General features: G+C 39.3%; 9 protein-coding genes, 1 long non-coding RNA gene and 1 pseudogene across 13 annotated transcripts in view; 2 read left to right on the forward strand and 9 right to left on the reverse strand.

Moving 5' to 3' along the window:
* LOC133725753 (wall-associated receptor kinase-like 3) overlaps window positions 1-179 on the reverse strand; it is a 3,229-nt gene extending 3,050 nt beyond the window's left edge. Inside the window, exon 1 of the mRNA XM_062153122.1 lies at window positions 1-179. This exon is cut by the window's left edge and continues 937 nt beyond it. Coding sequence (XP_062009106.1) covers window positions 1-54 — 54 coding nt within the window. The 5' untranslated portion in view covers window positions 55-179.
* Window positions 180-5,096: 4,917 nt separating this feature from the next.
* On the reverse strand, window positions 5,097-12,569 carry LOC133725754 (auxin response factor 6-like). 3 transcript variants are annotated; one of them, XM_062153123.1, is made up of 14 exons: window positions 11,903-12,567; window positions 11,318-11,430; window positions 10,417-10,515; window positions 10,280-10,336; window positions 10,040-10,198; window positions 9,854-9,938; window positions 9,049-9,139; window positions 8,604-8,768; window positions 8,409-8,531; window positions 7,740-7,815; window positions 7,419-7,566; window positions 6,141-7,318; window positions 5,753-5,943; window positions 5,097-5,653 (listed from the first exon to the last, which is right to left on the reverse strand). In XM_062153123.1, the coding sequence occupies exons 1-14, from the start codon at window positions 11,958-11,960 to the stop codon at window positions 5,449-5,451; spliced, it is 2,748 nt and encodes a 915-aa protein (XP_062009107.1). In that variant the 5' UTR covers window positions 11,961-12,567; the 3' UTR covers window positions 5,097-5,448. The 3 variants fall into 3 exon arrangements, with proteins under 3 accessions (XP_062009107.1, XP_062009108.1, XP_062009109.1); XM_062153124.1 differs by having other exon boundaries at window positions 7,419-7,562; window positions 7,736-7,815; XM_062153125.1 differs by having other exon boundaries at window positions 5,511-5,649; window positions 5,749-5,943; window positions 11,903-12,569.
* Window positions 12,570-13,981: 1,412 nt separating this feature from the next.
* Window positions 13,982-18,921, reverse strand: LOC133725755 (uncharacterized). The gene is made up of 7 exons (XM_062153126.1): window positions 18,547-18,921; window positions 18,309-18,456; window positions 17,990-18,181; window positions 17,350-17,478; window positions 16,429-16,598; window positions 15,861-15,991; window positions 13,982-15,504 (listed from the first exon to the last, which is right to left on the reverse strand). Exons 1-7 carry the CDS (start codon window positions 18,758-18,760, stop codon window positions 15,424-15,426), a joined length of 1,065 nt encoding a protein of 354 aa, XP_062009110.1. The 5' UTR covers window positions 18,761-18,921; the 3' UTR covers window positions 13,982-15,423.
* Window positions 18,922-19,309: 388 nt separating this feature from the next.
* Window positions 19,310-22,379, reverse strand: LOC133725756 (jasmonate-induced oxygenase 2). The gene is made up of 2 exons (XM_062153127.1): window positions 21,464-22,379; window positions 19,310-19,774 (listed from the first exon to the last, which is right to left on the reverse strand). Exons 1-2 carry the CDS (start codon window positions 22,262-22,264, stop codon window positions 19,529-19,531), a joined length of 1,047 nt encoding a protein of 348 aa, XP_062009111.1. The 5' UTR covers window positions 22,265-22,379; the 3' UTR covers window positions 19,310-19,528.
* Window positions 22,380-24,627: 2,248 nt separating this feature from the next.
* On the reverse strand, window positions 24,628-26,876 carry LOC133743092 (uncharacterized). Of its 2 annotated transcripts, XM_062170879.1 has the most exons (5): window positions 26,535-26,876; window positions 26,327-26,448; window positions 25,769-25,817; window positions 25,581-25,661; window positions 24,628-25,063 (listed from the first exon to the last, which is right to left on the reverse strand). In XM_062170879.1, exons 1-5 carry the CDS (start codon window positions 26,550-26,552, stop codon window positions 25,019-25,021), a joined length of 315 nt encoding a protein of 104 aa, XP_062026863.1. In that variant the 5' UTR covers window positions 26,553-26,876; the 3' UTR covers window positions 24,628-25,018. The 2 variants fall into 2 exon arrangements, with proteins under 2 accessions (XP_062026863.1, XP_062026858.1); XM_062170874.1 differs by having other exon boundaries at window positions 24,628-25,661.
* Window positions 26,877-30,597: 3,721 nt separating this feature from the next.
* LOC133743104 (coproporphyrinogen-III oxidase 1, chloroplastic-like) lies at window positions 30,598-34,064 on the forward strand. Its single transcript, XM_062170891.1, has 8 exons — window positions 30,598-31,281; window positions 31,376-31,451; window positions 32,098-32,192; window positions 32,322-32,405; window positions 33,163-33,250; window positions 33,342-33,466; window positions 33,569-33,667; window positions 33,772-34,064. The coding sequence occupies exons 1-8, from the start codon at window positions 30,748-30,750 to the stop codon at window positions 33,838-33,840; spliced, it is 1,170 nt and encodes a 389-aa protein (XP_062026875.1). The 5' UTR covers window positions 30,598-30,747; the 3' UTR covers window positions 33,841-34,064.
* A 454-nt stretch (window positions 34,065-34,518) lies between these two features.
* LOC133731688 (F-box/kelch-repeat protein At3g23880-like) lies at window positions 34,519-35,646 on the reverse strand. Its single transcript, XM_062159087.1, has one exon. It carries the CDS (start codon window positions 35,644-35,646, stop codon window positions 34,519-34,521), a length of 1,128 nt encoding a protein of 375 aa, XP_062015071.1.
* A 5,098-nt stretch (window positions 35,647-40,744) lies between these two features.
* LOC133725757 (snRNA-activating protein complex subunit-like) lies at window positions 40,745-48,428 on the reverse strand. Its single transcript, XM_062153128.1, has 18 exons — window positions 48,254-48,428; window positions 47,934-48,096; window positions 47,793-47,851; window positions 47,648-47,714; window positions 47,470-47,525; window positions 46,870-46,942; window positions 46,731-46,786; window positions 46,248-46,323; window positions 46,107-46,162; window positions 45,615-45,693; window positions 45,487-45,542; window positions 45,019-45,112; window positions 44,268-44,386; window positions 44,097-44,187; window positions 43,387-43,482; window positions 42,451-42,576; window positions 42,105-42,365; window positions 40,745-41,438 (listed from the first exon to the last, which is right to left on the reverse strand). Exons 1-18 carry the CDS (start codon window positions 48,385-48,387, stop codon window positions 41,145-41,147), a joined length of 1,956 nt encoding a protein of 651 aa, XP_062009112.1. The 5' UTR covers window positions 48,388-48,428; the 3' UTR covers window positions 40,745-41,144.
* A 6,182-nt stretch (window positions 48,429-54,610) lies between these two features.
* On the reverse strand, window positions 54,611-59,184 carry LOC133731697 (uncharacterized). Its single transcript, XM_062159098.1, has 5 exons — window positions 57,574-59,184; window positions 57,068-57,378; window positions 56,536-56,830; window positions 54,830-56,430; window positions 54,611-54,629 (listed from the first exon to the last, which is right to left on the reverse strand). The coding sequence occupies exons 1-5, from the start codon at window positions 59,182-59,184 to the stop codon at window positions 54,611-54,613; spliced, it is 3,837 nt and encodes a 1,278-aa protein (XP_062015082.1).
* A 4,534-nt stretch (window positions 59,185-63,718) lies between these two features.
* On the reverse strand, window positions 63,719-65,586 carry LOC133743112 (WAT1-related protein At5g07050-like; annotated as a pseudogene).
* Window positions 65,587-68,696: 3,110 nt separating this feature from the next.
* The window catches only part of LOC133743117 (uncharacterized), a 1,959-nt gene continuing 1,530 nt past the window's right edge, over window positions 68,697-69,125 (forward strand). The window contains exon 1 of the long non-coding RNA XR_009862971.1: window positions 68,697-68,931. This is a non-coding gene — a long non-coding RNA (uncharacterized LOC133743117). The remainder of the gene's footprint in view (window positions 68,932-69,125) is intronic.

The raw sequence follows: 69,125 nt of genomic DNA on the forward strand, positions 1-69,125 counted from the left end.
GAACGTTAACAGAAGGGTGATACGAACTAGCAATTGCAATAATATTATTGCCATTCGAGATCTGTCTTCTTCTTTCTCCTATATCTCTCAGCTGTTGGTTACTACTAACATTGTAGGTATGTAGCTCTTTTCTGAAAAAGTATCATGGTGTCTATGAAGGATATGCCAGTTAAATTATTGATATCCAAGTACATCATGGAAAATAAAATGAGAACCGGAGTCAAAAATCCTTAAATAATAGAGAGTACGTTCTTGGCACGTACCTTCGCATGTAATTATCTATTATAGAGTCTTGTTGACCAAAAATAAGATTTATACAAGTAACGTACAATAATTGGGGGATAATCCTACTAAAATGATCATAATATAAGATTATAAGGAATTCTATGAGGAGAAACGGGTCTGTTTTTACAGCTGTCATTCTTCACCAACAGAAATTTGACAACTATTAGTCCAGAAATGTCAGCTTGACTGTTGAGTCATAGTTAACAATTCAATTAGAACACTTCAAGTCTTCAACAGTCGAATTCAACGGCCATTCTATAACCGCGTTTTTCTCCACAGATTGCGGCTTCAGAATTGTCCATGCCGTTCCGAAAAGATTACCTACGAGTTAAAAGGTAAGTCGGGGGCATACACGCAAAATGAAAATATTGAACGGACAAATTTGATTGGACTCATGAACTGAGTAACAAATATATATCTGTGTCGACTGACTGTAGATTGATAAGAGGAAGGCAGGGAGTATAGCCTAATAAATTGTCGGTGTTAGCTAGGTCTATCAATTTGATGATATGAAGACATAATTACAACGGGACTAAAAGAAAGATCACAAATTGTCTACAACATCAAATAATACATATTAGAAGTAGTATACAATTTGTTCACCGCCGACCGTGGCTGAAAGGTTATTGTGGGTGTTCAACCAACGTTCAAGTGAAACCACCATTAGGAACTCACCCAGGTGAACTTGAAACAACATCCCAATGCTCGACAGAATCATTTTCACCGAATTCAGCTACCCCCTTCACAATTTCGTTGAGCAACACTAATTATAGAAGTTATTTTTGACATTTGGATGACCTCTAACTCCAACGTCACCTCTTTCATTATTGTAGGTCGTTTCTTAATTTCCATTTAAATTCAAGCATCTTCTTGCAAGGTTAGCAACTACCATGATTTCATTTTCAATAAGTCGAGTATCAAGAACAGCAAATAGACGACCTTCTTCCATGGAAATAATGAAGTAAGTGGAAACTTTATTGTAGAAATTGGTCGTAGTCCAGTCAAGAGCTCAGCTAGCTAGGCCCATTCCAAAACAATGGATGTCACTTTTTTTTTCAGTAAATTGGTTTGACTGAAAATATTCTGGATCCAAGTAACAAACGTGCCCTGTATAAGTGTGGTTAGATGAGTTTGGTCCATGACAACTGACCTTGAAGTTCCAAAGTCAGCAACTTTTGCTCTAAACTTTTTATCTAAGGGTATATTTTTAGACTTGATGTTTACGTGATAAATGTGACAGGAAGCTAAAGTGTGTAAGTAAGAAAGAGCTCCTAAAATATCTAATAGCAATTCTTAGGCACATTTTTCATGTAAGTGGGAACTCTTCATTATGCTCATGGATGTACTGTGAAAGACTGAAAGTGTTCCATTAGGTATAAATTCATACACCGAAAGTGGAACTTCAGTGTCTCTAAGCAACAAACCAATAATCTAACCACATTTCTATGAATGATTTGTTAAAAAATGACAACCTCATTAATGATCTCTGAGATCTTACCCTTATCATCTATCCTAGATTTCGTTACATCAATAATTCGCCCATCATCCATCATGCCTTTGTAAAAAGTACCTTGACCCCCCGGTCAAGAATTCTATCACTATTAAAGTTGTCACGCTCCGAATTTTAAACATAATTAAAATTCAATATAATCTCATAATTATACAAGTGTGATGGTCCAGTCATCAATATAAAATACTTGAAAACTTTTTTCTTTTTAAACCAAGTACGTACTGATGCCCTGAACCCACTATGTCAATACAGACTCGCTCCGCAGAGTCATATATTACACAAGTTTACGAATTAAATTGCCACAATAAAATAAGGACTAAATACTGTTTAGTCCTTGAGCTTTTGACCATAAAACACTTCAGTCCCTGACCTTCTAATTTCACACGTTTAGTCCCTGTACTTCAAAATTTCAGACCAATAGGTCCTTGCCGTCTAAAAGTCACGGCGAAATGTCTATTATGCCCTTAGAGAAAGGAATAAATTTATTTAAAAAAAAAAAGAACTGAGGGCATAATAGACATTTTGCCGCGACTTTTAGACAGCAAGGACCTATTGGTCTGAAATTTTGAAGTACAGGGACTAAACGTGTGAAATTAGAAGGTCAGAGACTGAAGTGTTTTATGGTCAAAAGCTCAAGGACTAAACAGTATTTAGTCCATAAAATAATAAGTAAATGCTCATCAGAGCTTACTACAAGCGAAAGTCTTAATAACGGTAAAGTCATAAAATTGACTTCCTACCGTAAAACTGCAACTATCAGGACCAGCTTCAGCCACGATTACCCTGACCTGCAGAATAAACCCCTACACCATGGAATAGTGCACCGAGTTGTCACACAACAAACCCGGTAAGCTTATGAAAGCTTGTATAAGTAACTCAAAACACACACGCACAACTCACCCAAAAGAGGAAAACCTATCAACTCGCGAAAAAGGAACACACACCCTATTTTTCCAAAACAACACATTCTTTTCCCCAAAAGGACAACACATGTCACCCCGTGACAAAATCATATAAAATGTTCCCAACACTTAAAATATGTCAATTAAAAGAAAGAATCCCCAAAACTCCCTTTTAAAAACACATACTCATGAGCATCATGTAGCTCCTCGCTATCCCCCATGAAGTACAACGGCAACAAACTAGAGTTCTAACTGATCGTATCCACTCACCCGGCTAAAGGCGTGAAGTCCCAATATATATGCCTGAGGTCACTCCCAGCAACCCCGAATCCTCAGACCTCCTTGGTCGTCAGATCAAAACATTTAAAAGCGGTCACTCAGGACCAAATGTTACTCAACTCTCAAAAGGAGTTGTCACCCCGTGACCTCCGATCATTAGACTTCTCCAGTCTCCAGATTAAAACATTAAGCAAGTCGCTCTGGACCCAAAATGTTAAATCAAATCAAAATGAGAAATTACCACCTGTGACTCTCAGATCTTCAGACCCCCAGTCATTAGATCAAAACGTTCAAATCACATTAAAGCAACTCACACCAAACCTTGACACTTTTCAAACAATAGAAATTCTCAATTCCTAAAACAATGTTTCCCGAAAAGTCAAGCCTCAAAACGATAAAGGTAACTTCATTCGTAAATGAACATAGTGAGATTACTCACCTCAGAATCCTGCTGTGTCTTCTATACATAACCGAACTAACACTCTCACCAGCAACTCGTCCAAATAACCTTGAGAAGCACCTAATCACCAATGGTCTCAAATCAGTATACGAATCACCAAGTGATTAAAGTTCAAATCCCCTAATCGAACAACAACCCTGAAAGTAACGCCAATAGAGGCGAAACCTCATCCAAGACCACCCAAAGTCTTCGGAATGCTTTTACGATCGATGTGACAAAACCACAAGTCGATCGGATAGTCGGATCCTCACGGATCGATAACCGAAACTATCGAAAACGGTAAAAACTATAACATATACATATGATATCCAAAAATTGCGTATTATATATCAAAATGCTCGTATCGACGAGTGGATCATACATAAAACCATAAACTGTCCCTTACATGGCCAGAACGCCGCCAGAGGAGAAGATCAATCATGCCTCTTTCAGGTTAGTGTTATTGTTATTTAGACATTACTTGTATTGGTGTGTTCTTAATTGAGTGCAATATATACATGTTCTGATGTTCATGTTGATTTCATCTTACATTTGCTTGATTTTATCCAAGTAGAGTTAGTACTGAAAACACTTGGATATTTAGGAATGGTAGCCTGGCAGTAATTGGTATCAGTATCGCAGCGACGATTGTTTGTAAACTGATGATAACAAATGGGCAGGCACGCAGAAATTACAGTGTTCTCATCTGAGCTGACGGTGGTAAGGCCACAACCCACTGCAGTAAATTTATTCTTTATCTCAGAGTATTCAAAAGGGCTTCCGGTCTAGTGCAGCTTGGCGAGTTTGTTTTCCCTTGCACTTTAAGAAAGTAACAGGGCTTTTCACCGGAAGCTTGCCTACGTTAGAAATATTCAGGACCTCCAGTTAAGTGAGCCTCAAGAAAGGCTTGTTCCCTGCAGACTCGTTAAAGTCAATATGAAACCACTCGTCAAAGTAGCAATATCTATGAGGTGCGATTCCGAATGAGTATGGGACTGGAACACCTCGGCATGCTTGTACATGCAATTTGGCTTTGCCATTGGCGGTGGTGCTAATTATGATGATGATGCTGCAGGTGTACTTATGCAGCATATAAATAAGATCGAACGTAATGATTACTGTTGTATGATCATCAACTTGCATTGTGGTGACTCTCCTCGGATCCACCTTGAATCTACGATATAGAGGGTAATTTTCAATCTTTTTGTAATTGAATGCAGTAGTTTAGATGAAAATGAAGGTCGCTGTGCTTCTTTTTGTTCCTATGAGAATTCACATCCGATTGTGTAGTTTTGTGAATTACATTCATTGCAGGTAGCTTTTGGCTTTACAATAGTGTGCCATGCACTTTAATATATTTACTGGTACGTTCAAATGACTCGCTAGTGTTGCAAAACGTCTTGAGATTAATATATTCTTTTGTTTGTTTCGGTGTTTGGTAGTCTATACTATAAGCCAACGAGGCTCAAAGAGATGGAGCTCATCAATGATCCGAAAGAAAAAGTGATGAGGACGGGCCCTTCTCAGTGATGCCAAACGACAGGTTTTCAGTCCGAACTTCATGGGAAAGCTCCAGTCCGGCAAGCATATTGGGCACCTGTAAGTTTAGTCCAACTTTAGAGACAGCGATACATATCACAGTTCAAAATTATGAACAAGCAAACGGGCTCACTCGATCAGATTCATGGCATGATGGCAAGTTCTTAGCTTCATATAATAATACATCACAAGATAAGATAGCATACAAAATGCTATTTGACATCGATGTCTTAGGCTTAGGGTACAAGTGTTGTTCTACGTGCTGTAGTGGTAGTTTTCATAAACAAGGTCCCTTCCTACTATAATTTACAGTATAGAAATATACGCTGACATGCAAGCTAGCTTCAAATAGACTTTAGCTCATGCAGTACATCTCACCGACCACAGAAAAAAGTAGAATGCTAACAATCCTCTTATGATAAACACTACTAGCATAGTTAAAACACTCATTAGCAGCAAATTTTCTTAACATTTAATGTAGAAAGCATTTGCATTTAGTAGTCAAGGGAGCCCAGCGATGCAATCCCATTGCTTGAGTTTCTCAAGTCCTGTCGGGTCACGTAGTCATCACAGGTATTGCTGCCATTGGAAAGCTTTTGGCTTGGGACAGAAGCCACACGATTGAGGCCTTCCTTTCCCATTTGTTGCACTTCAAGCGGAGAAAGTATCTTGATATACCAAACATTGTTCACAAACTCCCTGAAAATAAAAAATTAGAATTACTATATCCCTAAGAGTTCTAGAGATCCAAAGAGTAACTCCTAAGTTCTGCAAATGATGGAATAAAATCTGACTTACTGCCAAGGGTCGTCACCAAGGAGAAGAACATCATTCTCCCGGTCAACGAATACAAGCTGCCAGCCTGATCTCTGAGGATCCTCTAATTGGCCTTCAAGGCCAAACATGCTTCCGAGCTCACCGCGCAGCTCATCGTAGCTGCTGAATTTTGAAATATCCAGTGACCTCCCAAAGGACCCCGACTTGTGAACCTGTTAAAATTGCACCACTATAATTAACAAAATATACAAGCAACTACAAAGAAAAAGTACTGCTCCTGATAAAATGAACAGGTAATCAGATGACCAAGAAGCATTCCTATTACCAAATGAAAACTCCGACAATATCCAAACATTGGCATTTTGTAAAGTGATAAATTGCTTTCAAAACACAATCACAACCATCTTACCTTCACAAAGGTTCGAGTTGGTGGATTTACTTGGTCCACATTTTCTGAAGACTGCAAGAAGCCTGATTCATCTACACAACTTGAAGTAGTCATATCTGAATTCAGTGGATAATCATTGCCTGTTGCACTGGTATAATTTGGAGCACCGAACGGCATAGACAATGAATCAGTTCCACCGCCAATATTTCTCAGATTTGGTATCCCATTCTGTAGCATTAGAGATGAGGCATCAATGTTAACCCCAAACAAAAGATTGCTCTGGGGATCAGTAGCACCTTGGAAAGAGTACTCTCTGCCAGGAAATGGAGGCAAGGCAGTGAGCTCGGAGATATTTGACTGTGGTGTTCCCAACTGATCCACTTGGGGGAGTACACATTGAGTAGCCCCAGATGATAGCTGTGATTCAACCTTGGGTAACAAAGTAGAAGATATTCCAGTGTTGGATCCACTCAAGTTAAGTAACTGCGATGCTCCATCCTGCGATAGTGAACCTAATATGCTATGTATAGGGGGAACATCGGATGAAGATATAGCATTTCCAACAGATTCGGGAAAGCTCTGCTGCTGAGTTTGTGAAGGAATAGCTTGTAGTGATGCAGACTGAGATTGAGTAGCAAAATTAGATAGAGAAGACATTACATTCGGAATCTGCTGCTGAACAGAAAATTGGTGCATATTCTGGGATTGTTGAAGATGCTGCTGTTGAAGCTGCTGCTGCTGCTGGTGCTGGTGCAGCTGCTGTTGATGATGATGCTGCTGCTGCTGCCTCTGATCATTATTATATGGATGATAACGCAACTGTTGTTGCAACAGCTGAGAAGCAGGAGCTTGGTTTTCTTGAAAGCTCTGGAGAAAAGTATTCTGAGACTGAGACTGAGGTAAACTATGTCTCTGAAGCATAGCAGCAGGCCCATTTGAAACATTTGAAGATTGCTGGAAGGGTAGAAGCGACTGCGAAGAACATTTTGCATCCACTGCCCTCATTTCTTGAAGTGCAGCAGCTGCCATTGCTTGGTATACATCAGGCTGTAGACCTGCCATAGAAGCATCAAGCCGTGGCTGCATCCAGGGCGTAACCCCAAATCCCTGGAAGTTCAAAGATTGCATCCCTGGATCTCCAACCCCTCCTTGGAGCCACATCAGTGGAGTGTTCAGGCCCATATCACCGTCTTTGAGCGCTGAAATAAACATACTCATGAATATACAAGGGAAATAAAGTATCCAAAAGAAAATACATCATGTGTCCCTCGAGCAAAAATAAATAAATAACAAAGATACCATGGAAAGAGGGCATGCCAGATGGCCATGGTCGCTTCAGTCTGAGAGGGAATGGGGAAGGGTACATGGGAAAAGTTGTTAGCGGTTCAATCTCCCACAATGAAACTCTTGGCTGCCTCTCCCCTGCAGTGGATTCATCCCAGCCTACCTGCATGAGCAGAATAAAGTCGTAAACCACACATCATCTAACAAATTAAAAATTCTGACCACATCTCTATCAGGAACTTGTTAAAGTAATATTAGCTAAATACTACAAGTTATACAAGCATAAAAAAATAAAAAATAAAAAAATAAAAATCCAAATACTCCGAACAAACAAACCTTCACAGAACGCCAGTGTGAATTTGACCAGCGAACAGAATCTAAATCACTGATGCCAGTTATTGTACCCATGTATCTGGTGAGAAAAAAAAACAAAGGAAAAACATTAAAATAACCCAGTCAGTATAACCAAACAGTTACACTAGACTCTTTGAGCATAGAATATTAAGCCCGATGTGTAATTTTTTCATGATTATAATGCAAAAGTATAACATAACAACCATAGAAATGACACTTGAACCATACAGCCTAAATCATGCATCACTTTCGTTGACTACATAAACTAAAACAAAATGAAGTTCTGTGCATTATAAGAACTGCAAAATGTAACAACCCAGATTCTGAGGTTAGATTTTGTTCATGAAAATTTCACTCCAACCAGGGGATAAGATGGAAAGGGGAACCTTTACTCGCAGCTTATTTATCATAAAAGCATCCAAAGATGCAATCTGATAATGTACCCATGAAACAAAGCAAGCAACCGAAAAACTGGTAGAACAACGAACAGAAAAGTTGAAATCTACACACCAAAATTGTGAATTATATGGGTAACCCCCCTATAATTCATAATTTTTCCAGAAACATGCGTTCTTTCATAAATGGATCAAATCATGTAAAAATCTATTCAAATAATTAGTAAATTCATATATAGTTAGAAAGAACGCGTACCGGCGAACACTTGATTCTTCTGTCTCAAACAGCATCCTAAATCGCATTCCCACAGAAACACGTGTATGATAGACAGCCTTAACATACTTGGCCAGGGGTATCACAAATTCAGAAGGACTTGCTCTGCATTGAAAGCACTTAAATAAGAAAATGTAAACACAATATTTTCATTCTGAAGCAGCAGCAGATACTAACCTTGGATTATAAAATATAGTAAACCGACTATTTGTTGCAGCTGCATGAGCTGCAGCAGCAAGAAGACCAATATGCATGCTATCGCTTGATAAAACCGACGACGGCATAACAGTCTGCGGACGATTTGCTCTCCGAATGCCCAAGAGCAACTGATTCTTTTCATTCCTGATTTGAAGACAACACGAATTAAGAAGGGAATATAAGACATGCTATTACGTGGCCAGCTTGCTAAATCAATTGATTAATGAAGGAATTCACTGTAAATGCTTTTTTTGGTGAACACACATATAACATATGCAGTATACATGCCTAATATTACTTGCCAGGTACAATGGAAAGATTGAGCTTCCTCATTTTGTTTGAATTAATAAGTCTCAGTATCCCCACCCCAACAACAACAACAAAAAAAATTCAAATCGTATACTATATAACAGTTTAAGCCTACCAAATAAAAAGGACAGAATCACCGGCAACAAGTCGTTTAGCACTAACGAACACGCTCCATCCAGTTGTGAGAAGATGCCTCTTGGGCTGGCCTGCACAATTTCATCAGAAAACCAATTTGATTACAGTATTTCATGTTAAGAATTCAATTACAATTATTTAAAAAAAAACATGTTCATGTTTATAATAAAGCAAGGTGTCCCAACAAGGCACAAGTATATAGCTTGATGTCTCTAACCATATTTTCATTTAGTATCATTAATCACTCAAGCCTAATCAATAATGTACGCCGGCCCAAACTCTGATCAAGATCGATGACAATGGTTCTTGCCTTTACATCACAATGAACGTGAAACTGAGTAAAGTAGAGTCTAAACGAGATATAGTTTAACCAACTGAAAGACCTATTTGTTCGCTGAGAAATTGTGCAAAAAAACAGACGACACAAGTAATTCATGAGTACTAATGTAGTAATGAGGTAGTGTCAGATTTCATTTAGGACTACTTTATTCTTTGTAACATCATAGCAGGCTGGTCTAGTAATTAGAGGCCTGTGAGTTCAATTGCAAAAGACAATGGGAGAAATGCATGACACATATATTGTTCATACCAGGAAATACAATATTTCACTGGAACTGACTTTTTGACATTTTGAGCCAGCAAGTGTGAGAAGTAGTTCACTAGCTGGTCTTACTTCGACATCAAAGCTAGGGTAGCAGATTTGAAGAATGCTAAATAGAAAAGAAAAACAATGAAAGTAATAACAGGAGATAAAAAAAACAGACATCTGTACAATCCATACTTACCTCGAAATATATGTCTGAATTTCCATTCATTATCATGAAGATCCCTTGCAATTAGTTCCTGCGCTGGGGGCTGCTGTGAGTAATCCTGAAGGAACATGAAAAATGAACGAATGAGGCCAAGTTCTTGACATGAACACATGAAAAACAAGGTGATGATCAAATGACACAAAAGGAAAGGAGACCTACAAGAGGAGGAAAGACTTTTTCAGCTGCACGGCGGGGAACAGAAAATCCTCCATGCGTGCTAGTATCACTTGCGGTCAAAGTTTTACAGAAATAGTTGGTTGGCTGTTTGCTGGGATTGCCCAACTCTGCAGGCATTAGGTATACATCCTTTTGCTCTTGCTACAAAACAGTTTACGTCAAGACATGATGAAAGAGATTGGAAAAGTAAATTCTGGAGTTGATAAGAACAGAGTACAATACCGGACTTAATGGTTGCAGGGTCATTTGAGCATATACTTCATCCGTCTCCACATCGGCCTGTACCATACAAAATCATTCATTTTAAGGAGTAGCTCATGAAATTGGTCCATATTAGATGCAAACAGATTGACACTTACATGCATAGTCACATTGTGAAGTTGACAAATTAGTTGTGGAGGTAGGTTTGGGTAATTGGGAATATGGGCATCAACTTCCTTATTGGTTGATGCAGCAACCTGTCCAAGAAACCACCAAGGTTTAATAACACTCACTGAATATATTCTGGAACTAGGAGACCAGTTATACTAATTAGAAGCTTCAGCTGTTCAAACAGCAACAATATCCTCAAAAGTTTCAGAAAATAAACAGTAACCAAATTTGTATACAATACAGAATATGGAAACTAAAAACTAGACATGTGTTAAACAAACAAATACCGTAAATCACCATCTATAAATAAACATAGACCTATAAACAATGGCATGTATGTTTCAAAAACAGAAATTACACAGTATGTCTATCATTGATATTGCCATAGATCCTACATTTCTTATCCAGACAACAACAAGAATCACTTGTCCTGAGGAGATCTAGTCCCAGTGGTCTAACTGTTCCTAGAAGATCAAGATAGACATCTTAGTTTTGACTTGAAAAACTAAAAGCTATTTGAAAAATATAAGACAATGGTAACAAGATCCCAAGTCCTAAAATGAAAAAGCCATAGCATCGACATTTCAGATCCAAAAAAAATTGCAATTGCATACTTGCTCATAGATCCAAAGTTGCATTTCTAAAAAAATGTAGGCCAAACCAAAGGTAATGGTAAGACAATGGTAACAAGATCCCAAGTCCTAAAATGAAAAAGCCATAGCATCGACATTTCAGATCCAAAAAAAATTAAAAAAAAATTGCAATTGCATACTTGCTCATAGATCCAAAGTTGCATTTCTAAAACATGTAGGCCAAACCAAAGGTTTTTCTCAGAAGGAAAAAAAATAAAATAAATAATAAGTGAGATAACTATCTATTTGTACTGACCTGCTCACTGTGACCTTGCGGAAAGTAGACTACGCGACTACCAAGAGCAGGCAGAGACACCAGAGGCCCCGCACACGCATGCCATAGCTCAGAATTCAAACATTTCTTCTCCCCTGCACATAGATTTTATGCTCACATGAATAAAGACACGGAATTGATTCTCTTACAGATGCAACATTAAACATATTTCCACTTAAAACAGCATCAACCATTGGGAGCTAGATGATTTTAGCATACTATAGTTAAGTTAATCACCTCAAATTCAATTTCTCAAACAAACAAGCAAAATTTGCATAAAATGTTGCTTCTTTTTTAGTGCAATAACTCCATAAATACACAACAACACTACTGAAACAGATACGTGCTAGGTGTGTTCAATGACCTACTCCTTGAATTAACACATCAACACACAAATCATCTTCAACTAAATCACAATCAAAAGGAGCATACATAACTCAGATAGACACACACATACAAAGACAACAAACTACCAAAACCTTTGACGTAAGTGATAACTTCCACAAGTGAAAGAAAAAAAAAAAAACAATCTAGTACCCAAAATAAAGCACAAAAGAAAGCTCATACCTTCCTGAGGCTGATGATTATTAAACCCCGAAGACGAAGACGAAGAAGAAAGCCTCATTCTTACCAAAAAAACCCCAAAAAGCAAACTCCTTTCACAACCCACTAGAACCCCCCTCTAAAACAAACCCCAACTACCAACAAAGCTCCAACAAAGCACCCATTACTAAACCCCCTTCACCTCTATACCACAAAATGCACTGAAAACAAGCCCACCCCCACCCCCAGCCCCAAGCAAAACCTACACCACAAAATCACTATCATCCAAAACCATTCCCAATACAAAACACAACCCCCCTCACCCTCATACGCCCCAGATCTTCTTCACCCGGCCAAAACCCACCACATTAAGCTCAACACAAACCCTAAACTCCCCTCCACCGCCTCCAAGCTCGGAAATTTATCCACCACTTGGCAGAAACCCTAAACCGCCAGATCTCAGAAATTGAACAGTGACCCGGAAAGTGAGGTGGGAATTGGAGAAAGCTTAGTGAGCTGGAAGTGACATTCCCAGCAGAACCGATTTGACTGAGAAAGATGTAAGCTTGGAAACTCTCAAGTACTTGGCTTTCTTGCTTGTGGAGCTGAGAAAGAGAGAGTTTGGGTAAGAAGCCTTTATTGGGTCTTCGTTGAGGGCTTGTTTGGTCTTCGATCAATTAATACAGTGGTAATTATTGCTCTGGTGGGGTAATCTAGTGTTCATATGGATGGCTGTCAGAAGCAAATAGAAATCCAAAGAACCCCAAAATCTAACCCACTTTCTCCATTTTGCCCTCCACTGTTTCCCCTTTTAGCCATCTTTGCCCTAAACCCTTGTCGGAAGAGAACCTCCTCGGTCGAGCGGTTGGACCACTAGGTTAGTCCGACCGTCCAATCAAGTGAATCGAATGAAGCTATGTGTATGAATTTTGTAGATAGTGCGCCAAATCGGATACTCATGTGAGATTCAGGCTACACTCGGAGAGTGACATTCTGAATTTTTAGATTTTGTTTGGTGAGTCAGACATGATGCGTGAGTCGTGACACAGTCGGTTATCTATGACTTTTCTCTTCACTTAAGCACCTTTTTCTTCTATTTTATCCCCAACCGTTCAATTCTCTCTTTATTCCTCTTTTGGAAATTGACAGTTTCTTTTGCTGTAGCTTTTGGGAAAATTTTGATCTAGAAAGAGAAAGATGATTGAGCTATCATTGTGGTGAGAATAAATAGTAAAATGAAATCGGTTAAATTGCATTTATAGTGAATTCCTTGGCACCTATTGTTCTTCCCATAAAGGGTTTGGTCGAACTTCCTTAATTGTCAGATTGGGAGACCAAATTTTGTTTGATGGTTTAGTCTGAAGTGTGACTAAATTAAACGGAATGTTTCCAATGTGTGGCCACAATTGGCAATTGCCATTAGAAGGTTTGTTGATTAATGGTTTAATGGATTACAATGGCTGGTTAGGGTTCATCAATGTGCAATTTGCCAAACACCTAAAACCTAAATCGGCACTTCAATAAATCCCTACTATCCAATAAAGGAAGTTTTAATTCATATTCCTCCAAAAAGTTATAAGTTGATTGAGTTCATAATTATTAAACAGTTTACGCGTCATCAATATATATATATATACCCATTTTATAATTATTTCTCACATCATACTAATTAAATTACCAGTTATTGTCACACGAGTGATGATTAATTATTATGAGGATGTTATAGTTCAACCATGGTGTTCATATTTTCTAAATGATATTGTGCTTACCGGCAAAGTATAATAGGTCTTAGGTAGGCCTAGTCCCCCTCTCCTTTTTGTTAAATAAAAAAAAAAAAAAAAATAATAGGTCTTAGGTAATGTTGTTTTAGAATTATGACACAGCTGACTGATAAATGTATGGATACAATCTTTATCTTACAATGATCACATCAGTTGTAGGGTATTGTGAGATATGTGTTTGTATACAATCATTTTCCGATTCTTCTTGCTCAGGTTAGGTACACTTCATTTCAAGTTCCCCAAGCTTTAGATTGGTGATCTGGGAGAATCCAAGTAAGAACAACCTAAAATAATTGAGAGAGAGAGTGAGATCCGAAACAGATTAATTAAAATTTTCTTATTTTATTAAAGACAGCATTATCTCATACACAACAAGTAGCTGAATAAACTAAGTACAGAGCATGGCTCTCTAGTGAGAACCATATCTTGACCACATTCAACCAAGCTAGGGTGGTAGCCGTTGACAAGATAGCAATCCCCCCATACTTGTTCTCTTTATTTAAATTCGATCTGTAGCCTTGATTTTGCTCAACATTGTCCCCAGAAAACAAAAGCATTAGCAATAATAACACTACATCACCTCGACTTAATTCCGAAGTGAATATAAAAGATTACGAGCGTTAATGTACAAGAAAAAGACTTGCTCATTGCGGTTAACATTCTTGGAGATGGGAATGTCGGTTTTGATGTGACACTCCGCGGGAAGTCCAACGGTGGCGTATTCCCTGATGTTTTGGAAGTGACTCGCAGCGGTCTTAAACTCTTAATGCATTCACAGGCTTCAAGCCTGTCTTTAGTGGATGGAGTAATATGTTTGAGAGACGTCACGCCTCTGCAACAAGGTACGGGGCTAGGGATGACTCTACTTGCTCACAACTGACAGACGCCTCCGCTCGCGCTGCCAAGACCAAAACGGCTAGTACCACCATCACTGCTACAACAACACCTTCATCATTTTGATATGTTTGAGATTGCGGACTGCTAGTCGATTGATGTACTTGAGCTTCTTTATTTACGAGAGCTCGAGTAGTTGTTGCTCTGCTAGGTATGGTTTGAGGGGTATATATAGTTGCCGATGGTGAATGCATCCAAAATGGTGAAGGTATTGTTGGTGTGATTGGAGACGTAATCGAACTCGGTTTCTTGTTCTTGCATGCTATCTATCTCGACCTCTCGTTGTCTCTTAAATGCTTGATGAGTCATGTTCTTGTGTTTGTTTGTAGCAGACCATAAGGTATCCTCATAAATCCTTGATGAGTCCCAATCGGCCTTGCCAGCCACAGTTCAACTCCGTGAAGAACGTTCCGAGTCGCAATACATTCATGTCTGGAAGTTGATCACTTAAATAGTAAAACCACATGTCTGTGTCATGAAAATTCACTTCGGCAAGACAAGGCCACAAGGGACTGAAATATTGCACCAGCAAAATCTTTTTTTCTTTCACAAAGCAACAAAGCACACGAGGGGCTCTTGCCATTACTTGCAAGAATTTCTTTCACATCACTATAAACGGAGATACTTTTACATGCAAACGCACAGTATCCAGAATCGGCAACTGATATATTGAAAAATTAGCCTTACTAACATTAGGCTAGATGGGTAACTAGTACTACGTAGAAAAATATTGAAGATGAGTAATGACTTCAACCAAAAAAAATATATTGATAATGACTTCCATTTTTGATTTCAAGCTGTCTGTTTCCCTTTCACTTCGTTATTGATCCTTCCCACTATACAATTGAGTTTATATAAAATCATCGATTGTCAGCACTTGAAGGCTTCTTTAACAGATTCTTTCATCAAACAGTTCCATGCTAACAATGCTGCCCCAACTGCAGGCTCCACCTGGTGTCGATTCAATAAAACAGAAACCACAGGTTTATAAAAAGAATAACACAAATTTAACCAGATAACAAGAAGATAAAAACACTTGTCCTTTCGTAACCAAGTTTCATTCCTTGCATAATCTATTTCTATCGTCCCATTTTCCATGTATTCAAATCTAACTGAATTGATATGCAGCCACTTTTCTTTTTCATTCAAAAGATGATATAGAATTGAAAGATAAAGAAGCCCAGCAATAGTCGTTGTACTCAAGAAGCAATGTGTAAATTACTGAAATTACTTGGCTCATCACCTTGAACATCTCACTTGCCTAAAATGTCAGATGTTGACTATAGTACGGCATAAAATATCCTCACCTCAGGTCTAATTGGAACTGCCCCTGGGTAGTCCTTGGAGATGCATCTAATCACTTCCTTTCCTATATCCCACCTCTTATTTGCTTCAAGAACACCACCAACCATGACAAGGGGAAAAGAATCTTTTCCATCTGCAATTAATTTATAACACAACAACAGAAATTCGATATTAGAAACCACAACAGGGGGGCTTCCTACTTATCAATTATTACTTGCAAGTAAATATAACTATTTAACTGTGCCAGGGAATATTAAATAACCTAGGAATGGTCACTGAGCTGTCACATCAGCATACTCATTAAACACATGGATAAGATGTAAGGTCAACTAGGCTTAACTTTCACAAAGCTACATTACTTCCTATTGGGAAGGGAGAGCACACAAGACAGAGGGAAGATGACACATAAGGTATGAACTATCACTCAAATTAGAAAAACTATTAGAGTGATTTGAATTAAAGATCCTAAACGCAACAATTAGTATTTAATGTGCTCATTATTTCATGAAAGATTAAACAAAATATATAATTTTTTTTAGATTAATTAGTTGTTTGTTCAGTATGCCATACCTGGGCCACACAAGTCAAGTCTTTGAACAACAGCTTTCACACTTAACCCCAACTCCTCAACTGAATCAAACAAGATCTTATTTGCGACTTCATCACCAGCCTCTGCACAAGATACAACCTCTGGAACAAGTGCTGCAATGCGAGCCCAAGATGGATCTGCATACGTCCACCTAAAATCCAATAGAAAAGGCTAGTTGTCATCTGATATCCCATTCTGTATACATCCCTGGTAGTCATTTATATGAAACTTATCATGTGAATGGGCTTGCAATTTTTCTTTCTAATTTTTCTTGCAGAGGTTTGCAAGGACATATGATTTACAAACACCAATCCCCTTTGATAGTATTGTGCAATCCAGAATGCATGACAAGTCTTAATGGTATAACTGCATTTTCAAGCAATCGCAATCCAATGCAAAATGATTTCCAGGGAGCAATTTCTTAATTCTAAATAGACGATATTCTGTGCATATATTTTCATTTTTAAGATGGGTGATGGTAGTGACCACATAGATGAACTTTGTTTTGACTCAGTAGGTGTCATCACAGCTATATTTACAGTGTGGATACAGAAATACGGCAACGTTGGGTGTGGAAATGGTTTTTTCAAGAAAGGTTATTAAAAAATTACTAAAAAGACTGTATGGCAAGGGAACCAAAAAACTTAAATCAACTTACATGGATTCTAGAGTTTTAATAGGTACACAAAAAGTGGAACTCATCTTACACATTCGCATCACCTAACCAAGACCGATCATGAGATTGCAGACAAACAATTATATGGGAATACAGGACAAACCTTGTCATCTATTTTTGCCAAAAGTGCGTAAAAGATTCTCTGCAGACTCTGAGATCCCAATATGACAACTAGTAACTTCACCCATCTATGCAATGATAACACATATAAGTTTCAGATAGGTACCCGATGAGTTCATCTGGAGAAGAAAGACCAAGCTTCTCTAAAATACTAGAGGTAAGTGCTGTATGCGGACCACGACCGTCATGGGCCCTTATGATCGCGGTTAACGCCTGTGCAGCTATTCCATATCCACTGCAAGTAATCAAAATGTTGTCATATAAAACTGAAAGACGGAGTAAAAGAATCCTACATCCTGATAGAGCACAATTGTCTTACTTCTACTCAAAATTGATAATACATGTGTTTGGTATATCAATTAGCCATGAAACTTTATTTTTAAATAAAGCACATTAGCAGGCAGGGAGCAACTGTGAAATAACAAGAATAATAACAGTACTGGAAATTTCCAATAGTCTACTTATAGACTTTGAAAGAAATGATGAGCAGGAAAGGGAAAACTAAAAGATGAATAAAGCGGCGGGAGGTTTTAAGTTCTCCGACCAACTGTTTCTTATTATACCATTTCATATAGTTAAGAATGTCTATATACATGCAAAAAGACCCTGAAAATCTCCAATGATAAGTAGAGAACATTTCCTTATGTGGACAAAGCACTGGCTACACTTTTCCATATAATTATGAAAACTAGGAGCACAAAAAAAAAAAGAGAGGTCTACAAAAGCGTAGAGCCAAATGGCGATACCTTCCCCAATCACCTAAGGTAGGTCCTGCGCCAGCAGCCCGAGCATTTCTACCGTCTTCAGTGAATCCATACGCAATGGTGCCGGTGCCAGCAATCAGAACGCACCCATGAAGCTTTCCCATAGTTCCACACGCCAAAGCCGCCACAGCATCATTCTGAACATACAGCCTCACATCACTGGGGAATATATCCCTGTTTACACCAACACAAACTCCAACCTTTCAGAACAAAATCGACATTGATATGTTTCGGAAAAAAAAAAACCCAAACTCACAGGCATTGTAATGAAACAAAAAGATAGAAACTATGCAAGTACTACCTAAGCCAATCTAATATCCTCTGCTGATCTGAAGGATGATTAACACCCGAAACCGCTAAACAAACAGCCCGAACCGCCGACCGGTTCGAACCGGCTTTCGCAAGCGCCTCCGCCATCACTTGCTCCAATGTTTCCCTCGCAGCAGCCTCTGTAGTTCATTAACAACCAAAATTACTCAGAAACCCTCATACAGTTATCCAAATTGGAATCAAAACCAAATCAAAAATGATTAATTTACCGCCGACGCTGTTGTGATTGGAGCAGCCGGCGACGGCGCGGGCCAAAACGGGAACCGGGTCGGGCAGAGGATCGGAGAAGGGCAAAAGAGGCATGCAAATGCAGACGGTGGAGGTTGTGCCGCCGTCCAAACCGAGAATGACGTCACGGGCGGCGTCGGAGACCGGCATTTGTTCCTCGAAATCCCAGATTTCGCCGTTCCTGTAGCGCTTCATTGTGAGCGAGCGAGGAATCAATTGAATTGGGGAGTTAATAAAGGGCACCAATGGAGGTTCGCTCTCTCTGTCAGGGGCAGATAGGGCTGAGAGGAACCCAACAAGGGAAAGGTGTGGGGGAGTGAGTCTTAATAATAGTTTTTTTTCAAATGGTGTGGGGTTTTGTTTTTCTTGATCGGACGGCAGGTGGGGGCCACTGGGCTGGGTTTTAAAATGATTGTAGAGTCTTGTTCTTTACTTCCGTCAAATTCTTTTCTAATTATTTTGTTTTAATTATTTTGGTGATAATGATCCCCATTTTACTATTCTGAGTCGCACCTTTGTCATGCGTTGATCTTTATTGTGGCTCTGTTTTGACAAATCTACACATATGTTGCTTCCTGGAAAAAACTGCCGTCTCTGGAGATATGGCAAAAATCACTGCAGTTAATCGCCGGTCGCTGTCAATGCAGTTAGTCGCCGGTCAGTATCGGTCTCCCGTTTCCTCTGTCTCGATCAGGAGGAAGAGAGGAGGAAGGAAGAAGGTTGATGGTTGCAGATACTAGTAGCTCGAAACAGCGTTTTGCTTTGAATTTGATAACGAAAGCTTGTACGAGTAGAACAGAGTAGAGATGGTATAGTCACTGTAAAGCAAGTCTCACTGTCAATATGCACTATATTAACTGGTGAAGGTATGTAAGAGAAACGGGTCTAATTCTCTCGAGTTACAAGAATGCAATGTGAGGGCAAGTTGGGGAAAGAGAACGGGGGTGAAATTAGGCCTCCATGCTATTCAAGCAGGAGGGCATCAATATTCCGTTTTCCTTCTGGACCCTTTGTGTACCATGATGACACATAATCTCCGTAAACAACTTCCCGGTAGAGGGGAGGAGTGGATTGACTGATGAGCTCTGAAGCAGGGGATACTTTCACTGTCTTGGCAGGATCATGAAAAGTAGCTACTGACAGCCGTGGGCGATTGGAGTTGGTTATAGCTCTATGTTGAGAACTCTTGTACTTTCCGTTGGTCATGATCTGCAGACATGATAATCCACAGTTAGAGAATAAACAAAATGACCTCATAAGTTTTGTGTTCAATTTATTCTGTACCAGATAACAATTCACATTGAAAAATTACAGTTGAGCTACAAAACAACCAGAATCCTGTGAAGCTCATGTTGGTCCTCCAGTTGTCAGCTTAGAGCAAAAAGCAATTAATTAATGACTTAACCACTTCACTCTTTTGTCTAGCTCAAGTACACTTAGTACAGCCAAAAACTAATGCAACGTAACTCGGTTCCTTTGAGTATTGATCCAAAGCCAAATCCAGCAGCGAAGGTCAGTTTCATAGTGTTGGATTAATATTAAAGGCTCCTTTGCATGTCACACTGACAGATTCTAATCTAAATTGAAACTCAATCATTTGGACAAAACAGATAGGACAATGACTAAAACTCTATGTGTTAACTTGCACCCAAACTTAATATATTCCTAACCAAACCATATGAAAACAAAGACAAGAAGAGCAAAAACGAGTAAAACAGAGTAATGATGTCATGCCAATAGCTAGAAATAGTGGTTATTCATGGCATCAAACTATTGGCGATTTGGAAGCTTGATTTAAGACAAAAAAAGGCCTCTCAGAGAAATTGTGGCTTAACCCCTAGCAGAAAAGTAAAAGCAGGCGAACAATATCTAATCCAATGTGACTCCTTAAATGTTGACAGATTTAGGAACATGTGAATTGTTTAGTGCTATGCCAACTGCAAATATAACCACTAATAGGAGCAGTAGGTCTATTAGGGTCAGCTTCCAATGTTATGCAGCAGTCAACCCAGACCTTATTAACCACTAATACGTTTAGTGTGCTATGCCAACTGCAACAATAACCACTAATAGGGGCAATAGGTCCGTTAGGGTCAGCTTACAATGTTAATATGTTATGCAGCAGTCAACCCAGACCATATTAACCTATAATTCTCAAATCTCTCGTCCTACTTGACTATGAATCAACAAACCCAAATCAGAGTAAAGAAACATGAGGTTACTAGGTCAGGTTATCCTCAGGTCCCTAAAACTCAATTATCAATTACCTAGTAAACTAGCATACTGAATTGGTCATAATACAAACAAAAGTAAAATCCCTAAACAGAATAACATATTACTACCACTTGAAAATTGAGTCATGATCAGAATCTATAAGCAAAAGAATACTAAGAAATACACTCATCACGATCCATTCAAGGGTCTCTGGGGTTCAAGCATTCTTTTATCTTCCCAATCAACATGGTAATTGGACTACATATATTATCAATAACGTTTTGCTCAAATCCTGCCAAACCCTCATCTTTATCATTAACAAATGGAAAGCACACAATACAAGGTACTTCACTCTTCTTAATTTATTAAACAGAAACTTGAAATCTTTGAATAGATTCATTCAAGTCGTAACAAAATGAAAGTTGATTATGGCAGTTTGACACTTTTATAATAAACTTTTGAGTAGCTACCTCAGTCCCTCACCCTCCCCACTTCTATTCTATAAGTTCCCCCTCTATTATAAACCTACTTTCATTCTCTGTCCCTCCATTTTGAACAGAAAGTTTCAACCTTTTCATATAAAAACTTGCTTTAACTAATTGGGTATTGCTTATAAAGATTAAAGCTTCAATCTTTATAACGAAAATGAGGAATGTGAGTGATACTAAATAGAAAATGAGGTACCTCAGTTTGATCAGCTAGGAGAACAACAATGGCATCACCACCCAAAGGCTTCACAGGCACCCACTCATTGTCTTTCAGCACCTCAAGCCCACCAACCTCGTCTTGGACCAGCAGCGTAATGGCCCCAAAATCCGAATGGGCCTGCAGGCCCAATGTCAGCTCCGGCTGAGGACACGGCGGGTAATAGCTAATCGTAATGTTCTGGTAAAAATCCCCAACCGCCTCCTCTAAACGCTGCGTTTTGAGCCCTAGGCTCTCGGAAATCAGCCCCAGCAGCTCCCTCGCCAGCTTAGCGACTCGATCGCTGTATTCCGTAACCACCCGGCGGTAATCCGGCGGGAAATCCGGCCAGCGCGTGGGGTTCCGGCGCGTGAGGGGGAGAGTGTGGTGGTCGAAGTAGTCTCTCCAGTCCAAAACGGTGTCGTCCTTCTCCAGCATCCGGCTGCCGTAGCCCTCCGCCGCGGCGGAGCTGGGATCGCAGGCGTAGCGGAGCTTCTCCTGGACTGGGCACTCGTTGAAGAAGGTGAGGCCCACGCGCTTGATGTCGCGGACTAGAGTGGCGGGGACGCCGTGGTCGGTGACGTGGAAGGCGCCCCAGTCCCTGCAGGCTTCGGCGATGGAGGCCCGGACCGAGTCGCGGCGGGTCGGGTCGAGTCCGAATAGGCTGATTGAGGGAACGTTGGAGGAAGATGAAGGGTGGTTGGGTCGGTTCTGGGGAGGTTGAATGTACTGCGGTGGAACTTGGCTGAGACCAGCTTGGGCTAGGCTTTGAACTCTGGTGGGTTCCGAAGCTACTTCCATTTTTATCGAATTAGAACACACAGAGAGAGACCAGAGCAATGCAGGTGATGACGATGATACCGATTTTATAGTATGATAGTTGTGGAAGGACAATTGGACTGTGAAAACAAGTTTAGAAATTAAATAACAAACAAATAGTATAGGAAATAAGAAGAATAATATCACTTATCAAAAAAAGAAGAATAATATCATGAAATTACTGAGTACTGTAACATCAAGCTCACTCAGTTTGGTGCTACTCTCTTTTTGAATCAAACCCAAATCGGGCAACAGTATCATTCATCTCAGGTCTGAATGTCCCAAATCGGGCAACAATATCATTCATTTCAGGTCAGAATGTGTGTTACATACCATTCCACTGTCATCTATATACAGACAAAAATGCGTGATAGTACTCACAGTGGTACATAGAAATAAGTCTACACATCAAATGCATTGAATAAAAATAGCGTGAATCCTCCTTTAGTACTAATATTCGCTAAAAACACATAAAGTGCACAACAAAGACATAGCTCCTTAAAATTAGAGAATTATTGATATATGTAAGGGTGAGGTGGGTTAAGGTTTTATTTTTTATTTTATATTTTTTTTATCTATACACCTAGGGCTAAAACACCCCAACCCATATCACCAATCCCAAATAGGCCAAACAGCCCCAAAGCCCAAAATAACAAGCTTAGCCCAGCCCGCCTTCACCTCTCTATGCAGATCCACACACGGACACCGGTACCACGACTGTGCCTTCACCACTACCCAAAAGGAAACCACCCCTACCACGACGCCACCAGAAGACCCTGATGAAGACTTGAAAACATACAGACTGGACCCAACCCATCCGAAATTGGTTCCGCCTGCACCTCATGCCACTAAGGTTGACTCGGTTCCATTGGTTCGGTTTTTCGGTTAACCGATTGTATCGGTTAATCGATATATCGATTCGGTTCGATTCGATTTCAGTTAATTGTAACTTCATTAATATTATTAATTAATCCTTATCTCTAATGAGAATTTGTATTTCTTCCATTGTAATCTTACATATAGTAATTATCCAAACAATATCACTATCTACAAATTTAATATAAACCGAAAATATACATAAAAAAACCAACAAGACAATAGATATGATCATATGAATATACTATAGCTTATTCTATAATTTAAAGCTATAAGAAATGTAAAAACAGATAAGCAAATGAAACTAACTACAATTAAAAAATTAAGTTACAACTCAAATAAATTAAAAGCAGCTATAGACAATTAATCACATATAGGAATGGCAAATACTTAGGTGGGGGTTTCCCCACCACGTGGCCTTACGGCCACCCAATCAAAACTGCCGAAATTTCCATCTCTGCCGAAAATGCCCCTGCTTCCTAAAGTGAAATACCCAAAACACCCCCCCTGCTGGGGGGTGATTGGCCCTCCCCACCACGTGTCCCTACGGGTGCCCCACGCAAGATCTTCTCTATAGGAATTAATGTATAGTTAGAGTAACGAATATAATTTCAATAATACAAATATAAGTTTTATCTAATAGTTATATATCAGTTCAGTTTGATTTTGGTTGATTTCTGTCAGTTCGGTGTAGTTTTGTTAGTTTCAAAAAGTCCACCCCCACACGCCACGCCACTAGCAGTCCCTTCCAAAGACGCCATCTTCATCGTCGCCGCCTAGATCAAATCCAAAAACAGGATTCGAATCTAACCCGCGCTGCCAACTTCCTTGCTTAACAGCCGTACTGATACACTTCTCCTTGCTTAACAGCCGTACTGAGTCTGCTGAGATTGTTGCATGCGGTGGAACCTGACTATGATGGTGGTGGCAACTGGCAAGAAGAGGTGTCTTGCAGCTGTTGCCATTGATTCCTTAGAGCTTTTTGGATTTGGGCTCAAAATCTTCAGGGTTAATAGTTCGGCTTGGAATTTGCCATTCTCGATGAAGCCTGTTAGGCCTATGAGATTTGGGCAATTATGGAACTTTTGCTTCAGTCTTCTAGGTGTGGGGCCCACGACAATGGCTCTATTAGAGCATCTCCAATGGGTTTGTTATTTGGCTTTGGTCAAATTTGAATTTGACATATGACATGGCAAATTTGATGTAGAAACATTTTGACTATTTTTAGCTCAAATGGAGATGTCAAATTTGAATATTACTTTAATATATAAAATTCTATTTATGTTGTTTTTCATTTTCTTTTTTTTTCTTGTAATCAAAGATCATACAATGAATGGTTCCATTTAAAGAGATGCAATTGAGATTATGAGAAAAGAGATGCAATTGAGATTATGAGAATTCGAGAGAGGGGAATACATAGCCTGAAACAGAAACAGAAACTGCTTGAAAACTAGCAGTCAAGATAGCAAGGAAATAGAATCAGCTTGAATTTGATAGCAGTCAAATACAACATCACTGGAAACCAACAAACTGATACAAACTGAAATGGATTGAAAACAGAAACAGAAAATGCACAGTTCTAGCAGTCAAATAGCAGGAAACATAGTCATTCTTAAAGGGTTTGCAAGCAGTCAAATACATGATCACTGGACAAAACCTCAAACTAATACAAACTAAAATGGAAACCAACAACCTCACACTTCATATATCACATTGGAGAATTTTCATCTGAAGTTTGGAATAACATGCCCTCTGCTCAGGATTCATAGTAGATGTATCCATAGAGAGTTATGAAACGGGGCAAAATGCACAAACCTTGTAGGCATTGCAGATAATAAACTGATTGTCTACTCTGCACGTTTACTGCTGAGCAAAAACCATCGAACTGAGCAAAACACTTACAGCCTGCACAACAGAGCTAGAAAAGAATCAATCTGCACCTTTTGTACCCCATCAATTTAAGACATCAGTCTGCACATTAACTCATCATTATTTCCAATCACATGTTAGGTAATAGAAACAATTAAAGACCATGTAGTTGACAGTCTAATCTGCCAACCAACAATTAAAGACCATGTAGTTGTATGGACCTATACGTCTACTTACAAAACCAGCAACTCAATCTACCATAGGAACAACGCAAAAACCAGAAACAAGAAAACAATATCTAGTTGACTGCATCCTAACTATGGCAATAATATGAGATTTGTTCATGCCAAGCACTCATTTGTAATTGTGGGGCAAGATGAATAGATTGAAATAGTTAATCTATATCACACTAGTGTAATCATAATAAACATTAATTTCCCAAAACAACTCATGACAACCATCATCAACAAGAACACAACATTGAAGTGTTAGCTGGGAGTGCAAAAGAAAGCATACCAATTACATTAGTATCTATATTACGCACAACACTTACTTGAAAAACTTTGTACATACAAGCTTTAGTACCAGCTGAGAGACCCACAAAAACTACATAACACGGCTTCATCCTTAGCTCCTGGAAAATCCAAAACAAGAGGGATTATGAAGAAGATATCCGACAGATTAAACTTGACCAAATTAAGACCACTGCCTAATTTATCCCAGATAAAAAAACAAGCATACCAAGGGTGTTATAATGTGGAACATATGTAATGGCATGGCTGTTACAGGCCTGTAAAAAAAAAACAAAAAAACACAAGCATAAGGCTATAAAGTTGCAATCTTTCTAATAAGATTCAGTCCCCAAAATCATATTCAGTTGTTCAATACTTCAAACATTCACAAAAACTGGCTCTCAACAGTCAACATAGCACATATATCAGTTCTGCAATATATGCACATATATGCAATATATTCTAGTGTCTTCACTACCATTATTATACATGAATGGGCTAGTCTTCCTAATCAAACATATATCAGTTCTGCAAATGCATTATTCATACTATCAACTAATCAACTATGGTCTAAACAGCCATTCACAATATCTACTTACTGATATTAGCCATTCACAAAAATATCTTGAAATCCACAATCAACTAGATACAAACAAAATTATCTAAAACTCAAAACTATAGCTAGATGCCTTGATCAAACCATTTCCCACAGAGGTAATACAAGCACCAGAATCCAATTACCAATGCTTTTCACTGAAAATAAATAACTGATAGAACAAGAAAATACCTTAAGGCCTTTAAGATGGAATCATCACCCAACTTGTTAGTAACTTTGGAGGGAGGAAGCAACCAGTACTCGTCGTCTTCCTCAATAACTGTAACCTTGACACTTTCATCAACCTTTTCAACCTAATCCCCAATTCATCCAAAAATATCAACAAATTGAAAATCTTATGTAAAACCATAATATCCAATAGTGGATAATAGTTGCTTACTAAAACCGTAATATCCATAATTGAATTCGCATCTCTTGCCGGCGTCTTCTTCTTCCCATCTCTTGTAGAGCAGTAATCTGCAGATTCATCAATTCTTCGTCTGATGATGAATTGGCAAGATCCCAAAATTCCTCATTTGCAGCATCCGAAGATGAATCTGGAACATTTTGATCCATGTGCCTAATATTCAAGAAGAAAAAATAAACTTGAAGAGAGGAAGCTCGAAGTTTTGGGTGAGAGGAGAGGAAGCTTGAAGTTTTGGGTGAGAGCAGAGGAAGAAAGACGCGAAAGGGAAAGAGATCGAGAGAGAGCGAGAGAGAAAAACAATAAAAAAATAAAAGACCGAAAGGGGAGAATCTGTCAAATTTGACAGAGGATGCTCTTATGTCAAATACACATGTAATAGACAGATGGATTGGAACATAATTTGGTTGGTCAAAAATAAACGTTAGCTGTCCATCTGGCAAAAGACCCATCTGTTGGAGATGGTCTTATTTACATAGTCCGAGTCGTATCATTTAACGATGGTGCAAACTAGGTCTAACACACAATAAACTCTCTCCCAAAGAAGCGCGCGCGCCTATCAAGAATGTTGTTATATATGGTGTCTTGATTTTATTCGTCACTGGCTCAAAACGATCGGGACTGTGCATGAGGACAGGTGGTCTAAGAAACTCCCAGATGATGTGATGCAATTGATTCTACCACGACTGCTCGTGTCAGATTATTTCAGTTGCCGTGACGTGTGCCGTTCTTGGCGAGCTGCAATTGACAGCAAGCGTTGCCTTCTTGCTAATCAACTCCCATGGCTTTTACTCAATTCTCATCACTCATTCTACATCAAAGATGACTACTTTGTACGTGATCGGCAAATTTACGAATCAAACAAATGGCATACATGTATCCCTAACCCTAAGTGCCGCCTTGTATCAATTGAGCATTGGCACAGATGGCGCCCACGTTACTTGGGGAATTGCGTTGGATCAATTGAGGGTTGGCTGATCTAGGCCTGGCAATTCAGCCCATGGCTGCTAGTACACATTCATTTAGTTTTCGCTTTTTCCTCTTGAATCCGGTATCAGGAGCTCGAATTATGCTCCCACCAAATTCCACAGTTGAGTGCTCCTACGAGACGAAAGCAGTAGCCTCTTCAGTACCAACAATAACAAGGTTGCAGCTGCCACGGCCGGGGTGTTATGTGTCTTGCCTTCACTTTGAAAAAGAAGTGGTTTGGCTTTTTGTGCGCCCGCTGATAAATCATGGACCTTCATTGAGGCCAAGGCGGATCTAGAACTTGGAGATATAGAAATAATTGATGGGAAATTATATGCGGTAGGTAGACACCCGTTAGAGGTTTTAATGTTGTTTGACATCCAATTAGATTCCAGTGGTGGCGGACTTCATACCTACACCACTGAAAAGATTATTACTCTTCACCCCAATGTCGAGAGAATAGTTGAATACAGAGACATTTATTTGTGGTCTGGAGTTGAAAACAGATACTACTATCAGTGTTGTTACCTAGCAAAAGGTTCTGAATCAAAAGACTTGTTTCTGATTTTGCATAAGGGTGATTGTATTCGTGGCAAGACCACAGGATTTCAAGTGTTGAAGTTGGAGAATAATGTTACTACTGGTCCTCAGTGGGTAGAGATTGTTGACCTTGGCGATCAGGTATTGTTTATGGGCGAGACCAACAACAAATTCATTTCTTCTGGTAGTATTTCACATGATCAAACACTCGAAAGAAACTCTGTCTATTTTGCTTTCGATTGGCCTGCTGAAACATGCGAATCTGGGGTGTTTTCGTTGACAAATAGGAGCATCAAACCTTTGAATATTCCTAATAAGGAACAGTTGAATATGGGACTGAATCAGACTCTTTGGTTCACACCAAATCCTTGGTAGCTAGCTTTTAATTATTTGTGTCTTCCTGATTCTTAATTATGAGCTGTAATGGCTCTATGAAGTTTCATTGATCCTTCCCTTCTTGTTGGGAGTTGCTGAAAAGAGTACATATATATTTTGTTATGCATGTATATATAACTTCCACAAATGTGGTTGCTTTGAATGCAATGATTGCAGGCTATGTTCAGTACGTGTGACATAATGGCTGAAGCTCTACATATTGATCTCTTTCCAGAAAAATGACTAACAAGGATGCAAAAGAAATTATAAATCACACAGTAGTGATAAATAGAAGAAATTATGAATCACACAATATATAGTACGTGATAAACTCAGGCCACGTATGAAGACAATTACAATCTTGGCTTGATTTATTTCAACATATAAACAAACTCCAAATAAAGTTTACAGAATGAGAAGAAACTACTTCTATCAGTTTACACAACAGGTGCAAGGAAGACATTACATACGTGAAAAGCATCAGTGCTCACCGGAAGGCTACTGGTTGTAGTAAGAAAGAGCGGAATATCTGCATAACCTTTAAGAATCATCATAAAAACAACCACACTAGTGATTGACCCAATTGACGAAGGATTGTACAGGTACTCCCGTTTGATCGATGCTATCCATCTTCGTAGCCAACGGTGTCCATGATAGTTTGTCACTTGTATTGGAATTCGACTAGAAGAGTGACAACAGGAGGTGGTGGTAATGCTAATGTCTATGAAGAAACCGGCAATGTCCTCCTTGCTCAATTCGATATTTATAATTTTTTTCTGCATGAGAAGCTCTTCATCTTTGCTAGATTTAACAGGTCATGCAAGACCTTGGCATAAGAGATCAGTTGATACTTGCGGTGCCTTGAGTCACAACCTTCCAAGGCAATGAGCTAGGTTTCTAAGAACACAATTTTTTATTGTCCAATTCTATTGGTGCAATTCTCATTACTCCATTGAGGAAGGTAAAGTTGAGTATGTGTGTTATTTATTTATTTATTTATTTAAATAAGAAATTAGACGATATTAGTTTTAAAAAATAGTGAGGACTATTCTGCTATTGTATCACAGTCGCCGGCTCTTCCAATGCATTGTCAACGACCCGATCTGTGGCACCCAAGTCGAGCCTCACCTGAGTCTGCTACCTTCACCGAGTCTCTTTGACCGACTCCGCAAAACAAGTCGAGCCGCCATTGGATTCGAACTGAATCCAACCCACCGACGTGCAGAAAAGCCGAATTCAACCTTGTAAATCTTCTTCTCTGTCAAGAAGCACCCACACCGAAAGATCGCATCTTCGTTGTCCCTACATCGTCTTCTCAACACGATCTTGCCATCAACACCCAAACCCCCTGCAGAGGGAGGCGCACTCTGATAGATCGATACTACGAAATCCCAAAAGATTTCACCGACGTCGCTCTCTACTCACCAAATAACGAACATGAATTATCATACAAATCAATATGATTCATTACCAAGTATTGAAAAATGTCAAAAATCACTCTCTCTTTCATTAATTGGTCAAAATTCTCATAAAAAAAACATAACTTAAGTTACCAAAAAAGAAAATATGGTCGCAACCTCCTAGTGGCAGGATGAAACTAAGTGTCATCGGACTAGTTTTCCGGTGGCAACATAGTGGGAAAGCTGATCTTATTAGTATATTATGGCTTTGCGTAAGCATTTACTTTCCGGTATGTCACCGTATTTGTAAAGCGAATAGAGTAGCCATAAGTGCACTATTTGCTAGTTGGTGCCTGTTTAGAATACACACCTTTGTGGAGACTCTCGTTATTATCTCGAGTTGTTCTTCTTATGCTTATTGTAATTTGGGGTTCAGGTATCATGTCCCCCCCATGTATTCTAAAGTTTCATTAATGATCAAGGCCTAAGGGCAGCTGTGCAAGCCCTCTTTCAAAAAAAAAAAAAAAAATATGGAGTGTGAATTGTAAAATGGAAAGCGTGGATTTTACTCCTATATCAAAATCTAGAAATAGATTTATTTGTCAATTGCAGCAAATTTTAAAAAATATAAAATAAAATAAGAAAGCTCAATTTTCACTTTGACCAGTTCTTTGACCTCGAATAGCCAACAGTAAAAGACCCAAATCCCACAGTATTGTAATCTGGGAGTGGATAATCCAATGGGTATAGAACAAAGTCTCTCCCTTGTTTTTGACTGGGCGCCTTATCATATCACGATTCCCATCTCTCTCATTTCCAATCTGCTACCTCACTCTCTCTCTCAGTCATTGCTAATGTGACACAAAGCCACAGACTTTGAAATCCCCACTTCGAAATCCACCGCAATGCCGCCACCAGCCACACTCTCATCTTCTTCCTCCTTCACCCTCCTCTCCCCATCTCCCTCCCCATCTCCAAAGCTTGCATCTTTCCACTCCAAACGCCACTCCTTCCACTCCGCCACGCGCTTCACGCGCCTCCGCCTCCGCCTCGCCCGCTCACTCACTCCGCGATGCGCCGTCATCGAGAAAGAGACGCCGGAGACGGAAAAGCCCGATACTTTCCTCCGCGAGTCGTCGTCGCCGACCTCAGTCCGGGCGCGGTTCGAGAAGATGATAAGGGAGGCGCAGGACACAGTGTGTGAGGCCATCGCCGCCGCGGACGGCGGAGGCAAGTTTAAGGAGGACGTGTGGTCGAGGCCGGGCGGCGGTGGGGGTATCAGTAGAGTCCTCCAAAACGGCGCCGTTTGGGAGAAGGCTGGGGTTAATGTGTCTGTTGTGTATGGAGTTATGCCTCCTGAGGCTTATAGAGCTGCCAAGGGCGCCGCCACTGATCACAAGCCCGGCCCGGTTCCGTTCTTCGCCGCCGGAATTAGCTCGGTGATTGCTTGATTTTTGCTCTGTTTGTGAGAAATGTTGCACATTTTGGCTGTTTATTTTGTGTAATTGGATTTTGGTTTTGATTGTTTTACAGGTTTTGCATCCAAAGAACCCTTTTGCTCCTACTTTGCATTTCAATTATCGGTATTTCGAAACAGATGCTCCCCAAGGTATGATCATGAATTGTGTAGTTGCTGTTTTGTATACTGTACATTGCTTGTTTTGAGTAGGCCGGCTTGAATCCAGTTTTAGAGGGTTACTGATGAAGTAGATAATCTGGTTGTATCATTGTATATTATAATCATGTTTAGACAATGTGAAACCATATAAGTTGTAGCTCGCAAAAGGCTGATTCGGATAGAAATGCTTATCTCTGAAAAAATGGGATAGAAATGTACATTGTAAATAATGGAGTGAATAATGTAAAATGCAGAAAACATAAGATGTAGGATACTGTGCTCACTCACTTGCAAAATGCTAGAAGAAAAGAAGAAATGTTCATATTCTTGATTACTTCCTTAGTTCCTTTACATGGTTAGTTGACATTGAATAATGATCATAGTTGTATATATTATTACCAGTTGTAATACTGATAGTAATACTAGCAGTTGAGACAGCAGAAACAATGGTAACATTTACTATGGCAATAACATGTTTCAGCTCTTAAACATGTTGATTTTGTACCCTGAGAAGATAAGGCATACTTCTCCTCTTGTTCTATTCTGAATTTTTGCATCTGCCTTACATCAGTTGCATATGTACCTAATAAATGAAAAGGAAAGATGCTCGACTCTCCTGATATCTCGCCTTCTGCAGATGCTCCTGGAGCACCTAGGCAATGGTGGTTTGGAGGTGGAACTGACTTGACGCCTGCTTATATTTTTGAGGAGGATGTTAAACATTTTCATTCAGTATGTACTCCAATAACAGAGCTTGCCTCTTGATGTTGTGAGCTTAAAGCTCCACTTCTTTAACATCCTTTCTATTTTGAAAATTGTTATGGCTTTAACTAACTGCAGAGTGATGTTGGCCTTCTGTAGGTTCAGAAAAGTGCTTGCGACAAATTTGATCCTACCTTCTATCCTCGGTTCAAGAAATGGTGTGATGATTATTTCTATATCAAGGTATTTTGATTAAACCTTTAACTGGTATTGATATGATAAGGTATCAATTATGCACTCATATTAAAATTAAATAATAAGTAAGTAAGTAATCTAACTTATATCTGGTAAACTTCTTGGAACTACCGAATATGTATCTACCTGCCAAATAACTGATAATCATCTTTGGGTACTCATATAAAAACTTTATGGTATCGTTCTTTGAAATTGGTCTGTTGAATTCTCATCGTAGTGCAATTGCTTGGGTTGTGGTTCTGTGATTAAGTCCTGTCAAACCACTCAGGCTCTTACAATTTCACTAAGGTTTACTCATTAGAAATTCCTTGTAGACACATAAACATACAGGACTGAAACTAGGGATATAATGTCTGTTTCATGTATCATTTTGAGCTCTCATGCTGACCATGTCGGCTGTAGTTATACAATACAGATATATTGACTATATCCTCGTAATATGAACTACAGAGCATCTATATGTTAGATGTTAACAACTACATTTTTATGGTGTTTCTTGTAAAATGTAAATAAACAAGGAAGTGTGGGATATGGCCTTTCCTAGGATAGTGTTTAGGTTGCCTAATTCATCAGAGGCTTGGCTTGAATATGTACCAATATGCATCCATTACTCTTAAAATGGTGTTTTGTTTTTTGTCGTGATGGAATGAATAGAAGTACTTGTGCACTTGGAATTGCTTATTTAAGATGCCAGAGTTATCTGATTACGTATTGCTTTATGCTCAATGATCATTTCTGTATGCAGCATCGTGATGAGAGACGAGGGCTTGGGGGAATATTTTTTGATGATCTAAATGACTATGATCAGGAGATGCTTCTTTCTTTTGCCACTGGTAAATGGTTGGAAACATAGGATGCTCTTCCTGTTGGTATTTTCCACTAATTATTTCATTAATTCTAGTTGATCCATTCTTTGACTTGCAGAATGTGCAAACTCTGTGGTCCCTGCTTATGTACCAATTATAGAGAAAAGGAAGGATACACCATTTACAGAGGACCATAAGGCATGGCAGCAATTGCGAAGAGGGAGATATGTTGAATTCAATTTGGTATGAAAACTAGTCTTGAAGATGTTAAAAGAAAAAAAAAAATTCAAATAATCAATAATTTTGTAAATGAGGTCCAACTGATGTTTTTCTTGCATACAAAAGGTTTATGATCGTGGAACAACTTTTGGACTAAAGACAGGAGGTCGAATTGAGAGTATTCTTGTCTCTCTTCCACTGACTGCTCGGTGGGAATACGACCATGTAAGCTTCCTGGATCTCTCTGCATGATACTCTATTTCCTATAGTACTGAAACGGTTTGAAGTTTTGACGTATAATTGAGCAAGTAAATCTTTTTGGTGTGCAGAAACCAGAAGAGGGAAGCGAAGAATGGAAACTATTAGATGCGTGCATCAACCCAAAGGAATGGGTTTAATGTTCTGAAGTATATTATGCATCATTTTGAGATTTTTACTTCTTTTATCACCTTCCAATCCCCCTTTTTCTTTGTTTCTTTAATAGTTGAGGGTTAGAAGTTCATCAAAAGTAGTCTAGTACATGTACAAGGTGATGTAAGTTTTGAATAATGTTTAGAAATATCATTTTTTTTTAAAAAGAAATTGGAAACTCTAGCTGCATAAGTCATGAGATTGGTTAACATCTGCTAACTTCTTGTGTTGACATCAAGAGCAACAAAAGATTTCCTCTCAATCAATGTTACGCCTGGTTGAATTATACTTGTGGACATGCAACTTTGTAATCATCAACCTCAGTTAATGATGATAAAGATATAATTATTGATGTAATAACATTTCCTCAAGTTGATGCCATAGGTTTTTCATTTCTGTTCAAGACTCAAAAATTAATACACACTAATTTGGTCCTTTTAAGAGAGCTCATGAACTTCTTTTGCCTTGAATTCCTGAAAAGAACAGGTAAACATCAAATCATCAAGAGAAAAAAAAAATGTCAGGCACAACATTCGATCATAACTCAGAAACTACAATATTCTTAATCCGATCATAACTCAGAAACTACAATATTCAAAGCTCTTGTACACAAAATTTTAACAGATAACAAAAGACTGAAAATAATTCTTGGAGTTTCAGATGTTTCAGCTACCGAATTCTGGTGAGACTAAAGTGTCTAAGTACACAACTACTGCTGCACTCTGCAAAATAGTCGGAGACTGAAAAACAGTCCTATATTTATTTTCTTTGGGATTATATATTACGAAGTCCTTTCCATCCAAAATCATCAAAACTTCACCATTCTCCACAACATGCTTTGGTCTTAGATATATCTTGTAAGGTATAATATTGGTAGGAATGTTCATGAGCTTAGTCCAAGGTTTATTGATCCCATATTCATTCATCATCCATATTGTCATTGGCATAGATCTGATACTACTGTAAGTGTAATAGCATAGACAATTTCTTATAGTTCCAATTCCCATCCTAAACATTGGTCCGTACTCAATACGGCATAATGTGTCACATTTCTCCTCTGCCAAATCAAAAGAAACGATTCTAGTAGACTTGTACATTGAATCTAGCCAATGTAGTGCTCCATTTACAAAGCACCCTTGCCCATTCAAATAATGAACAAACTCGAAGTCTTGAACGGTCCTCCGTGAACCTGTTTTAACTGTAAAGATAGCAATTTTGGTTTTTTTAGCTACTTTATTTCTAGCTCCCAATATAAGCTTGTAATCATCAGTGGTGGAATCATAACCGAATCCATGAATACTTATTGAACCCTTGGTAAAATTATGTTCCGGTACTTTCTTGGCCACTCTAGTACTAGGGTTCCATAAGAAAATATCATCACAGTATAATCCATGAAACATCGTCGCTTGCAAACATATCAAGCCATTGCAAGAACCAAAAATTCGAGACCGGTCAAGAATGTCATCTGCAAAAGCATCGCGCTGACGAATATGATCATGATCCTCCAATCCTTGGAGATCTACGATTCTGGGACTAGTATATAAGAGATTCAGAAGCCTGGAGCTGTTGGATGTGTCTGTGACTGCATGGCCGAGGTGCTTCTTAACAAAATAAGAATCTGAGATTAAAGCCCGCCATGACTTGCATACACTTCGGAATCGTAACAAAGATTTGACCGGAAGCCTTGACAGTATCTCAACTATGATATCGTTGACATCCTCGTCGTGGTCGTAATGACGAGGTCGTTTTGGCAAGGAAACCAGTTGTTGCTGCCGGACGAGGGCCTCTGCCATGCTAATCAATGGTGACGCTAGCTAGCTTGCTTTCTTTGAAAGAAAACCCTAAAGCATAAAAATGGCCTAGCTTGTAGGATTTTTGCATTCCTTCCCAATTAAGGACTTTATAAGCTAGCACTAGATCCCCAACAAACCTGATGGGTGTAGGAATATGGTAGTTAATGTCATGTACTAAAAGGAGTGGGAATGTCAGAGGCCTCACTATGTGTGATTTAGGAGATCGTAATGTAAAAGGCTCTCGCGTTAAAAAAATAAATTAAATTGATGGTATGTTTACACTTGGTTCCCAGCTAAAAAACACAGGCATGCGCAAAATTACTAGAATCATGAAGCCAACTCTTCCAGCAAAAAGTTGTAAAGGTACTTATAATTCAACCTTGTTGCAGGGTGCTATCAGAGGATTGGAAATGAAATCCCGGGACATTAATTGGATCAAACATTTCAACTCCATCTGTGATAGGTTGAACTTTTTACTGGACCGGTGGTCCCTTGGTATAAACTATGCACAGCATATTGAAAGCTTTGTTTCATGCTTCCAAGCTTGCAGTTTTTTGAGGTTTTTGGTCAGGGAGTTTATTTTGATTCCCGTTTGGAAAGCAAACCACAGCTGTTCATGTACTATTTATTCAAATTTGTATTAAGTTTTCGATTGGGTTGCAGGTACTTTCAGAAATCTTATTTATAGAGCTTTTTCAAGTACAAATTAAAATATCAATTTAATTTCTTATACATGACTTTTCTCTTATATATTAATAATTAGTTCATTGATAGGCATATGTTACGTGGATAGAGTACTGGTTGAGGTAGACCATTATTGAAAAACTTTGGCTACCTTTATCCAAGACATAGCCATACACAAACCACAGCAAACATATCTGGGATATGCAACTATTGGCATGTAGAAAGCTCCAAGAGAAGGCTATATAATCTGTTTTGAAAATAAAATACCTCATGTTTTTCAAGAAACTTCTAAATAAAACTGCTACCACCTTTCTATTTCAAATAATAACTCAATTGGACTAGCCTCTTTCTATGAAAAGTACTACAACACCTTCAAACTTCCTTTCTCGTTGTCTGTCTCACTGATGTCCAGATGGCTTGAGAGAATCACTCAAAGCCAACAAGCCACAAGGGACCGGCTAAATGCACCTTCAAACTTCAACTCTCTTAACATATAGAATATTAAATGTCATACTTTTAGGACAAGTACATTATAAGAACTGAGTTGTTGCTTGTGTCTTCATTAAGGAGGTCCTAGCTGCAGTGGGCTCTTGAACAATTATTTCATGCCATGACAATTTTTTTTCGGTATGAAAAAGTAAAGCACAGGCAGGCCTCCCTGGCTTTTTTGCCTCCGGGAGAGTAAGAAGCTCGAGCACATTGGAAAGGAAAGCGATTCGATCTCCCACCTTTTTGAACAAGCCAATCATGTCCCTCCCTCAACCTCATCTCTCCCACCTATTATTTCAAAACCTTCCCACTGTCTAAGCCTTTATATTTTTCCCATTGCAAGTAATTACCCCCAGCTCATAAACAATAACAAATCACTAGTCTTAGTCTGGTCATTTCACATGCCTCTTGTGATATTCATCTCTGTTTTGCAAGAAAAGGGGAGGGTACACTGGGTGGTCTTTCCTAATGAATCATTGCTTGTCAAGAACTTAACTTTTTGTGTTGAATGGCTTGAGAAATCAAGCTCAGTATGCTTGTATTTATAGACGTTTACATTGTAAAGTCCTAGATGATTACAAACTTATCAAAACATAACTCTACTCTATCAGAACAGAAAATATCCTAGAATTCAAAAACAAGATAAGAAAGGATGAGGTACTTGAATCTAAACGATATGATCAGAAGTAACAGATGGTAAGAAACAGCTTTAATTTGAATTTGAATCATTTGAATGGTATGGTTTATCAGAACTCAGACACCAAATATGAATTTAATTGCTATACGAGTATCAGATTAATTACGTCCTACATTAAAACCTCCAATAAAACAAGGAAACCATGTATAAAGATTATCGTAACGAAAGATAGTAGAACAATAGCAGTTCTGTGAGACTACTTTTACTTCTAGCAAGTCATATGAAGAAATTTAAAAAGTGATCGACATAAGCTTAACATATTCATGTAACAGGATATATTGGAATTTAAAAACTGTTGAATCCGAATGTTGACTCTTTTTACTAATTGTAATGAAACTCTGAATTAATATTTCATTAATGTAGAACCGGCTTACAATTTGTAAGTTACAAAGGAGAGGAAATGCAAATTGTGTGGCCTCGTTAAAACCTTTTCCGGGTAAAACCCTTTGGGATAAAAGTCATAAAACCCCGGACAAAGGAAAGAGTACCACGTTCCTAAAAAAGATACAACAAACCAAAATTTAGATTGACTGACATTGTTGTCAATCTTAAGAGCTAGGCAATAAGAGCATTGCATGCCAAGGTCAGCTACGAACACCATTGCACTTCACTCCAAAGGAAGTTGTTTTCCTCAGGACTAAAACTGATTGAGTCCAACCAATCTGAACAATCTCCATCAGCTGTCTTTTGTTTCTCTTCAGTTGGGACCTCCACTAAAGACTCAGGCCAGTACGCACCACCCTGAAAGCCAATCGATCCTCCACAAATATTGTTGCTTCCAGCTGGATCAGTGCAACCATTTTTCATGGATAAATATGGCATATCAGTGCCATCATAGGCCGCAGACATGGATGATGTGGGAGTGTGAAGAAGGGTGCTGTTTAGCACGTTTTCTTCCGCCACATCCATATTACTAGTCGCACCATTAACAACTAGCAGGTCTTCCATTTCTACCATACCCATTTCTTCTACCATTTCCTCCAAGAGAAAATCTTCCTCTGGTAGTGGATTAAATATTCCATGATAGTCTCCAAATGAAGGGCATGATTGCATCTCGGAAGCTAATTGTTGCACTTCCCCATTCTCCTCACCTTGAAAGCCAATTGCTTCAGCTCTTGAGGGTATATTATCATCTTCAGAGCATGGCAATAACCCTTCTAGTTCAGCTGCGAATGCATCATCTTCTGATGGCATTGGTACTGTTGCATTATCAATGGATGGTACAATTTGTTGTCGCTTCGCTTGTGGCTCAAGAAACTCTTCTTGCTCCCTATAGTTTTCTACATCATCATAAGCATAATTGTGTTCAAGAACCTCTTCCTCTTCACGTTGCTTTCTCTTCTTTTCGATCTTGGTTTGGGGTTCACCATTTTTTCGTAGTAGACAAAGAACATAGTCTTTCACCTTTTGTTTCTTGTCTCTGAGTGATCGATCAAGGTAGAACTCATACAAGATCCAACAACCGTTGTGCACCGATGCTTTGTTCTTGTAAGTAAATCTTTTCTTCAAGCCAACCACACAACCAGTCTCCAAAGATTTTACTGGCTTGCCGGAGTCATCGCCCTTCCAGGTGCCATTTCCAACAGTACGGCGTACGCGCTTGTCTGTGGAACTCATCTTCTTGTGTTGGGTTAAGAAGTAGATGTCCTTGTTGAGCCTCAAGTCGTTTGGCCTTCTGGTCTTGTAGGCGTCCCATATCTCCCAAGGTTCTTGGTGACCGTAGAGGTCGCAGTCAAATACCACGCGGTTTCTGCCAGGCACCTTCTGTCCGCTCAACATGGGCTTGAGGTAGAAGAGAACTAGTTCGTCCTCCATGGGGCAGAACCTCTCGCCTGGGAGTTGATTGCCTCTGCTCTCCTCCATTGCAAACTCTTGCGGCATGTTTCTTGGTTTTCTTGGTTTTTTGGAAATAATTGTTTCTGGAAAGAAGATTGACTAGGGCTTCGGATACTAAGAAAATGTGAGGAAGGTTTCAGATGGTCCAGTTAATTTATAATGGCTAGTCTAAGCAACCGCCTTGGAGTGCAAGGAACCGACTAAAATTTAGGGTCCAATTACCGGCCTTCTTCCTCATAGTTACCTTGATGAAAGTGAAGCTAATTGGTCATCAATAATGAACATATATTGCATCAGATCTACTTAATGATGGATAGGTGGCAGTATTTGAGTGATGACTATCCAAGTCGGTTAAACAAGTGGTTCGAAGATGCTTAAGTCATAAGCTAATCCTTGAGGATATATAAAATTATAAATAGCTGTAGTAGCTAACTTTGTGATTAAAATAAGGAAAAAAAAAGAAGGTATTGTTCAAAAAATAAAAAAAGGTGAATTAGAGAGAATGAAGAGAGAGGGTCTGTGAGTTTATAAAATACAAACTAGATGAATGAAAACTTCCAAACGTATGCTGTAGTTCTATTTTGTAAACAAATCCAACATAGGAAAATTGCAGAAAGATGAATTAAATCTTTTCAATTATAGCAGCTTACAAAGTAATACATCCTTAAAGACTCGACATCGTTAAGGTAACATTCCCAAATATAGATCAGATGGTGGCAGGTCTCAGAACTCCTCCCAGTGTGTAGGATCAAGGAAAAAAAAAATTCTTAGGGCTGTTCAAGAATTCTAGCATTAGGGTCAAGATGGGAGTTAGTCCTAACCTAGCCGCAATTAAACCCCTCGATCCTCACTCGTGGTTTGCTCCCAAAACTGGCCCGAGGAGGAGGAGGGACGGGTGAAATTAGTGGTGGCATTGTAGCGAGCTTGTCATCCCGAAATCGAACATCCTGAACTAATGGGTTAGCAACTCTGCTTGGTGGTGACCCGTTAGTAAATGGGTGAGGCGAGACTATTTGTTCTGTAAATGAACCCTCTCCAAGGAGGATGTTGACATCCAAACGGCGAGGTTTAGGACAAACCATAGTGTCTCTTGTAACCATCTTCTTCTCTTCGCAAACTAGGAGGCTGTTTCTTTGCTGTATCACAGAGTCGGTCATCTTTTCCACGCTTGTGCAACTGACTTTGAGCTCAGCTGTTCAACTCCTTTGTCCGAAATTTGTATAGGTTGTACTGTATATAGGAGTGCTTTTGGTTCCTAGTTTGACTAGATAACACTGTGTCCTAAGGAAACATAAAATTCCCTACTTTGATTATGTTTCCTAATGTGATTAATATTTGCTTAAATTCTCTCCCTTGCTTGCTGAAACCTGAAAACCAGAAATCCTAAAGAAATAAATAAAAAATAAAACGTAGGGACTTTTATTTCGGGACTTCGTACATAAGCGTCCTGTGACGTAACAGTGAATGAATTAAATTTGACTGTAAAACCTAGGGTGTATTCTTTGATGATTAACATATTACATCCAAGGGAAGCTAGTTTCCAATTAACAAGCTCTTAATAGACCAACTGTACAAAGTGATTACAAGAATCTGAGTATAATCTATTGTAATTAGCCGAAAATTGGTATTTAGAATTTGATTTTTAATTCTCAGCCAGTTTTTTGCAGTTCCACTTTTTTCATTGCTTGATGATGATAACCTTCTGTTTTACTTTCCACAACACTGCAAAACTATGATTGAACAAGATGATGTATAATTCAGTAGGGGCAAGACTAGTACTACTACAAGAACATCAACGCGGTTGATCATGGTGATAATCATGCACTTCGAAGTCCTGATACTGAAGAGAACCATCTTTCGTATAGTGAAGAAGGAAGTAGCAATTATCGCAAAAGTAGCAGGGATTCTCCGGAGTCCATTTGTCATTGACAGTCATCTTTGTAGCTCTATATATCCTACACACTCTACATTTCTGTACATGTAACTTCAACTGGAATAAGAGTATTGGATAAGCTGCCCTGTTTTGTATATCCTCTGGATGAAGCATCCGCATGTCTCTAATCACAACCGTGTGTCTGCAGTCACCCTGGTCCCAAGTAAACAACCCCAAATCAATTAGTTATATAGCCACGTTATAAGAACAGAACTATAAACACAAGTAGAGAGGAATTATGTATAAAGAAACTAGACATTATCGTTGTGGTGCGGTCACCACCCGGTTAACAATACAATAAACCATGGTCAGTGTGGTGCTATTATCTTGTATCAGAAATCTAGACTTCTTAATGTTAGTAACCCAGTATTATTGATTTTCATGCTCGCTATATTCATTGTCTTATTACTGATATCACTTCAAATGTTGCTTGGTCTACAACCTTTATTTATGCTTTTCCATAGAAACATAAACAATGCACCCCGAAGGTAAAACTATAAGTAGGTAATTTTCTCACTTTCCCAACAATCTAGAATTGTACATTGTTATACTGTTATATGTATAATAATAGACTGCCTACCTATTGAACATTTCCCTTGACATCACCATAAGAGAAGGACAATATATAATCCTAACAACAAATTGTGTCCTCAACCACCCTGGAGGGGGAGATTGTTTCTTTTGACCAAAAGTTCTATAAGAAATTGACCTAAAGCAGTCGAATAGAACATAAAATGCATCAATCATGAAGATATTCACATAGAGCCAATTGTGTAAGACACAAAATATAGGGGATGAAAAAGCAATAGAGGGGTGTACCTGGTGACAGTATAGATATCCAGCACCAAGTTGAAATTTCAAGTTGCAAAACTGTGTCTTGTGCATATCAGCAGCTTGGAAGCGAGGCAATTTTGAGCCAGTTATGTCGCCTACAACTGCTTTTTTGTGCTTTTGCATTTTTCCAGCTAAAATACACTCCCATTTTTTTAAAGCATCATCTTTTGAATTTCTAAGCCAATCAAAGATTGATTCACTATAATCTATTGCAGACGGATCCCTCAGATCGTTGTAGAATGTATCCTACATAGGGTAAGCAATTTATTAGGATTAAGTGGAAAGACCATCTTCATTTAAAACTGAACATTAAATGAATACAACTTCTTACTTCTATGAGGAAATATCCTGAATGATTATGCTGGCCATCTGTTTCCATCACCTTGTCTGTTAAACAATATATCTTATCCCTCAACTCAGTCAAGGTTTGTTGTCCTAGGACCAAGAATTCTTGGGTCTGCAAGCAAAACTAGTATCAGTAACAGCAGAAATTTGAACAGAAATCATGGGAAGAAACAAAAAGAGTGAATAACTTGGGATTGCATTTTTTTGTTCAAGTTTTCCTCTACTATATGAGCAATCTCATTTTCTAAATCATATGTGAATGCAATTCTTCAAGTCACCATTATATAGGAATATTTTTTAGTCTGTTCAGGTCATATTTGCTTGATAATGATTCATTACAGGCTAATGATAATAAGTAACCAAAAAGAGTGAAAAAAAAAAAATCACATTCCTATTCACTGACTTTTTTGGTTTTACTTCAATTGCTACGGGATATGAAGCTTTGGAAACATGGCTCAGCCACAAGGGTTACTGCAACCTACACCCAACAACCTAGCTAGTTACGAGCTCAAGACCGACTCCAAATTGAAAAAGAGGATTTACACCAGAGAGCCTTCCATCAGAATTACAGATACCATGATTTGCAATCTCTGTATGGGAAGTCAATAGTGCAATCTGCAACAAAGTAACCAGTCAAGAGGTTGTGAATGGAAGCATCTTCAGCCAGCCAGATTTGAGCATGGATATCTCTTTGGAGTTGATAAATGTTTGAGTCCTATGAACTGCATTTTGTTAACAATATATAGCATATGGTTGCACTTGCACATATATACTGACCAATAAAACAGGAGCCCAAAAAAATGCAAGTTGTCCAAAAAAAAAATGCAAAGAATTATTTATTACTTGACTAGTAAGATCCACACAACTGACAAATAAACTCCAAAGATATTGCTTTAGCAAGAAAACAGAAAAGATAAGATACCTTGACCCAGTTTCGGACATTATGATAAACCTCAATTGAAAGAGCAACTTCTGGATGGCGTACAGGTATGCAACCCTGAATGCTGGATAATTTTACCTGTGTTTCATTAGGGGGAAAAAGAAAAGATGGCCAACCATCTTAGATGTCAGGGTCAGCAAATCACATATAACTTCATGTACATCAGAAACCAAAGAAATTGAGATAGGCAAAGTTAATTTCTTCATCAAAATGACCACATCAAGTCTTGGTAAAGTCGTTAAGCAGATAAAATGTTCACTATCACCTGTGACTCTAGCTTTCTTATTCTTTCTTTCTATGTTTTTTTCTGCTATTTTTTATCAATAAAAATTGTTCCTCTTCTGGAAAGGGAAAAAAAATATCAGCTGAGTCATAAAACAGTCAACGCCACTGTTTGATAAGACCATCCGATCATCATGAACGAATAGTTAGAAGGTCAATGGCATAAGAAGTGAATAGGCAAAGATTTGGCAACGATTTGTTTCAACAATGCATGTGTAGTTGTCTACCAAGGTTACATCACTTAACCAAGTGTAACTTAAAGACGGGTTAGTTCCATTAATCTCGTGTGCTTGCAATTATAACTCTGACATATGCAGAGATTTTTTTTTTGGGGGGGGGGGGGGTCAAAGCTTTCTTACAGTAATATGGTGAATTTCAAATAGCAAAAAGTGCTAATTATCTATGCAAACCTTCACTGCTGCACTTGCAGATCTGAGGGGTTTCATCCTTTCAGCTGTCCCTGAGGATGCACTGGCACGACCCTTGATTTTCAAACTACGGCTGGATCACCATAAGAGAAAACAATAAGTTCAAAACAAAGGGGTAGATCATTGATTAAGTTTCGTAAATATCTTACTAACTTGAATGAATGTAGTGTCACAGCTGCTTTATCCTCATCCTGCTTTTCTTTGATTTTTTTAATATACTCAACCTTCTTTGCAATTTGTGACCAAAAAGCCTTCTTCTCCTTATCATTTCTCTGGAATGTGATATAAAAAACATAAGCAAGGACCATTACATATATAATGCCACGACATAAATCCTAAGTTGCAAGACACTTACTAGGAATGTAATTGGAAAATATTTGGGAGCTTATATTTGCAAACAAATTTTTGCTCAACACACCTAGGGTTCTTCTAAACTTTGTATTTAGAACAACAAAAGCCAACGCATGCACCGCAGTGGCCATGGGCATGGTGGGGGATAAGGAGGGTAATGAGGGATTTGGGAAATAGGTAGGGGAAATGAGTGGAGCGAGATATTTGTTTAGTGTGATGAACAAAAATTTAGATGCAAATACAATTCCCAGCACTTTTTTCCTTGCTAGCCAATATATACTTGCAGCTGACTTGGTTCAGTACAAGATAATACAGAGACACTACCGACCTACACAAAAAGATTTCAAAGCCACTGTAATGGACATATACAAGTACAGATACTGGAAAGTGAAGATAATAACTTCAGCTACAAATCATATAATGAGAAAAAGAAAATTGCTTCTTAACATCCCAATGCCTAAGCTATCAAATTAAAGCCAGGTATGGACTCAAATACCACACTGAAAACTTGGATAAAGACATCGGCAGCACGGAGAAGTGAACAATGTCTTACCTCAAGAGAATGACTATTTGCCTTCATAACTTTTCTCTTCCTTGATTTCCTTACACAAATTTTATGATTTGACGTGTCAGGATCATCTGCTCTCCTGAATTAATGTATTATTATAATTAGTAAGAATATGATTTGAAAATTCATATATCAGAAGCAAAGAGAATACTCGTCTACAAAATAGTATAAAACAGATGCAAGAGTCAGGAAAACAGTGCTAAAATTATAGAATTTCTTCTCTAACTAATTTAAAACCACCAAAGTAAAAGAATCAGTTGGAACAATTGTAAAAATGATTGCCTACCAAGACACAGGAACAGAATGGTCATATATATAATTAAGGACAGAGAATCCAGAAACTACATTATCCTATTACACTTATGACATATCAATATGTATACAATGATACAAAATAAATATCATGTGAAGAATTCTAAGGAAATTTGTCAAACATGTATTGATGTGACCTACCTTTCATTAAAGGGCTCTTCCGGAATAGACAAAAGATTGGGGGCATCTTCATCATCCTACCATCACCAACAACTTGGATAGGCAAATTAGCAGTAGGCAAGGAGATATGAAAGATATAGTATTCTTACCTTAATAGCAAGATAATTTGTCTTCACTTCTTTTCCTTTGCATGATCTAAGTTCTGATTTATGAGGATCATCTGGTCTCCTAAATATGATGTAAAACAAAATAATTAATATGGATATAATTTTAAAATCCACACAGTAGATGAATGACTTAAAAAGAAATAGAGAATGCTTGTACAAAGTGGAGGAAAGAATCAATTACAGGACATATGCATGAATCAGGTAAACACTATCCAGAATCATCACCAAGAGAGAAGTGAAAATTGATACACGACAAAAATTCAAGGGAATTACTATGCACAAATGTCAAAATCATCGCCTACCATGATAAAAGAACAAATGCCTATATAGGAAATTAAATAGATAACAATCCAGAAACCACATAATGATGCCCACTATGTCAAGGTGATACGAGATACCCTGATGACCCTACATGATAGAAATGTGTGTAGAATTTTAGGCAAATTTGTTAAAACACGTAATAATATGGCTGACCTTTCCTTGAGAGGCTTTTCTGAAATCGGCAAAACATTTAGAGCACCTTCGTCGTCCTACAATTGCCAACAACATAATTACACTAACAGCAAACACAGAGAAGTAAAGGATCTTTCATAACTCATAAGCATTACTATTTACCTTCAATATTCTTCTTCTTCTCCTTGAATACGTTATATAATATTTTTCATTTGATGTCTCAGGATTGTCTCCTCTCCTGAATATGGCGTATATAAAAGTCAATCAATTAGAGATGATAGAATTTTGAACTTTTCATAGAAGATCAATCATTACAAGCATATAGACAATACTCATCAGTGACAAGAGCACTTGAAGACTATCGCAAATGTCAAATAAACCTTATCCAGTTAAAACCACCAAGAGTGCAATTTGAAGTGCAAGAAAAAGTCAAGGGAATGCTTTGAACAATTCTCAGAATCATTGTTCAACAAGAAAACAATTGCAGAGAAAAGAAAAAATTAAATGGGCAAGAATTTAGAAAACAAATAATTGGTGCCATAAGCTAACGTGTATAAGGTACCTTGATGAACCTGCAATGACACGAGGTACCATGTGTGCAAATTTTAAGGTAAATCTATTTAAACAAGTACTGATGTGACTGACCTTTCAGAAGGGGGTTCCTCTGGAATAGATGGAAGTTCGGAAGGATCTTCATCATCCTACAATCACCAAAAATAAATACACTTGCAGCCGACACAAAGAAGTAATATATATATCTTTACCTCAAGAGTATGATTATTACCTTCATTCCTTTTCTTTTTCTTGACTTCGTATAACAGATTTTACCATTTGGTGTCTCAGGATGTTCTGCTATCCTGAATAGTGTTTATAAAAATCAAATGATAAGTAACTACATAATTTGGTAATACACATGAAAGATAAATGATTAAGAGTACACTTGTTCAAAATAGAAAAGAAGACTACTGTAAGACACATGCAAGAGTCATGTAAATCACAGAGTATCTTTACTATCATGTTCAAGCCACCAATAGAGAAGTAAAATTTCAATTGCATGCAAAAGTCAAGGAAAATTGAACATCTGTCAAAATACCGGCCTACCATGACAAACAACAAATGCAAGACCAAAGGCATAGATAAATAATTGAAAGCATAAGAATCCAGAAACCACATGAACCTGCTATAGGTCAATGTGTATATAAAGTATTCTAAGGCAGATTGCTCAAACATAATGTACAAAGCTGTTTTGCACTTCTTTTGCAGTCAATATCTGTTACAACAAGTTCCACTCAACTTTCGTTGAGGAGTTCAGACTACTTCAACGCACAATACGCTGTTAAAGAAAAGTATAAAAAATTTAGGTTCAAAAAAAGAAAAAACTGACCCTTCATCGGAGGGCTCTTCTGAAACAGGTGAAGATTTGGGAACACATTCATCGTCCTGCAATCAACCCAATAATAAGACAACCATAAATTTTCAACACAAGCGTAGCTGTACTACTTCTCGAAGCATCTTCAAATCACAAAAGGAGACATCTATAACCATGGATAATATGACATTACCTTAAGTACTTCCTTAATAGCCATATCCACCAACTCCTCCTCACTCATGATCTTAAGCTCATCCACCCTGCACAACCAAACACTAATCACTTCGAAAAACCCGAAACCCACCACCTAAAACCTCAAAACCAACACAACTGCTTACGAGATATCTTCTTCGTCGCAGACTTGGGAGGAACCCGAAGCCAATTCCACCTCCAAATCCTGAAAAGTTCAAACATGAAACATTTTCAATTACATTGACTCCATCAAAAAAACCAGCAATGCACAACAAAACCAAGCTCACCTGAAGCTCTTGGAGAACAGAAGACTGGAAGAGACCGACACTGGTGAGAGGACCGGTCAGATTCTCAACGTAGAGGGGCCCACCTCTGGGAACCGTGAGCTCCTCCACCTCCTCGGAACCGTGAGCAAAGCCATTAGCGTCTTCAACATAGTCTTCCATCAATCTAATCGAAGAAAGATTTGATCTTTAGTTACAGGAACCGAAAAAGTCCACAATTTTGAAGGAAGTGAGAGAAATACAAGAAGAGAAAGCAGCTCGTTTTGATTAAGATGAAACTGAAAAAAAAAAAAAAAAAAAAAAAAAAAAGGGTCCGACGATACCTGTGAGGAGAAGGAAGGAGTGAAGAGAGAGAGAGAGAGAGTGATTTCGGCGTCGAAGGAGTTCGGGTGTTTTTGGCGCTCAGCCGCAGGGAAGCGTCTGCAATATTGACCGCAATAGTTTGTATATACGACATGTCGCTTCATCAGTGGGAAACAATCAATTTTTTTTTTTTTTTAAAGAAAAGGGGTGGCTCTAAGTCAGTATATTCTTTTTTTTTTAAAGAAAAGGGTATGGTACTCTAAACTCTAGAGTACCATACCCTAGATAATGGTTCTGGTTTTGTTAGGATTGTGGAAAATATCTCTAATTCACTTCTATACCTGGTGCTTTCTTTTCTCATGTTTTTAGGGAGTCCAACTCAACAACACATAAGATGGCACTCTGATCTTAGAAGTGGAATGTTCCTATTCGCTTAGTGCTTAGTGGCTGCATTGCTACTATTTGTACAAATTGATGTCATATCAAATAAAGCTCGATGAGGACTTGTGATTAGAGACTCCTTTAGAAATCCTCTTATAGCAGCTACTCGACATGTTGGCAATACAACAGTACTGGTCGCATAAGCCATTGCCTTGCGTGTAGCCTTACTTGTGGAAAAGAAAGGGCTACAGGAAAGTAGAAGTGGAAGGGGGACTCAAAGTTAGTCATAGATGCAATCAATGGAGTAGTAACCCCGCCTTGGAGATTAATTAAAGTCATTGGAGACATAAAGAAGATTGTTGTTCACTTCTCATCAATCTTTTTCAAACATATTTTTAGAGAAGCAAATTTTGTTGCTGATGCAGTTGCAAATTTAGGTCACAATAGCTTTGTAAATACTTTTTGGACTAATAGGATGGAGGCTTCTAAAGTTTTATTATTTGACAATGTAAATTCTGGTTGCTCTAGAGGTTTTACCGTTTAATTTATTTTCTCTTAAAAAAAAATAAAGCTTGACGGATTGCAAAATTTTGCATACAGAAATCCCTGCAGAAGAGAAGAAAATACAGAAGTGCAAAAGAAGACACTATTGCCAGATACCACTTTGTTTTGTGAAGTCCATTCAAAGTACCAGAAAAGTGCTCCTAGTGATCGTATCCTTGGTGAGCTAATTAAGTAGTTTGTTTTTACGTACTCCAAATTAAGTTTCCTTTCTCCATCGAATTGTATAAATAAGAATACACAGGAATATATGAATTACTTTTTGTTGTTGTTGTTCTGTTGTTCTTAGCCTCTTACCCAATTAAAAGCATATCAACAGTGAGAAATGGCTAGAATTTGAGGGTTCAATTCAGACGATATATAACAAAGCATGTGTCTATAATATTAAAAAAAAAAAAAAACACTATCTGCTCCTGTTCATCCTGCTGCATATGTTTTGATGAATGGTGATTGGATGATGGTGTTTTCCCACAACAGGTATTATATTACATAATTTGGTACGACCCTATGAAAACCAAGAAAAATAAATGAAATCATTTTGTCACCTTATACATGTACAGATTACAGACACTGTACTTGCCATTGATTAATTTTTGTATGGTAGGAACTGATGGGCGTTTTTATGAGGAATGCCACGACGCACTATGCAGCATATATATACGAATATCTTTCCATTCTGCGCCCTTGGAGAGTACCATATAATGGTGCGGTTGCCTGCAGCAAAAAGGTCCCGAGCCTTGAATCATAAGCAAAGGAGTTCATGGAGTTTAGAAAAGCTAGTTCTAGTTCATGCAAAATATGTGTATTTAAGTAATTATTATATATGCTAAAGTACGTTGTTCCTCCAATCCTATATGATACAGTACCGTATGCTGATAATGACAGTATTGTTTGTCAGCTGATAATGAACTGAATGAATAAGGGAGCCTTTATCCAGTCTCCGTCTGTGTGTGATTAGAAATAATGGAAATTCCCTTTTGTATGTGTGGGGAAATTCAATCTCCCTCTTCAAGGCTGGCTAACAAAAGAAAAGAAGACAATTCATAGAATCATTTTGCTCTCATTTTCCAGCCGTGGGAAAGAAACTAAGAAAATACAGTTTCCCTAAGTCGTTAGTACTTATAGATGTTTAGACTCAACCTTAGGGAATAGTCCGGAATAGGGACCAGGAGGTACAAGAAGAACAAAGATGATAACCTCAGAGTGAACTGCAACAAGAGCAGTTGCTAGAGTTGGAAAAAGCATACATAAGAAAACATCTACACATAGGATCAGTGGCGGATCCAGGATCCAAAACATGTCTAGGCTAATTAGATAATCAGTTAAATTAGACTAATTTCTCTATAGATTTTTTTTTGATACAATGACGACAGCTCACAGCTTTCTGTACAAAGTTGAATGTATAGAAGTGCATGGGTATATACTCACAGGTTCAAGCCAATGCGATATATCATGAAAGATATGAACCTAAACAGAATAATTCCAAAAGTTGTGCTAACCTTGAAAGTTGAAACCCAGATATTGGAATGTATAAAGCAGCAAGAACAACGAAGACCTAGAACACAAAAGGTCAAGTCCTGTAATCAAAATCCGCCATTGCTCAGAATCTAACGAACAAACAATGAAACAATTAAACAAACAAAAATAACTCTAATTGCACCTCCACTCTACCTAGGCAGGAACAGAGTCTAAGATTTGGAACTTTTGGGTGTTCATCTCATTACACCCCCCGCAAAAACCCAAAGAATCAAAAACGGAAACCCACCACCTCGGCACCTCCACTCTCCCAGATTGAAATTCCATGCACGTTGGCTGGTTCTGATGGAATTTCAAAATTAATTAAAAAAAAAAACAGAAATTGAAAATGGTGAGAGAGAGTGTTGAGAAGGACGATGATGATGATGATATGTGAAGATGGCCGGCGGTTTGAAATTTCAGAAATTTGGGGAGTGTGGTTTATCACAAAGGGTTTGGGGGTTTATGGGTTCAAGTCGAGTAGCTCCAGTCTCCAAATAGTTTTTTTTTTTTTCCTTTGAGTATGGGCTGAAAGGAAATATACATATACTTAGGAGTTTTTGAGCCAAATTCTTGTCTAGGCTGCAGCCTAGATAGCCCACCATTTGGTTCCGCCCCTGCATAGGATTGATACAGATACATGGCTAAACATACATTCCCATTCTTTTTTGGCCAAGAGAATACATGCCCATTCAAGTATGAAACTCCGTCATCACTCCCTCTTTGGTTACTCGGTTAATTACTTTTGGGCATTCTTGAGTCTTGCGTGTGTCTCAACTGGTGGAGAAAGTGGTATTATTTGGTGCTTCGGCAGCGGATTCACGTCAAGGGACGACATGAATATTCTGGCAGAAGTTCTTTGCGGCTGATGAAGATGACATGGAGGCTGCTAGGATTTTTAGAGTTTTTTTTTTTCCTGGGCTTTTGTCTCGTAATTAGGCCAAGTCCATTATGAGTTTTATTTTATTCACGCTGAGGCTATGTGCTCTTATTGCTAGGCTATGTGTCTTTCATTGCTGAGGCTTATGTGTCTCATTTTGCTGGGATATTTTGTACATTTTGTATTCTAGTAGACCATTTGAATCATCTAATACAACTTACCTTGACCAACAAAAATAAAAAATAAAAAATTCAACTATGAAACTTGTAGGCTTAAAAGACTTCAGGACAATAATTTTGAAGTAATTACCATTTAGGATTGATACAGATGAGTGACAGAGGACACACTCTTTTCATGAGGGAGGTACATGAAAGTCACCATATATATTGTCACGCCCCGAATTTTGAATAACAAATTCAAATCCGAAACATGAATTTAACAACTTAATCAAATAAACGTTCTGAATTTTTTTTTTCTCAGAACAAACACACCACTCGCCACTCAAATATAAAATCTCGAAGACCTCGAGTTTATTATTACAAATTCACTCTCACAAGTAAAATTGTAAAGCTCTAAATGAGCATAACAAACCTCACAATAGAAAATCAGAATAACACACTTGCAGCTACTCTACGCAGCTCGATCACCTTCCTGATTTTCCTGACCTGTAGTAGTACCCGCTACACAATTTGAATAGTGTACCGGGATTGCAACAACACAAAACCCGGTAAGCTTTTGACAGCTCGTATGAGTAAACAAGAATGAACTGTTGATTTAATAAAATACATTTCCTTTAACTCAAGTATAGAAATGTAGAAACATCACAATTACAATGATCACCACAAAACCACTTCACTTTCTCACTCTCATATATATATAAATATATATATATATAAATATTATACACTTATGAGTCACTCCCCGTTACCCTCATAAGGTCACTCAACATTTGGCAGACAGACTAGAGCTCTAACTGATCGTTTCCACCTACCCGGCGCGAGGGCGTGGTTCACGATTTAATGCTATTAGTTTCCACCTACCCGGTACAAGGGCGTGGTTCACTAATAGATGCCATGGTCACCCCCGTGACCTATTGATCTCCACAGATCAATATATCTCAACAAATCAACAATTTATTGTTTCTCAACAATAAATTTAATACCTCTCACAATATTGTTGCTTTTCAACAATAAACTCAACACAACCATAACAGTACATAATATCTCACAATTTCAACAATACATATTATTTCACATAAATAATATATATATAGATAGACATTCACACAGGAATGCCCATTAATACCAACTATAGTTCACACAATGACGACAAAAATAAATTAATTAAAAGTACTCGGTTCGTAATATGAACCACGTGAGGTTTACTCACCTCGATAATCCCGCTGCGTCTTCAATTCCGCTCAAAATACGATCCACAATCGTCCACTAACTCAAACCGTCAATCACCTAGTCAGATACGATCTTAACTTAGCAATCATTCATAAACCACACATATACGGAAATCCAACGGTCGGATTCTAATTTAATGATGATCCAACGGCCAGATCGAATTTATATGATGATCCAACGGTCGGATCCTCACGGATCGCCCTTAGGATCATCCTCCAAAATTATCACGAAGATCCAACGGTCAGATCTTCTTGAATCACTCTAACAAACATCTCCTCAAAATTATACGAAAATCCGACGGTCAGATTCTCACGAATCGCCTTCCGAATCACTATTTCACAATTATACGAAGATCCAATGGTGGGATCTTCGCCCGTGACCACACAAAGTCATCGGGACAGTCATACGATCAACATATTCAAATTTGAAGTAAATCTGACGGTCGGATCTTAGCGGATCGTAAACCGAAGATAAAACGTAAAAACGTTAAATAGTAACGTCAAAACATAAATCCACTATTTATCAACGTTTTCTAAAATGACCTTGTAATATATCAAAACGCTCGTAAGGATGCGTAGATCATCACCTAGATAATAAAAACTCGAAATATGGTCGAATACGCCGCCACAAGCGGCGGTCAGTGGGTGGTCAACGCGGCGGTCAACGACGGTCAACCACCTCCGATGCAAAAGTTGTCAACTACAAACTTGTTCAAAATGACGAGTTGATCCACTTTCATAACTAGCATGAAGTCTGAAAACGAAAGGAAGTAGTCGGAAATTACCTAGAACAGTCGAGGTGACTGGAAAATTTCCAGAATCCGGCGAGAAACTGCAGAAAACGGCGAGCTCCAATTCGACGTAAAAACGTCAATTTAAGGCTTCGATTCCTTCTGAAGAGTTGTTAAGAAACTCAAGAAGAACACACTGGTTCAAGAATCACAGAAATATATGGTCTGTAGCTCGAGATATACCGATCGAAAGCTTCGGTGGTCGGAAAAATTCCAGAATTTTGCAGAATCCGGCAAGGCTCGATTTCGACGTCAAAACTTCAATTTAAGGCTTCGATTCCTTCTGAAGAGTTGTTAAGAAACTCAAGAAGAACTCACTGGTTCAAGAATCACTCAAAACGACGTCCTGTAGCTCAAGATATTTGGATCGATAGTTCCGGTCTCGTTCTTGGCGGGGTTGACTTGTAGTTGCTGCTACGGGATGCGCCGCCATGCAAGGCTGCTTCTGGGGGCTTCAGGAGGTTGAGGCGAGCTCGTGGATGGAGTTTTGCGAGGAGTGGTGACCGGTAGCTTGAGATATCAAGCTTGGAACCAAATCGGGGCTGGACGAACCCGGTCTCTTCGCCGCTGCTTCCGGCTGTGCCGTGACCCAAGACCGCAGCAGGTAGCTTCGCAAGGCTGAGACGAAGCCACTGAAGGTTGTCCGGCGTCGATTGATGGCAGGTGGAGGAAGGAAAAGAACGGAGAGCGTTTGCTCTGTTTTTGTGTTTTTCGGACGAGAGAGAGAGAGAATGATTTCGGACAAGAGAGAGAGAGAATGATTTCGGACAAGAGAGAGTTATGTTCTGTTTCTTCAATTATGCTCTGGTGTGGTCAATGGCAGAAGCTGGGGCATAACAAATTATGGGTAATCATGAAAGCTAAAGCATTACAATCATGAAAAGTAAAGCACCGGTAATCATGTTTTGCTTTGATTAAAAATCACGGTTATTACAATCTACCCCCCTTAAAGGAATTTCGTCCCGAAATTCAAGTACCCAATTCCACAAAGAGCTGTGGATACTTCACTCTCATGTCAGACTCTAACTCCCATGATGCATCACCCTCGTCATGATGACTCCACAGCACCTTCACAAGATTAACCTCCTTCCTACGAAGCTTCTTCGTAGACCTATCTAAGATACGAACAGGTTCAACCACAAAGGTTACATCCGTGTTTACCTCAATCGTACCATGATCAATTACGTGGGACTCATCTCGGACGTACTTCCTGAGCATAGACACATGAAAGACATTGTGTACACCAGACATGCTAACAGGTAAGGCAAGACGATATGCTAATTCACCGACCCTTTCCAGAATCTCAAAAGGTCCCACGTATCTTGGTGCTAGCTTCCCCTTCTTTCCAAATCTCATCACACCTTTCATAGGTGAGACTTTCAAGAAAACGTGGCCACCTACTTCGAACTCAACTGGTCTTCTCTTCAAATCAGCATAACTCTTCTGCCTACTCTGTGCTGTTCGGATCCTGTCCCGAATAACAGTGACCTTCTCTGTAGTCTCCTGTACAATCTCAGGACCGAAGAGCCCTTTATCCCCTGCTTCAGCCCAACAGATAGGAGTCCTACATGGCCTACCATAAAGAGCCTCATATGGTGCCATACCGATACTGGAGTGATAGCTGTTGTTGTAGGCAAACTCTACCAATGGCAGATGATCCGCCCAACTTCCCTTGAAGTCCAGTACACAAGCTCTAAGCATGTCCTCCATCACCTGATTCACTCTCTCGGTTTGCCCATCTGTCTGTGGATGAAATGCAGTGCTCATAGCTAAAGATGTGCCAACTGTCTTATGGAACCTACGCCAGAATTCAGAAGTGAAACGAGCATCCCGATCCGAAACAATTGTTACGGGCACACCATGAAGCTTTACTATCTCATTCAGATACAACTTACACAATGCATCGATTGAGTAAGTCTTTGCCACGGGAAGAAAGTGTGCTGACTTTGTCAATCGGTCAACAATCACCCAAATCGAGTCATAACTTTGTCTGGACCTAGGCAATCCAGTCACAAAGTCCATGGAGATATCTTCCCATTTCCAAACAGGAATTGGTAAGGGTTTCAGCATCCCCGCGGGCCTCTGATGCTCAGCCTTCACTTGCTGACATGTAAGACACTTCGACACATGTTCTGCCACATCCCTCTTCATTCCATACCACCAAAACTGTCTTCGTAGATCCATATACATTTTGGTACCCCCTGGATGTACAGTGTATCTAGATCTATGTGCTTCCCGCATGATCTCCTCCTTGAGGTTATCAACACTTGGGACATACAATCTTCCACGAAATCTCAACCCTCCATCTGTCCTAATAGCCCACTCAGAAGGGCCCTCCACATTTGGATCAACATTCATCTCAGCAATCCTCGTCTGAGCAAACTCATCAAGTGTCTGACCCTGAATGATCCTGGAATTCAAGGTGGACTGTAAGGTGATACTTCCGAGAAACATTTCATGTCCAACTTCTGCGGGCATAAGATCAAACTCAGATGCAGCTTCCAACATGAGCCACTCCTGCACCATGAGTGATGCCATGATTATTCGGGGCTTCCTACTCAAAGCATCTGCCACTACGTTGGCCTTTCCAGGATGATACTCCAAAGTAAAATCATAGTCTTTGATGAGCTCCATCCATCTCCTCTGCCTCATGTTCAACTCCTTTTGGGAGAATAGATATTTCAGACTCTTATGATCAGAAAAGAGTTCGAACTTCTCACCATACAGATAGTGTCTCCAAATCTTCAAGGCAAACACCACTGCAGCTAGCTCTAGATCATGAGTGGGGTAATTCTGCTCATGAACCTTCAGTTGTCTAGAGCCATAAGCAACAACACAACCATTCTGCATCAACACACACCCCAAACCCTGATGAGATGCATCACTGTAGATAACTAAACCACCACCGCTAGTAGGAATAGTCAACACTGGTGCTGTAGTCAACCTGGTCTTCAGCTCGTTGAAAGCCTTCTCACACTCATCCGTCCATAAAAACTGAGTGTCCTTCCTTGTCAATTTGGTCAAAGCCGAAGCAATACCAGAAAACCCCTCAATGAATCGCCTGTAATACCCTGCCAATCCAAGGAAGCTACGGATTTCAGTAACAGTGGTAGGGCGAATCCAACTCATCACCGCTTCAACCTTCGAAGGATCCACCGAAACTCCATCCTTCGAAACTACATGACCAAGGAACTTGACTTCCTTCTGCCAAAAGTCGCACTTCTCAAGCTTGGCAAACAATTTCTTCTCTCTCAGCGTCTGTAGTACAATCCGCAAATGCTCCTCATGCTCATCAGACGACCTTGAATAAATCAAGATGTCGTCCACGAACACTACAACAAATTGATCCAAGTAAGGACTGAACGTGCGGTTCATCAAGTCCATGAATGCTGCTGGTGCATTAGTCAGACCAAAAGGCATGACAAGGAACTCAAAATGTCCATACCTGGTCCTGAACGCCGTCTTTGGAATATCCTCATCCTTCACCCTTAACTGGTGATATCCAGATCTCAAATCAATCTTTGAGAACACAGTAGCCTCTCTAAGCTGATCGAACAAGTCATCAATCCTAGGTAAAGGGTACCTGTTCTTGATGGTCACCTTGTTCAGCTGCCGATAATCCACACATAATCGAAGTGAATTATCCTTCTTCTTCACAAACAACACTGGTGCACCCCAAGGAGATACACTAGCCTGTATGAACCCTTGAGTCAGTAATCCATCAATCTGAACCTTCAACTCCTGAAGTTCAGCTGGAGCCATCCGATAGGGTGCTTTTGATACAGGGGCAGTACCTGGTATCACGTCAATGGAGAAGTCCATTACCCTTTTTGGAGGCAACCCTGGTATCTCCTTAAAAACATCAGCATACTCTGAAACTACAGGAATTCCTGAAATCTTAGAAATACTACTCCCTGACTCAATATGAGCCAAAATCCCTGCCCTCATAGCGATGTCAGACTTTAGACAACGGTAATGAAACACTGGTTGCCCAGGAACATGGAAGGACACAATCATCCTAAAGCAATCAATTACTGCATGGTTCGGGCTCAACCAATCCATGCCCAAAATCACATCATATGTGTGATCTGGTATCACAATCAACGATGCAGAGAACTCTCTACCACCTATCTCAATAGGGCAATCATTACAAAACATATCAAGCTCAAGAGATACACCGAGGGGTGACGTAACACATAATGACCCAGTAAGAGGCATGGAAATCAAACCCAATACATCTACTACGGAACTAGATATAAAGGAATGGGAGGCTCCCGTATCAAACAGTACTCTAGCAAGATAGTTATAGATAGATAAGGTACCTTCCACCCCTGTGCCTCTCTGACCAATGGCGAAGACTCTAGCCTGACCTTGAGGCTGTTGTCTCGGCTGGTTTCTTTGGCCCCTATCTTGTTGCTGCGTGCAAACCCGGGAGACATGTCCTGCCTGGCCACAATTAAAGCACACCAAATTCTTTGGTTTCGGGCAGTTTCGCGAAATGTGCCCTAACTCCTGGCAGTTGAAACATTTCAGAGGTGCCACCTGTCTAATAGGCATCACCCTAGCAGGTGTAGCAACCATGGCCCTAGTTGGTGCCTGCTGCTGGTTAGTCCTTTGTCTCTTCCAGATGTTACCTCGTTTGCCTGCTGTATGGCTGTTCTCAGCTACTGCTTTTCCCTTCCTCTGAAAATCTCTCTCAACTGTCTGCTCTTCTAAGAGGATCTGGTTTTCCTGCTCGATGGTTAATGCCTTAGCCACAACGAGTCTTAGTTCCTTTAGTTCCAAAATGGCTACGTCACGCCGAATCGATGGGTTCAGCCCTAATTGAAACTTCATGGCCAAACTCTCAGGATCTAACTGTCTCACAAACTGATACAACCTGTTGAACTCCGCCTCATAATCCCTCACACTCAACTTCCCCTGAGTTAGTGAATGGAATTGTCTCTCCAACTGCTGTCTCACGGTAACTGGGAAGTATTTCTTCCTGAAGAGTTCCACGAAGCCATCCCAGGTTAGAGTGGTCACGTCTATCATCCTCTCAGTGCCACTCCACCACAATCGTGCATCCTCCTGAAGCATAAACGATGCTATCTTCCTCTTCTCCCGTTCATCACAAATCACCATCTGGAAGTAACCTTTCATATTTTCGATCCACTGGTCTGCCAACATATAGTCTGTGCCACCTTTAAATGGAACTGCTCCCAGACTATAAATTTCCTTTGTCAATTTCGACAGACGAGTAGCGTCCACCATATTAATCACTGGTGGAACAGGCAGTTCATACTCTGGTGTCTCCACCTCATCCTCATACATCTCGACTGGAGGGGCCCTGCCCTTACCTCTACCTCTGCCTCTACCTCTGCCTCTGCCTCTACCCCTACCTCGACCCTTACCTCCTCCTCCAACCAAGTCCATTACCTGTGCAGGATGGTAACCTATGATTAATACTTGAATAACTCTCAGAATAAGTATATGTTAATCACGTTAGCCAAAATCATCATTCACTTCAGAGAATTCAATTTCATCCTGACTACCTAATCCGAGTTAATTCAAAGGTTCACTTTCCTTAAAATAAACTAACTCAAGAAGCTATACGAAGTTTCTATACTTCAGTTATCGAGTCTATACCACTCTCGCGACACTAACCCTTCCTACATACCCAATGATTATACCTGTACCGAAGAGTATATGATGGGGATCCGCTGCAGACGGGCCATCACTCGGGGAGTACTGATTATCACCAAATATGTACCTTACGCTCTGATACCAAACTGTCACGCCCCGAATTTTGAATAACAAATTCAAATCCGAAACATGAATTTAACAACTTAATCAAATAAACGTTCTGAATTTTTTTTTTCTCAGAACAAACACACCACTCGCCACTCAAATATAAAATCTCGAAGACCTCGAGTTTATTATTACAAATTCACTCTCACAAGTAAAATTGTAAAGCTCTAAATGAGCATAACAAACCTCACAATAGAAAATCAGAATAACACACTTGCAGCTACTCTACGCAGCTCGATCACCTTCCTGATTTTCCTGACCTGTAGTAGTACCCGCTACACAATTTGAATAGTGTACCGGGATTGCAACAACACAAAACCCGGTAAGCTTTTGACAGCTCGTATGAGTAAACAAGAATGAACTGTTGATTTAATAAAATACATTTCCTTTAACTCAAGTATAGAAATGTAGAAACATCACAATTACAATGATCACCACAAAACCACTTCACTTTCTCACTCTCATATATATATAAATATATATATATATAAATATTATACACTTATGAGTCACTCCCCGTTACCCTCATAAGGTCACTCAACATTTGGCAGACAGACTAGAGCTCTAACTGATCGTTTCCACCTACCCGGCGCGAGGGCGTGGTTCACGATTTAATGCTATTAGTTTCCACCTACCCGGTACAAGGGCGTGGTTCACTAATAGATGCCATGGTCACCCCCGTGACCTATTGATCTCCACAGATCAATATATCTCAACAAATCAACAATTTATTGTTTCTCAACAATAAATTTAATACCTCTCACAATATTGTTGCTTTTCAACAATAAACTCAACACAACCATAACAGTACATAATATCTCACAATTTCAACAATACATATTATTTCACATAAATAATATATATATAGATAGACATTCACACAGGAATGCCCATTAATACCAACTATAGTTCACACAATGACGACAAAAATAAATTAATTAAAAGTACTCGGTTCGTAATATGAACCACGTGAGGTTTACTCACCTCGATAATCCCGCTGCGTCTTCAATTCCGCTCAAAATACGATCCACAATCGTCCACTAACTCAAACCGTCAATCACCTAGTCAGATACGATCTTAACTTAGCAATCATTCATAAACCACACATATACGGAAATCCAACGGTCGGATTCTAATTTAATGATGATCCAACGGCCAGATCGAATTTATATGATGATCCAACGGTCGGATCCTCACGGATCGCCCTTAGGATCATCCTCCAAAATTATCACGAAGATCCAACGGTCAGATCTTCTTGAATCACTCTAACAAACATCTCCTCAAAATTATACGAAAATCCGACGGTCAGATTCTCACGAATCGCCTTCCGAATCACTATTTCACAATTATACGAAGATCCAATGGTGGGATCTTCGCCCGTGACCACACAAAGTCATCGGGACAGTCATACGATCAACATATTCAAATTTGAAGTAAATCTGACGGTCGGATCTTAGCGGATCGTAAACCGAAGATAAAACGTAAAAACGTTAAATAGTAACGTCAAAACATAAATCCACTATTTATCAACGTTTTCTAAAATGACCTTGTAATATATCAAAACGCTCGTAAGGATGCGTAGATCATCACCTAGATAATAAAAACTCGAAATATGGTCGAATACGCCGCCACAAGCGGCGGTCAGTGGGTGGTCAACGCGGCGGTCAACGACGGTCAACCACCTCCGATGCAAAAGTTGTCAACTACAAACTTGTTCAAAATGACGAGTTGATCCACTTTCATAACTAGCATGAAGTCTGAAAACGAAAGGAAGTAGTCGGAAATTACCTAGAACAGTCGAGGTGACTGGAAAATTTCCAGAATCCGGCGAGAAACTGCAGAAAACGGCGAGCTCCAATTCGACGTAAAAACGTCAATTTAAGGCTTCGATTCCTTCTGAAGAGTTGTTAAGAAACTCAAGAAGAACACACTGGTTCAAGAATCACAGAAATATATGGTCTGTAGCTCGAGATATACCGATCGAAAGCTTCGGTGGTCGGAAAAATTCCAGAATTTTGCAGAATCCGGCAAGGCTCGATTTCGACGTCAAAACTTCAATTTAAGGCTTCGATTCCTTCTGAAGAGTTGTTAAGAAACTCAAGAAGAACTCACTGGTTCAAGAATCACTCAAAACGACGTCCTGTAGCTCAAGATATTTGGATCGATAGTTCCGGTCTCGTTCTTGGCGGGGTTGACTTGTAGTTGCTGCTACGGGATGCGCCGCCATGCAAGGCTGCTTCTGGGGGCTTCAGGAGGTTGAGGCGAGCTCGTGGATGGAGTTTTGCGAGGAGTGGTGACCGGTAGCTTGAGATATCAAGCTTGGAACCAAATCGGGGCTGGACGAACCCGGTCTCTTCGCCGCTGCTTCCGGCTGTGCCGTGACCCAAGACCGCAGCAGGTAGCTTCGCAAGGCTGAGACGAAGCCACTGAAGGTTGTCCGGCGTCGATTGATGGCAGGTGGAGGAAGGAAAAGAACGGAGAGCGTTTGCTCTGTTTTTGTGTTTTTCGGACGAGAGAGAGAGAGAATGATTTCGGACAAGAGAGAGAGAGAATGATTTCGGACAAGAGAGAGTTATGTTCTGTTTCTTCAATTATGCTCTGGTGTGGTCAATGACAGAAGCTGGGGCATAACAAATTATGGGTAATCATGAAAGCTAAAGCATTACAATCATGAAAAGTAAAGCACCGGTAATCATGTTTTGCTTTGATTAAAAATCACGGTTATTACATATATCCACCTACTATATACATCCACTAGAATATATATAAAAACATCCTCATTTTTCAAATTTAAGAATGTCCGCTCTTGATCCTCCTAAACCCTAAAATACTTGTTACTCCTCAAACTTTGCCCTGAAAAACAGTTTAGTCCCTCGACTTTTAAATTAAACTGGATAGTCCTTATTCTTTGCAAATCTCACACAACAGGTCCAAAATGACATTTATACCCCTCACTTCCTTTTTTTTATATATATTTTTATTTTTCTCTCTTTTTTATTTTATTTTACGTTTTAATTAATTCTTTTTTTTTTTTCCTTTTTATCTGTTCTTCTTCTTCCTTCTTTAAGCTCTCTCTTCTCCAGAAACCTCCCTCCATCTCCTCTGCAACCTTCCCCGCTTTGTTATATGATATGCCAAATTCAGAGCTGCCAATTTTTTTTTTATTTTCTCTCTTCTTCTTCCACCTCTTCTTCTTCTAGCACCAGCAGCAACATTTACCGAAATGTGGCCATTTCTTCAGATCCCCAAATTTGAAAAACTCAAAACCTCCTCTCCCTGCTTTTGCAAAATCAAGCTCACCAACTCCCCCCACCAGTTCTTCGTCGTCCCTCTCATCGTCGACCACGACGCCGCCCGCTCCCACTCCCACTCCCTCAACGCCTGCTTCAACCTCACCAAACCCAAAATCGAAACCCTAGCCTCTCCATCTCAATCTACACCACCAGCTGCGGCGCCACCTGCAGCCTCAACTCCGCCAAGCTCCTGGGCCGGCGCCATCTCGATCTACTGATAATGTTCTTGAGCTTTTCTAGGCTCCGAAGCCGACATAGCTTCCTGGGTCTTAGCATTTGGGGTGGTGGTGTCGTCGGGGTGGCGGATCCATTTTGGGGATCGAGTGGGGCATTAGATGCGGATCCGGTTTGGGTGTTAGGATTTCTGGTTGGGATTCGGTGGAACAGAAGAGGCAGAGGAGGGTGAGAGATTAGGGGTTTGAGTGGTGGGTTATGAGTAGAGCTCGGTGGAGGCAGGTTGGTCCGAAATAGGATCGAAGCTGGCTGGTCGGAGCTGGAATTGGAATCGGAGCATTTGTTTACTTGTCATGGAGGCCATGGCCGAGAATCCCCAATCCTGAGAGAGAGAGAGAGAGAGAGAGAGAGAGAGAGAGAGAGAGAGAGAGAGAGAGAGAGAGAGAGAGAGAGAGAGAGAGAGAGAAGAGATAAAAAGGAAAAAAAAAAAGAATGAATTAAAACGTAAAATAAAATATAAAAAAAGGAAGTGAGGGGTATAAATGTCATTTTGGACCTGTTGTGTGAGATTTGCAAAGAATAAGGACTATCCAGTTTAATTTAAAAGTCGAGGGACTAAACTGTTTTTCAGGGCAAAGTTTGAGGAGTAACAAGTATTTAGTCCTATATATATATAACCTATATTATGCATTCATTAGATTACAACTTCAATAGTGAGATTCATTTTCTTCTTTACTTTTGTAAATTGATGTCAATAGCTTGCTGAGATATACCATGATCCATTGACTTCTTCTCCTTCTCTTTTTTCTTTCCCCAAAGAGTTGCATACAGACCAAGAACTATCAAGATAGCTCCCAAAACACTGAAAACATTTAAAATTCATAAGGTAAAGTAATTGAATAATACCTTATTCATTCTGCAATCCAACCAAGCCAACAATCATACCTTCCCGAGTATATAGCTTCTCCTAAAATGAGTAGTCCCATTATAGCTACAACAACGGTAGCTAGTGGTCTAAAAGCTGCCGTGAAAACTGGGCCTTTTGTTTTTACTACTAAGGTCTGAACATAAAATGTGATTCCGAACATCACAATTCCCTGTAAATATTTCACCTCATCAAATTACTTTTCATAAACAAACATCATAGGCCTTAGACAGTTGAAGACGTGTCACGTGTGATCGAGTTCTTACACTATACATAGGAGCAAGAAGTGTGTTCCATGATAACTTCCAAGAAGATGCTTTGTGATCTAGAATTGCTGCCATGATTGTTGAGAGCAGTGTCCCAGATAAGCAGGTCAATGATGTAAGAGTGATTGGTGCTGGATACATTTTAATTGTTGATGTCTGCATGCGTAGGAGTATTTGTAAGTAACTGTACGTTATTCTTAGAAAAAGTTGTTCATATATGATATAGTATTGTTTGTGATCAAAGCAGTACCTGTAAGATATAGGATGCTGCAACTGAACTATATGAAACAATAAGGACAAGGGAGCCCTTGATCCATTCTGCGTGTGTAGATGATTTTGAGGTACCTGCACTTTGATAGGAGCTTTTGGTGTGCATTGTAATTACAGCAACGCCCTTGTAGAGGGTCATGAGTGTTGCACCAGCAAAGGCAGCAAGAGTTCCTCCAATCTTGGCTTGGGTACCAGGCTTGGAAATATCAAACTGTTCCATCCTGAACATGCACATCATAATGCAAAGAGTTTAAGTTACATGGACCGTGTTTATTTGATTGTTTTGTTGACCACAGACTAGAAGTATACTATTACCTGCACAAAACAGCTAAGATGAAGGTAATCGATGGAATCATGTTGGCCATGGCAGATGTAAAAGCTGGTGAAGTGTATTCCAATCCCATGAAGTACAGTGTACTTCCTACACTCTGAAATTCACAAGCTTATGAAGTTAATTCAAATTTGCATTTTGTTTTAATTTTTTATTTTTATGCATTTTTCAAAACTTCATGAGTGTGGCCTGACTCATGAAGGGTTTCCTCTACTCACCTCAGCAGACCTAAGAAAAAGACATTTCGCAAGATCTGAACATTGATTTTGCTCTCATTTTTCCTGCCATGAGAAGTACAAGCAAACTTCATAAGTTTTTCTCAGAGTTGTTACTTATGATGAAGATGTCAGCATGAATTTCTAACACTGTTTGGGACTTTAGACTCAATCTTAACGGCCAAGAATTCCAAGAAGAATGAAAAAATAAACCTCTCAAAGAGAAATGCAAAAAGAGCAGTTGCTAGAGTTCCAAAAGCATGTCCATAAACCACAAGCACATAACGGCTCATGCCTTTGTCTAGAGCCACTTTGGAGACAATATTGAACCCCGCAAAGCATATATTAGAAAATATACAGAGGATGTAGGGTTTTGATTCTTCGATTACTCTATCCCACTTACGGCTTCCTTTAACTCTCTCTTCTTGCTCTTCCATCTGCATTACTTTTTGCATATTGTTTCCAACCTCACTTCCTTTCTTTTTATATCGACTTGGGAGTAGTTTGGGATGCAAATGATCTAACTAGTGCATTATATATAGTTCTTTCTCTCTAGCTTCTACATATCTCACATCTTACTCTGATTCCACTTCATTTGAAAGAAGGCAAGTGCTGGTTTACTACGACTCTATGTTATAGTCACCTCAACCGCTTTCTTTTGTCAATAATGGCCTCTCAATTATTATCATATGAATCGTGTCTACCATAAACACCCACTCAGTTGATTCTTTAAAGTGTAGCATAACATTATTTCCATATCCAGAGTATCAGTAAGTGCATGCTCCTATTCACTGCTTTGGAGTTTGTAAGAGCAAGTTCACCCGTTGGGTCACCAGGTCACCCACTATTCACTGCTTTTTAGTGTTAATTTCACCCTCTAGGTCACGAGCACAGTGTATTTCGTGCCCTGGGTCACCCTGTACAGTGTTCTGGGTCACCATGGTGACCTGCACAGTGTATTTCGTGACCCAGAGAATGAAAATATACACTAAAAAGCAGTGAATAGTATGTGACCCGGTGACCCAACGGGTGAACTTGCTCCTAGTGATCGAATACTAGTGAGCTAAGCAGGTTGAAGTCCCAACTTGTCGCTCAATGAGACAAAACTTTCCTTTTCTAAACCCTTCCTTTTCTTTTATCGCATTGTCAGAGTGACCAATTGAGTTTTCCCCAATTTCGGTTACGATAGCTTATTTCTTTTCGTTGCTTTTGTAGGGAGGTTTGGTTTGGTCCCCCTCCTATGTTCCTTTTTTTCTTCTTACTCTTTTATTAAATTAAAAAAAAAAAAAAAAAAAAGATGTCTGCCTATTGCAACTGTGAGGATACATAAGATGTAGAAATTAAGCCAGCTTGTAATGTTTCACGAACAACAAGACCATCAATGTTGATATGTTTTGTTCGCTCGTGAAACACCTGATTTATTGCTATGTGAAGAGCGGCTTGATTGTCACAAATTAACTTTGCAGGTCTTGTGTGGACCATCTTTAAATCCTTCAAAATGTGACGAACCACGTCAATTCTTGGCAAGTAACTGCCATGGCATGGTATTTGACTTTTGCTATGCAACATTGGGTTGTTTCTTAGACTTCCGAGAAATCAAAGAATTTCCCAAAAATACACAATAACTTGAGGGAGATTTTCTGGTAGTTGGACAACTTGCCAACCTGAATCACAATAAGTTCTCAAAGTAAGATTACTATTATCAGCACAAAAGAAAAGACCTTGACCTGGTGTTCCCTTGATGAACCATAGGACCCGCAAAGCTTCTTCTAAATGAGGTTTTCTTGGCTGATGCATGAGTTGACTCAGAATATGAATAGAATAAACAATGTCATGTCACTATGTCAAAAAATGCTTCATACCATACCCCTCAGACGACAGAAGACGTTTTTTCCGTGGTCTGATTTTTTTGAACGTCTTCAGACAATAGATTTAACTATTTATGTCGTCTAAATGGTATCAAAATCAACACCAATTCAACTTTTTCAAGTTTGTTATAATTTAGAGAATTCAGACAACAGATTCTGTTGTCTGAGTAAAGGGAAAAGTTTATCGGGACAAATTTTTTTTTTTGGTTGAACGTACTAAAACTTAATGTGAACTATTTGCAAAAAAAAAAAAAGCAGCAGATGCCTAGCCTATACCCGAGTTTTCTCAACACTTGGTCAAAAAAACATAAAGTTTCTTTCTCAACCCTAACCACACGACAGCCGACCTCCTCTTCATCACCCTCATCCTCCGCCTCCACTCCCATCCTCCTTCTCCGGCTCTGACGCCGGAGCTCCGCGGAACTCCACACTCCCGATCCAGCTTCTCTCTCTCCTTGGAACTTCCAACCCGTCTCGGCGTGAGGCATCTCTGCCTCTGCCTCTCCGGTCTTTCAAGCCCCACCCAGCCCCCACTGCCGAGCTCCTTGCCCAGCAACCTACAACTAGAAAACCCGTCTCCTGACTCCGTCCCCCTGAAGGTAATGGTATTCTTCTAAGTTCTCACACTGACTCCGTCCCTCTCTCTCTCTCTCTCTCTCGTCTGCCATCTCTTCCTCGTCGAAACCAAATTGGAGCTCAGATTCTTTAGCTCTGAGCAAAATAAATCCGCTCCCCACGGATGGGTAATTCTCTCTCTTTCTTGATCTGTCGATTGCTTTTTCATTATTGCTCCCTCCCAAACAGAAAATCTGGAAAACTTATTGGAGAAAGAATGACAGTGTCTCTTTCCTCTCTCGTTGATTTTAACAACGTCGATCTCTCTCTGTTAGGTTCCAGTGTCTCCCTTCAATTCAGTGATTCAAAGTTTTGTTTTGTGCGTGGGTGTGAATTTGACTTAGGGATTTCAGGGAGGAAAGATTGAAAGAATTGGGGGCGATGGAGAAGGAGCTGGTGGAGGTGTTTGAGGAGGTGATGAAGGCGGTGGAACCCACGAAATCGTGTGACGGAGACGCCGAGGAAAGCAATTCCTTGAGCCTTGGCCCGGTTAGGGATTACATTGTTTATTTTCATTTCATGGATACTCTCGGCTTGAAGAGTAATTGCTTCTTTGAATCCTCTTGTAGCTGGAGGATAGATATGGGTCTCGAACTAACCTGTCATGTACAAGCCAAAGGTATAGAATTTCTATCGAGCTAGCTTCACCCAATACATTCCTTTATCAACACTAAGTTCTCTTTTTTTTTTTTTTTGAACAATCCAGGTTATCGAATTTTGAGATATTTGTTGAGGTGGATTTGTTGATTAGTGGAATTAATCTGTTGTGGTTAGGTTTGTTTAAATCGTCGTCTCGTCAATTAATCTGTTGTGGTTTGATTTTTTTTTTGTTGGATTTTATATGAAGTTTAGGTTTGATAGCGAGCTGAGTTGAAGTTTTATGTAAATGAGTTTGAAATTTGTTCAATTTTGAGAAATTAGTGATTTTGATCAAGTTTAGATTTTGCTTTGGTGTGCTTACTGTTCAATTTATATAATGCTGGCAGACAATCTCAGTTGAAGGACAAAAGAAAAACCTCCAGACTGACTACATTTTGAAGTAAATTTCTGTACTAAATATTGGTTTTCATATAGATATTTATCTTTGAGGTTGGGTCCTGTCTCACATTTATGTACTGATAGAAGCTTCGCCAGTGAAACGGAAGATATTGGTTCGAGTAATTCTCAAGAGGGTGGAAAATTCAACGATTATTCACCATCTATAAGTAAGGAGTTCTGTTTCTTTCCTACTAAGACTGCTTATGATCCCTCTGAGTCCACTTCAAGCATGTGGAATTCAGAGGGTGAAGATCGGAGTTTGGAGCCAACTTTAAAGAAGCGCAAAGCAACTTTTAGAAACAATGAAGAGGATGGGCAATTTTTCTGCCAGCCACCTGGCCAGCCCAACAAGTTTCCTGGTCGATTTACAGGGCCAGGTTTGTAGGCATTCTTTTCTTTTTGTAGTATATATGCTTTAAAGTTCAATATCTCAATATAAGGTTCTGAATCCTTTTATGAGAACTCTCTTCTTATGTAGCTCTGATTGTGAAATTTCACAAGTTCATGTTACTTGCTCCTTTTATGAGTCATGCTATATGATCAATGTAAACGTGACATAGCTTAAGGTTGA

The sequence above is a fragment of the Rosa rugosa genome, chromosome 1 (genome assembly GCF_958449725.1).
Source record: "Rosa rugosa chromosome 1, drRosRugo1.1, whole genome shotgun sequence".
Taxonomy (NCBI): Eukaryota; Viridiplantae; Streptophyta; class Magnoliopsida; order Rosales; family Rosaceae; genus Rosa; species Rosa rugosa.

What these genes read in the sequence shown, in the direction of transcription:
- LOC133725754 (XM_062153123.1), bottom strand. Translation starts at nt 11,960, where the DNA reads ATGAGGCTTTCTTCTTCGTCTTCGTCTTCGGGGTTTAATAATCATCAG. An exon ending in CGCAAGGTCACAGTGAGCAG is followed by an intron (nt 10,516 to 11,317) that starts GTCAGTACAAAT and finishes TTTCTTGGACAG; the next exon opens with GTTGCTGCATCAACCAATAA. An exon ending in TTCACAATGTGACTATGCAT is followed by an intron (nt 10,337 to 10,416) that starts GTAAGTGTCAAT and finishes TGTATGGTACAG; the next exon opens with GCCGATGTGGAGACGGATGA.
- LOC133725755 (XM_062153126.1), bottom strand. Translation starts at nt 18,760, where the DNA reads ATGAAGCGCTACAGGAACGGCGAAATCTGGGATTTCGAGGAACAAATG. An exon ending in CAATCACAACAGCGTCGGCG is followed by an intron (nt 18,457 to 18,546) that starts GTAAATTAATCA and finishes AATGAACTACAG; the next exon opens with AGGCTGCTGCGAGGGAAACA. An exon ending in TCTCCAGATGAACTCATCGG is followed by an intron (nt 16,599 to 17,349) that starts GTACCTATCTGA and finishes ATTGGATTTTAG; the next exon opens with GTGGACGTATGCAGATCCAT.
- LOC133725756 (XM_062153127.1), bottom strand. Translation starts at nt 22,264, where the DNA reads ATGGAAGTAGCTTCGGAACCCACCAGAGTTCAAAGCCTAGCCCAAGCT. An exon ending in TCCTAGCTGATCAAACTGAG is followed by an intron (nt 19,775 to 21,463) that starts GTACCTCATTTT and finishes TCATGTCTGCAG; the next exon opens with ATCATGACCAACGGAAAGTA.
- LOC133743092 (XM_062170874.1), bottom strand. An exon ending in TCCATCTTAAAGGCCTTAAG is followed by an intron (nt 25,818 to 26,326) that starts GTATTTTCTTGT and finishes TTTTTTTTACAG; the next exon opens with GCCTGTAACAGCCATGCCAT. An exon ending in TCCACATTATAACACCCTTG is followed by an intron (nt 25,662 to 25,768) that starts GTATGCTTGTTT and finishes TGGATTTTCCAG; the next exon opens with GAGCTAAGGATGAAGCCGTG.
- LOC133743104 (XM_062170891.1), top strand. Translation starts at nt 30,748, where the DNA reads ATGCCGCCACCAGCCACACTCTCATCTTCTTCCTCCTTCACCCTCCTC. An exon ending in GCTTCTTTCTTTTGCCACTG is followed by an intron (nt 33,251 to 33,341) that starts GTAAATGGTTGG and finishes TTTGACTTGCAG; the next exon opens with AATGTGCAAACTCTGTGGTC. An exon ending in GATATGTTGAATTCAATTTG is followed by an intron (nt 33,467 to 33,568) that starts GTATGAAAACTA and finishes TGCATACAAAAG; the next exon opens with GTTTATGATCGTGGAACAAC.
- LOC133731688 (XM_062159087.1), bottom strand. Translation starts at nt 35,646, where the DNA reads ATGGCAGAGGCCCTCGTCCGGCAGCAACAACTGGTTTCCTTGCCAAAA.
- LOC133725757 (XM_062153128.1), bottom strand. Translation starts at nt 48,387, where the DNA reads ATGTCGTATATACAAACTATTGCGGTCAATATTGCAGACGCTTCCCTG. An exon ending in GAAGAGCCCTTTAATGAAAG is followed by an intron (nt 45,113 to 45,486) that starts GTAGGTCACATC and finishes ACATTAATTCAG; the next exon opens with GAGAGCAGATGATCCTGACA. An exon ending in GATATCTATACTGTCACCAG is followed by an intron (nt 41,439 to 42,104) that starts GTACACCCCTCT and finishes ACTTGGGACCAG; the next exon opens with GGTGACTGCAGACACACGGT.
- LOC133731697 (XM_062159098.1), bottom strand. Translation starts at nt 59,184, where the DNA reads ATGGACTTGGTTGGAGGAGGAGGTAAGGGTCGAGGTAGGGGTAGAGGC. An exon ending in TAATGGACTTCTCCATTGAC is followed by an intron (nt 57,379 to 57,573) that starts GTGATACCAGGT and finishes GATTATCGGCAG; the next exon opens with CTGAACAAGGTGACCATCAA. An exon ending in ATCTTGATTTATTCAAGGTC is followed by an intron (nt 56,831 to 57,067) that starts GTCTGATGAGCA and finishes AGGGTATTACAG; the next exon opens with GCGATTCATTGAGGGGTTTT.